The sequence below is a fragment of the Nomascus leucogenys genome, unplaced genomic scaffold, assembly GCF_006542625.1.
Source record: "Nomascus leucogenys isolate Asia unplaced genomic scaffold, Asia_NLE_v1 Super-Scaffold_576, whole genome shotgun sequence".
NCBI classification, from domain to species: domain Eukaryota; kingdom Metazoa; phylum Chordata; class Mammalia; order Primates; family Hylobatidae; genus Nomascus; species Nomascus leucogenys.
This window is the reverse complement of record NW_022095784.1, coordinates 323,741-395,829: the sequence shown is the minus strand read 5'-3', so window position 1 is coordinate 395,829 and position 72,089 is coordinate 323,741. Positions and strand designations below refer to the sequence as shown.

The 72,089-nt window shown below is 41.9% G+C and overlaps 2 protein-coding genes, 1 long non-coding RNA gene and 1 pseudogene across 4 annotated transcripts; 3 read left to right on the top strand and 1 right to left on the bottom strand.

Moving 5' to 3' along the window:
- The first annotated feature begins 29,663 nt into the window (after window positions 1-29,663).
- On the top strand, window positions 29,664-37,203 carry LOC115833688. Of its 2 annotated transcripts, none has more exons than XR_004029036.1 (3): window positions 29,664-29,961; window positions 31,351-31,533; window positions 32,033-32,127. It is a non-coding gene; the product is annotated as an uncharacterized LOC115833688 (long non-coding RNA). The 2 variants fall into 2 exon arrangements; XR_004029035.1 differs by lacking the exon at window positions 32,033-32,127 and adding an exon at window positions 37,117-37,203 and having other exon boundaries at window positions 29,665-29,961.
- A 1,833-nt stretch (window positions 37,204-39,036) lies between these two features.
- Window positions 39,037-44,376, top strand: LOC115833687 (oxysterol-binding protein-related protein 1-like). Its single transcript, XM_030808408.1, has 4 exons — window positions 39,037-39,789; window positions 40,418-40,541; window positions 41,960-42,050; window positions 43,824-44,376. Exons 2-4 carry the CDS (start codon window positions 40,418-40,420, stop codon window positions 43,924-43,926), a joined length of 318 nt encoding a protein of 105 aa, XP_030664268.1. The 5' UTR covers window positions 39,037-39,789; the 3' UTR covers window positions 43,927-44,376.
- A 492-nt stretch (window positions 44,377-44,868) lies between these two features.
- LOC101176735 lies at window positions 44,869-51,559 on the bottom strand (annotated as a pseudogene).
- A 15,456-nt stretch (window positions 51,560-67,015) lies between these two features.
- Window positions 67,016-70,002, top strand: LOC115833686 (putative protein FAM47C). The gene is made up of 2 exons (XM_030808405.1): window positions 67,016-67,999; window positions 68,233-70,002. Exons 1-2 carry the CDS (start codon window positions 67,016-67,018, stop codon window positions 70,000-70,002), a joined length of 2,754 nt encoding a protein of 917 aa, XP_030664265.1.
- The last annotated feature ends 2,087 nt before the right edge of the window (window positions 70,003-72,089 follow it).

Here is a 72,089-nt window from a genome sequence, read left to right as displayed (position 1 = left end):
AATTTTAATTAAACTTTAGATTTCCGCAAATTCTTGTCAATCAGCCAATAAAAGTTAGTGCCAGATCAATGATATTCATTCCCAAATTGATGTTTACTTGCCCTTATGCCCACTGGGTCCCCTAAAGTGTCATGTAGCAGGATAAGAAATGCCTTTCAGAGGAGCCCAAAAGAGAGACTTCAGCTGGAAATAACCATGTGGAAGTCATCAGCATACAAGAATATGCTGAAGTCTTGATTGTGGATGAGAATATCTACGGAGGCAGTAAAGGAAAAAAAAAGAAAAGATGAGGCCTGCAGGCAACATTCTGAGACATTCCGGTAACAAATATGCAGAGAGCTGAAGAAACACATACAAGACAGCAACTGTGTCTGTGATATTGGAGGAAAACAAGAGGAAGCCGACAGATGGAAAAGTTCAAGAAAGGAAGAAGTAATAGCTCTCAATGGTAGCTACTAATTTGTAGCAGTAATCATTAGTAAAATAAATCTTTATCACCAACAATATACTAGTCAGTGTGTTAAGCACTTAACGTGTATATTTAATACTCCCAAAAAATGCAATGAGAAAGCTACTATCATCATTCATTTTATAGATGAGAAAACCAAGACTCTAAAAGGTCAGGTAATGAGCTCACATCTAGAAGGCTGGTAAATAAAGAAACTAGCCTAAAAGTTTCTAAACTTTTTGAAGTCCTAGAACTGAAGTCTACCTAAGTTTTAAACTCTAGCAAAATCTAAGAAGAGATAAAATCTATGTCTATGAGTACACATGTAGTCTTTAGTTCTCATAAAAATTGACTTTTTTTCAAGGCAGGCTTTGAGTGTTTTCACCCCACAACCCCACACAGACAAGAAATTGGCTGAATTTTACAAATAGGCCCAAATTAGTTTTAAGAATAAAGTTTTGAAACTTCAAATTAAATGTAGACCAATTTAGCCTTAGGGTTTTAAGTGGCCAACTTTTGGAGTGCTAGTTTCTTTAAATCAATTATAATCGATACAAGCCAGATGGCTGAACTGTCCAATTGCATAAAGCTGTCTGCGTGATAAGGTCACTGCATCTGTCACTGGGAAACTTTGGAAAAAGTATCACATCCAGAAACTCCCTAACCTCACAGCCCACATAGCTGAGAAAAGTCCATCAGGGATTAAGATGTGCAGTGAGGGGATTAGATGGGGTTACAGTGTGTGACAGTGTTTGTCTGTCAAATCATTGTTTGTGTTTTTATTTTGGGAAGAAAGAAAGGAAACAAAATCAAAAGCTCTCCATGGCCTAAATAGAATCTAAGGGGTTTATCTAGGTATGTGATTTTATTCTTTCATTTTTAAACCACTTTTACTCCATCTTACTACAAACAATATAATCTTAACAGATACCATACTGTGTCTGATATCAGGGAGGATATTACCATAACTAAATGTTATTTCTGTGAAGATATGTGTGTTACAGGTTGAGACAAGATCATATATGGTATTATATTGCAATTTGCAAAATCATCTCTCTCCTGCTGCTTCAGAAGCTCACTCTAGAATAGCAATGACTGGAAAGCTACACATAGCACTTTCATAATAAAGATGCTATGATGTCTGCAGCAGACAGCTACAAGAAGACTGATAAACATCATCTAGGAGAAAATAAAATGTAAAAAAGAGTACATAGCTTGACATTTCCCACAAATACTACATTTATATACACAAATCTATAAGCACCAGTCCCCTTGCGTACATTTATTTCACAGTTTTAGCCCTGGGAATGCCTACCTTAGGGGCAAACCAATTTAAAAAATAAAAGAGTAAACACTGCCTTCGCTTAGTGGTAACAGCCTTGTTGGAGCATTCTTCTGGGTTGGTTTCTCTTTTTAGTTAAGTTTTATATTAAAATGATGCTGTGGCAATGAGCACTGTCTTGTCTGGTAATAAACATTCCTCTCTAGAACAATTTTAACTGTCACGTATTTATTAGGCACATTTTTCACTGGAAAAATGACATAAGCAAAAACTATACTCATTTAATTATTCTGTGCTGAGAATGTGGAGGGATAGAAATTAAAATATGGGGATTTGGGTTGGCTGCTTCACAACCACAGTTAAATCAGGTGACCTCTGAAGAGGAGGCTGATCACGTCAAGCACTACTAACCTAACTGTGGTGGGGGGAAAGGATTTTATCTTCTAGCCTGCAGGAGAAATCAGCCAAATTTACCTTGAATTTGTGTACCTCCACTAGACTGAATTGATTAACCAATGGCCCATGTTTTATGCTTTCAGAATGTAACAAATGAAACTGAATGGAGAAGTAAAGTAGTCGGAACACAGATATTCCTCATCAAAAAGAAAGGAGACGTGTGAAAATCACTATGAACTCTGTTAAGTGTAAACCAATATATTATACTTGACCTGAATCCTGTTTTAAATTTTCACTTTCACCAAGCAACCTGTTCCAAATAGCTCATTTGTTCATGCAAAGCAATATGATTTTCCCTGTATTTTATAATTAGGGAGCAAAATAAGATAAAGTACATACAACTTCTTTCAGTAATGCTAAAAAAAAGTTAAAAACACAGCAGGATACCTCGAGTTGTAGGAACATTATTTATCATCTATAAAGAACAAAAAGAAGATAAAATGGCTTTATTCAGAATCTGTTAAATTATACACAGTGAGGTTCCAAACAGTGCTATTGCCATGGAATTGAAACTGATGATAATAACAGCAGCTAAAACATACACAGGCTTCCACACCAGACACTATCCTGGGAGCCTCAGATATGCTAACTTATCTGACCCTCCAGTGATCCCACTACACGGATCCCACTGTTAGCCCCATTTCAATGAGGAGGCAGCAGTGAAGAGAAGTTAAAGGCATACAGCTGCTCAGCACCAGAGCAGAAATTCAAGAACACACTACGCGTCTCCAGGGTCTAAGCTCTTCAACACCGTTATCAGCTCTCTCCTGGGAAAAAGTTTATCACTTAAGTGTGTTTTACAATTAAGATCTTATTTAATGTTATAGCGAAAGGCCACTGAGAGAAGATTTGTTCTAATTGTATGCAAAATTCTTCTGGAATTTGTGAACTGAAACATTGAAAAGTGTGAAACAGATCTTCGTTAGAACACGATATTAACTCAGGAGACAGCTGGCATCTCTCTTCCTGGCTATAGCATTTTGTGAGAGCACCCAGGCCACGGGACCAGCTCGTGCAAAGGCAGAGAGCTGTGGTAGAACTTGGTCCACGAGGACAAAGGGGCACTTGCTGTCTCGCCCCTGTGGCATGTGGAGAGGGCAGGGAGGGCGCTAACGCTGAAGACTGATGCAGGAACCACATGGAGTAGTTGGTGACGGTCTTTGTGGGAAGCATGACATCATTACTTTTGTTTTTAAAAAGAGTAATTTCATCAATGTTGCAAAGAGCCTGAACACAGGGACAGCCATCAGAGCCAAGTTTTCCAGCCCTTGGTGGCTCACACCTGTAATCCCAGCACTTTGGGAGGCTGAGGTGGGCGGATCTCTTGAGGCTGGGTGTTCGAGACTTGCCTGGGCAACATGGCAAAACCTCATCTCTACTAAAAATATAAAAATTACTCTGGTATGGTGTCACACGGCTGTAATCCCAGCTACTCAGGAAGCTGAGGCAGGAGAATCACCTGAGCCTGAGAGGCAGAGGCTGCAATGAGCCAAGATCGCACCACTGCACTCCAGCCTGGGTAGCAGAGCGAGACTCCGTTGAAAAAAAAAAAAGAACCATTTTGTTTTCCAGCTCAGAACAGGAAGGGGCCTCGCTGAAATGACAGTTCTGAGGGATTCATGACAATGTATGATCAGGAGAATGTGCAACTAAGAAAAGCATGTTACACTGCAGTTTCAAGCTTCAAAGACTGACCAATGGTGGCATCTGCCATTAAGCAAGACAGGGAATACCCCAGAGTAACAGCACTTTAGAGAGACAAATCGAAGAAATTAGATGAAGGAATCAACACCAGGTTTATGGTTCTTACAGGAGATAACAGCTGCACTAACCACTAACCCATAAGAAATAATGGCTTGGGACTCAAGAGGGAGGTCATGGTTGCAGATAGAGAGGAGACACATTTGAAACCATGGGAGCGGGAGTGTGAAGAAATCCTCACATCACTTCTTACACAGAATAAGTTTTTAACAAATAAACCATGTGTAGAAATCCCTCAGTTACACAGCATAATCAACCAATGAGGTGACCTAATTAGCCAAAACTTAACAAACATTTGCTGTCAAACACAATGCTAAAATTGGAACAACTTCAGTGTTTTTCCCAATATATTATCTGACTTCTTTAACAGAGTATATAAAACATTATTGTTGGGGGATGAGGAGAGGTTGGTGGTTGCAGTTAGACAGGAAGAATAAATGCTAAGTACTTAAGGTGATGAATGTGTTAATGAGCTAATTCAATCATTCCACACTTTATACATAACATCACTGTGCACCCCATAATTATATCTATTTCTCAAAAAATGAAAACAAAAAAATTCTTTCACAAATCTATAATTTCTAACACTGTCTTCCCGTAATGTTGATACTCTTACAAGTCATCATTGTATTCAAGCGCTGTTACACTGCAGTTATTTGCCACCACCCTAAATGTCCCAAGACTAATTAAAATTTCTTCACTCTGCTCCAGGTAGGACACCCGTATCATTTCTAATGACCTGCTCTACCCATCTCTAAATTGCTATCTTTAATCTGGATTAAAATAGCATATATAACAAAAGTTATTAAAACTGTATATAAAATAGAAACACTGATTCAAAATAAAAGCTCCTAAAAGTCTTCCTAATGAAATAAAAAATGGCTTTATAATAGCTATCTTGAATGTTGGGGCAGAGGGGAGGAGGGAGGTTTCACTTTGCTTTCCTCTAGATTCTTGGAACATGTCTGACTTCTAAATAAATGAGATCAGAGTTTACCTTAAAAAAAAAATCTGACTTTTCAAAACCCACCTAGGTATAATACTGAATAAACTGTTTCGGTGAACTGTCTATACAGGAACGTATATTCTTCTGCCTGTTCCGGCTATACAAAACCACTGAAACATTTGATGACTTGTGAGCTGCTTGAATTGATATTTCCAATTCAAACTGGAAGACTGGATGAAGGGTTTGTAATGGAACTTTGGTGCCAATTCAATCTGGTCATTCCATGTAGAGACAGATTCAGACTGATCTACTATAGCAAATCCAATGTTCCATAAGTCACAGAAGCTATGTCATAAGTGAGAAAGGATGATCAAATGCAGTATTTGTGAGCTAACACAAGAATAATTCTTTTAACCTTGCAAGAGAGAAATTGAAAGCGAGAAGTCCTAGCATTACAAAAGCCCTGCCTCATGAAGATAACTTTCCTAACATTCTTTTCTATAATTCTGCTTTTCTTTAGTTAAATAATAGTCCAAGAAAGTTACATTTCTTACTACTGACTGTTTTATCAGTGTGGGCACTTCCTAGTAAATGTATGTAAATTAAAAACAAAAGAAACAGTACTCTGCAGTGAGAACAGCACACCACACTAGAAGTAATATTTTTAATTTTCTTTGAGAACAAAACTATAAGCATCCATTAAAATCTGATGAATACAGTATATCAATGGACTGAGCTCTGGATTTAAAGATTAAAAACTGAGGTAGAGTTTAGCTGTGAAGAAATGTCCTGAATGGACAGTGAGATGAAAGGTAGGGAGATAGATGGACAGACAGACATATATTGAAATCGTCTCTTGAGCCAGGCATGGTGGCTCACGCCTATAATCTCAGTACTTTGGGAGGCCGAGGCATGAGGATCATGAGGTCAGGAGATCGAGACCATCCTGGCTAACACAGTGAAACCCCGTCTCTAGTAAAAATACAAAAAAATTAGCTGGGCTTGGTGGCGGGCACCTGTAGTCCCAGCTACTGGGGAGGCTGAGGCAGGAGAATGGTGTGAACCCGGGAGGTGGACCTTGCAGTGAGCAGAGATCGTGCCACTGCACTCCAGCCTGGGTGAGAGAGCAAGACTCCGTCTCAAAAAATAGAAAAATAAAAAAATAAATCTTCTCTTTGAATACAGTACTTGCAAAAGCTACTTATTACATGAATCTCAAATGCCTAGTGTTTTCTTATCTTTATGAAAATTTTAGTCATTGGTCAACTAACAGCCAAATTATGTCCTGTGTTCAATCAAGAGCAAGCTAAACAGCTGCATCGTTCTGTTTGCCATTATTGCCAATGAGTTGGGACTTTGTTCAATAATTACAAACTTAATAGGATGTCAGGGATGTTATGTAACAGAGAGAGCATCAGTCACCCAGGAAGCAACAGGCACTTGTTACCTGTGAACTGTGGAGATACAGGACCAAGTCGGCTGTGCTGAGGAGCAGGAACACTGAAGAACTGCTTGTTGCCTGGCCACTGCTGTCACTCTTTATTTAATGTCCCCCAATTTCACTGACATCCGTCAGGTTTTTTTGTTGTTTTTGTTTTTGTATTTTTTTGAGATGGATTCTCGCTCCGTCGCCCAGGTTGGAGTGCGGTGGCGTGATCTCGGCTCACTGCTAGCTCCACCTCACCGGTTCAAGCCATTCTCCTGCCTCAGCCTCCTGAGTAGCTGGGACTACAGGTGCCTGCCACCACGCCTGGCTATTTTTTTTTTGTATTTTTAGTAGAGACGGGGTTTCACCGTGTTAGCCAGGATGGTCTCGATCTCCTCTGTCAGGCTTCTTAAAGACATTACTCTAAAACTCACAAATCTCCCCTAGCTCATAACAATTTTAGCAGAGAAGAAAGACTGAACAGAAAGGAGCATTTTGAAAATGCTGTAGATTTTAAAAAGCACTTACTAAGTTCCCTAGCATCCTAAATACCTAAAAATATCTATTAGAGGAAATTTAAGTTTTATCCTGCCAAATAACATCTGGCTTTGAAAATGAAATTAATACCTTGAGTTGTATTCAGAAACCAACAGGAAGTCAATGTAAATTGGAAGAAAACGTAATGTGTTCCATATGGATAGAGGATTTTAAATGATGTTTTATATGAGCACCTGTATTCACTGTATCAGCTAAACAGTGTTCATCAAGATACTGTTACCAATGTTAATTACTATTTTTAATTTTTAAATTGAAATTATTTTCAAAAGCAAGGACTCTTTAAATGGCTACTTTATACTTTGATTGCATAATTGTTGGCATATGAGAAAAAGTATTTGTCTTGCCAACAAAATTTGAATTTATTGTTCCGGCTCATTTAAAAAGCCGTAACACTCGGGTTACCTTCAGTAGAGCAAAGAGACAATAGCTAAAGTTCTAGCTCAACTGAGAATGTGTGTACTGTCTTAATTAGTAACTGCAAAAAGACTTCAGGAGAGATATAGCTATGTGTTTATTTCCTTTTCTAAGTAAATTTCATCAGGTAAAATTGGTAATTTCTATAGAAGACTGCTATCATGATGGTTTATGAATAGGGGAAAAAGAAATGCTCTAATCTTTAATTCATTTTATAGGCAATTCAACAACATATTTCTGTAACATCTACCATAAAACAGTAGCAACTGCACTGTTTTTACAGCTCTAAACCAGTGGGTCTCATATTTGGCTAAACACTGACATCGTTTGTGAACTTTGCAAAATACTGATGCCTGGGTTCCACCCCCAGATGCTCTGATGTAAGTGGTTGGAGAAGAAAGTCTGAGTATTACTCATAGTCTTTAAAGCACCCCCAGGTGATTGCAATACAACACAGCACAGGTGCTTAAGCAAAGATGGACTCCTCAGTCATTCTAGATACCCTAGAGGGGATCTAACTGTAGATCCCTAAAGGGTACATACTTCCATAAAATCAGATTCCATGAGCATATGCTTGAACTTCTACTGGGCAGTTCAGTGACAAGATCCTTAACCTTTTTCGGCTGTAATCTATAAAATAGGATAACATCTCTCTGGAGGTTACTGTGAAGACTAGAGTAAATGTGCACAGGGCACATGGCATAGGCAAGGTGATCAGTCTGTTGACGGTAGCTGTATCACCATTGCAACTGGGGTGAATGTTACACGGAGTGAATTCCTAACAGAAACTAGTTTGCCTGTGTGTGTGGAGGGCAGGGAAAATCTATCATTCTCCCTGTCTTCTACCAGAGTTCCAAGAACACCCAAGAAAGGAGAGAGTATATACTAAAAGGAGAATTTGGGAATCTACCCAGATGTGGGATGTCTGGCCCCCTCCAATAGCCTGAGACTGTAAGACAGGAGCGCAGGGGATCACAGACCCCTCCAAGTCTGCCTGGCCTCATTTAAGGATGTGGATTCAAGGGAGCATTTTCTTACCCATTCAACCATTTCAATTAGTCTGTTTAAGCATGCACGTCTTCATGTGTTCATACTGAATTCTATCCTTGATATAAAGCTAAACGGAAGTGGCGGGAAGTCACAGAATTCTATATGGTAAGTTCCTGACACAAAAAATAAAGTATTTAAAGAAATATCAGAAGAAAATGAATGGCGATCTTTAAAATGATATACAGAACACAGGAATGACTGGCATATCACAGGCACTCAATAAATACTTATTGAATGCATAAATTTATTTCACACCAGATACAGTGCCTAGGCCAAATTTCATACACCTTCCCCCAAAGTAACAAAGCAATCCTGAAAGAACTATTAAGAAATGTAAATCCAGGGAATTCATTTCTCTTCTGCTAATTGGTATCAGTGATAAGGACTATTAACTCAAAATATGCCTATTTCCTATGAAAAGAACTTAATAATCCATCATTCACATTACATTACCTGGATGCGAAGTAAAGAACCTAGCAGTTACAAGACTAAACAGTTACAAGATGTACTATACTAGTAATAATAGTTTCACTTAAGACAGATTTCTTTACACTTAATTGGTACCTATGCCTAAACATGAAGAGAATAATTCCAGCTTGAAAGTAAGTGACAGTAGATCATTTCTGTGTATTCTCTCAACAAAAATGCAAACAAATAACCACTAAGCACAAGAGAGGGAAAAAAAAAACCATCTTGACAATTCTCCAAATGTATTAGCCTTTGACTATTTTATGTGTAATTGGCAATATCATTTCTTCATGACAGGACTTATTAGTGACATCATAGCAGCCCATAATTCAGCATTTTACTCCAAACTTAAACTAGTAATTGGCTGGCATGAATCTTGCTGCATTTACCACGTATACCTCGTGATCAAATTTTAATAGGACCGTCTCATCTGTATTCACACAATGCTGTTAAACCAATTATTTTTTATATGTTGCCTTAAAAAAGCTACTTTATTTTTCACATTAGAAGCTTTCCCTGGATTACAAATATGCAGAAAAAAAATAACATTTTAATAAAAACAAACTGGGTAGCTAATCACATCTTGAGTTACACTTCCATCTATCTCCAGATATGCACCTTTCATTATTACCAATCATTCGTTTCTGGAAATTCAGGGCTCAGTGCTGGAGGAACAATAAAGACAACACAATGTCTGGCTGCTCAAAATCCTAAAATTCTGAATTATAAAGAAAATGGTAAAAATATATATCTGATATACTAACAGGAATAGAATTTTATAGTAATCATCTCTCAGCGCTGCGGCAATTACTTATTTAAGACAAAAATCACCAGAAACTTTCCATGACAAGCTCAATTGTTTAGAGTCAAAAAAGATACTTAAGTTACACCTGAAGGAATAAATATCCCAAATGAAGTGCGTGGATTTTTTGCACATTGTTATGGCTGATAAAGTATTCAACTGTGCAGATGATACTACTGGTGCCTGCCTAACTGCCTTCCCTGTACCTGCCTGCCCCACCCCTAGCCTTAAATTCAGTGAGAACTCTTGATTCTGTTCACTTGGGTCCAGGGGCTATGTCTGCAAGGAGGGAATATTACCCACTCTGTATCGCTAGCCTGGACTGGCCATCAAGCCATGAATCAACATTGCACTCTACTACCCCTGGTGATATCATTCCCAACGACTACCATTCCACTCATTGAAAGAGCTGTGGATCTAAGAGAAACTTCTGTGAATCGCACACACACACAAACACACACACACACACACAGAGGGAGGAATGAAGGGAAAGAGAGAAGTGCTAGAAAGGGGATATGCAACCTCTCATGTGAGTGTCATCCTGAGACCCTGAGGACAGCCAGCCTATGAGACAAGTCCAAGCTGTCAGATTGAGTAGGGAAGAATTGAATGTAGTTTTTTGATGATGCTACTGAGGCCTCCAGTTAACAATCTCTAAAATTACCCTACTTCAGGACTTCTTATGTAGATAATAAATGTTCTTCCTATTCAAGCCATTTTCAGTTGATTTTTCATTACCTGAAGCTGAAAGCATCCTAACTGATGAGCACTGTAAGGGACTTCAACTATCATTTTGTGACCATGGAACACTTACAAAACTTGATGACATATGATGCCACAAACTAAGCCTCAAGTCAAAAGAAGATTAATTATAAGGATCACAGCCTCTGAGGATAATGCAATAAAAACTGAAATTCAGGACAAAAATACAAACCAAAAATAGCTAAAGAAGGGAAGTATTTTAAAAATCCTCCACTAATACTAAGTCGTGTCTCAAAGAAGCCAAACAAGCAATTACAAAATCTTTAGAAAATAATGACAGTAAGGACACTGCATATCAAGAAAAGAAGTTAAAGAAAGAGAAAGCACAGAAAAGAAAAAAGCAAATAAACCCAGATTTATAATTAGAGGAAAAGATACAGCATAAAATTGGGGGGGTGGCAGGGGGAACAGGAGGGAGAAAATAAATTAGTCATTCAGTTAAAGGCATCAGAAAATACACAGCAATGGCAAAGTAAAGATAAAAGGTAAAGAGATGAATCTGGACAAGAGTTGAATTCAAAAATTAGAACAAGAGACTTCTTTGAAAGGTGTGGGGGAGACAAGCCTCTAGTCTAATAAGAATAAATTACATAAAATACAAATTGCAGAAGTAGGAGTAAGCAAAATGTGTAGCAACAGTACCACAGACACAGATGCTACAAACACTTAAAAGAGCATTACACTAATAAACTTGAATACCTTACCTATTTTTCATTATCAACCCCCAAAGGAACCTGCCTTGCTCAACACCCTGTGTTTGTAAATAAATGCTAAGGCATGATTTTGTTGGGCTGAGCTTTGGAAAGCCACAAGACATTGTAATTTCTTTTCTTTTTTTTTGAGATGGGGTCTTGCTCTGTTGCCCAGGCTGCAATGCAGGGGAATGATCACAGCTCACTGCAGTCTTAACTTCCTGGGCTCAACTGATCCTCCCACCTCAGTCTTCCGAATAGCTGGGACTACAGGTGCATGCTACCGTGCCCGGCTAATTTTTTGGGTGTTTGTCTGTTTGTTTGTTTGTTTTGTAGCAACAGGTCTTCACCATGTTGCCCAAGCTGGTCTCGAACTCCTGGGCTCAGGTGATCTGTTTGCCTTGGCATCCTAAAGTGCTGGGATTACTAGAATGAGCCACCATGCACGGCCATTGTAATTTCTAAGATTTGTTTTTCCTCCCCCTGACCCAAACCGATTTTCACAATATTGTCCTTGTTGAGAATGCAAGCATTAATGTTAAGTACGATGGTTTAGAAAAATGAGGATTTTCCATAGTGATTCAAAAGGGAGAATACCAGAAATACCAAAACAATGGGTAAAGTTGTATGATTTTCAACAAATTACTACCCAAAAGGTTAACAGACATGTACGACATTACATAAACTTAATATCTAAATTTCAGAGTGTCATAAGGCTTATGCTGACCAGGAGCTGGCAGACTAAGACCAGTGGGCCAATTCTAGCGTGCCACATGATTTTGTAAATAAAATTTTATTGGAACAGAGCTGCACTTGCATTTACATATTGTGTAAGGCTACTTTCACAGCACAATGACAGAGTTGAGTGGTTTTGACAGAAGCCATATGGCCCTTTACAAGAAAAAATTGCCAACCTCTGTTCCCGACCATAAAAAGATAGCTAATACAATCTTAGCAAAGCAAATATAACCTTTACGCATGTAATAATAGTTTTAATATTTATATAAGATAAAGAGAAACTGGTAGAGAATAAGAGAGTTAAGAGAGGCAGAGAGTAATGCACCCTCTTATCAAATATGTGGAATGTTCATAAAAACTACCAAGTTTTAGGACAAAAGGATATATTTACAAATTCAAAAAATACAAGTCTTCCAAATCTTTTAAAATAAATGTAATAGGATAAAATTAAAACGTGGCTAAAAATCCACTATCTCTACATCTATCTACCTATTGAAATTTAACACCTTACTTGTGCATTGGGATAAAGAAAAAAAAACTAAAGAAAAATTTCCATTTTCATCATATATACATAACAAATAAAGCTTACAACGTGAAGACTGGGAAACAGCCTCAGCAGGGTCAGAAAAAATCATAGCATAAAATGCATTTACCAGAAAACACAAGAGATTGAAAATAAGTAAACTTAGTTTATAACTTACAAAATTAGGGGGTAAAAACAAAACTAAAGAGGAAAGTAGAATAAATTATTAGAGATAAAGGAAGAAATGAATTAGAAAACCAAACAAAAATACCAGGACATTTGAAACCCAGGTTCTTTGAAATGAACCATAAAACTGGCTAAGTTTTGCCAAGTCTAACTAAGAAAAAAGAAAGAAGATCCAAATAAAGTACAATAGAAATGGAAAAGAAAACAACCTCAGATATTAAAGATTTAAAATTTAACTCCATATAATTTTAATTAATATTAAAAGCTAGGCAAAACAGATACTAGAAGAATGTTCTAAAATTTTCATAAGAAAAAAGAGAACAAAAACAGACCAAATAACCATAGAAGAAATCAAAATTACATGTAATAATTTAACTCGGGGGAAAAAACACTAAGCATAGATGATTTTAATGAAGAGTTTTTCAGATCTTCAAAAAATAGATAAAACCAATATTATTTAAACTGTCTAATATTATATAAACTGTCCTAATAGTGTCCTAAAATACTAAGCACAGATGGTTTTAATGAAGAGTTTTTCAAATCTTCAAAAAATAGATAAAACCAATATTATATAAACTGTCCTAATAGGACAAAGAAAAAGATTTTTTAAAAACCTGCCTAAGACGTTTTAGAAAGCCACCATAGTTGGATTCATAAATATAATAAGAAAACACACTTAAGTGGGAATAGCACTTATGAATATAGATGGAACATTTTTAAATAAAGTTTAAAAATTACCAGAGAGAAAGGTGGAGCAAGATGGCTTAAAAAAAAAAAACCCTCCAAAGATCATCCCCTCAGCACAAACATCAAAATGAACAACTACCCATACAAGAAAGCATTTTCATAACAGCTAAAAATCAAGTGGGAGATGACAGGACCTGGTTTTAGCATAACAAGAAAAGATGCATTTAAGGGGTAGGAAGGACAGTCTCACATTACCTACACCCTGGTACCTCATCCTCAGGCAGCACAGCCTGGAGAGAAAAACACCTATGCTTGGGGTAGGGAGAGCAAAGTGAGTGTGGGACTTGGCATTGGAGCTAGGTGCTAGCCCTGCCACAGTGGAACCCAGCACTGAACTCAAACAACTCAATAGCAAATAAGCAAATAATCTGATTTTTAAATGGGCAAAATATCTGAAGAGACATTTCTCAAAAGAAGACCTGCAAATGGCCACCATGTCTAGGGAAACAATGCTCAATATCACTAGTCATTAAGAAACGCAAATCAAAACCACAGTGAGATTTCCTCTCACCCCAGATAGGACAGTGATTATCAAAAAGACAGAAAATAACAAATGCTGGCTAGGATGCAGAGAAAAAGAATGTTCATACGGTCTTGGTGAGAATGTAAATTGGTAGAACTATTATGGAAAACAGTATGGAGGTTCCTCCTTAAACGGAAAATAGAACTGCCGTATGATCTAGCAATTCCACTGCTGGGTATATACCCAAAAGAAAGGAAATTAGTCTCTCAAATAGACGACCTGCAGTCCCATGTTTACTACAGCTCCATTCACAATAGTCAAGATATGGAATCAAGCTAAATGCTCATCAACAGATGAATGAACAAACAAAATATGTTATACATCCACAAAGGAATACCATTCAGCCACTGAAAAAATGAAATGCTGTCATTTGCAGCAACACGTTTAGAACTGGAGGACATTAAGCAAAAGAAGTCAGACACAGAAAGACAAACATCGCGTGTTCTCACTCATATGTGGAAGCTAAAAAAAACTGATCTTGTGGAGGTAGTGAGTGGAACAGTGTTTCCCAGAGGCTAGGAAGGGCAGGGGAGAGGAGAGTGTGAGGAGAGGTTGGTTATGGGTCCAAAACTACAGTTAGAGGAAAGGAATAAGTTCTAGTGTTCAATAAATCTGGCAGGAGACCATAGTTAACTATTGTACAGTTAATCCTTGAACAACACTGGTCTGAACTGCCAGGATCCACTTATACAAGCATATTTTTCCAACCAAACTGAAAATATAGCCGTTCCTCGGTCTACATGGGGAACTGGTTCCAGGACCCTCATGTTTACCAAAATCCTCGCATACTCATGTCCCGAGGTTGGCCCTGTGGAACCTCATATTCAACAAGTCAGCCCCCATATATGTAGGTTTTGCATCCAGTGAATATGTATTTTCGATCCATGTTTGGTTGAAAAAAAAGTGTGTATAAATGGGCCCATGCAGTTCAAATTGTACAAAACTGTACAGTATTCGAGGGATGTGAATTCATGGATACAGAGGGTCAAATTTTGTATCTGTGGGTTTGGCAGGGCCAACTGTGGACTGGAGCATGCTTCGATTTTGGTTATACAGGGGACCCTGGAACCAACCCCTCACACATACTGAAGTAAGATTATATTTTTTTAAATAGCTGCAAGAGAATATTTGGAGTATCCCCAACACACAGAAATGATAAACGTTTGAGGTGATAGATATCTCAATTACCCTGATTTATTACACATCGTATGCATATATCAAAATATCACATGTACCCCATAAATATGTCCAACTATTATGTATCAGTTAAAAACTAAAAATAAATTTTAAAATGTTAGATAAGTATTGTGGCCATGTAGAGCTTATCCAAGGTATATATAAAAATTTTAATGATAAAGAGGAGAGAAAAGAAATGTTCTAATGAATTTACTATATTCATGTATTAAAGGAGAAACATCATGTGACTATCAGAGACTGAAATAAATATCATCTAATAATACTCAACACCCATTCCTAACAAAAACGCTTAGCAAATTCTGATAAAAGGTATGTATCAAAAATTTAGAGAAAATATTACATTTAATGGTAAAATATTAGAAGCATCCATTAAAATGAAGATGAAAACAAGGATATCTGTTCCACTTGTTAAAATCCCACATTGTAGTGGTTCAGGGATTGCAATAAGATAAAAATTTAGAGACAGAAATATTCACAAGGAAATGATTATCACAATTTACAAACAATATGATTATTCACCTAGAAAATCAGAGGCAATCAGAAAAAGTAAGGGATTTTGGCAAGGGGACAACATACAAGGTGAGCACGAAACTCAACAGCTTTCTTACACCTTCAAAATAGCCGATTTAAGCATTTAATAGGAAAAAGCAACATAAACGGAAAAGTGGGTATAAAACTAGAAAAAGGTGGCAAGATCTTTATGAAGACAACTATAAAACTTTACTAAAGGACATAAAAGAAGCCTGAATATATGAAAAGATATACTCTGTTCAGAAATGCTAGGACTCAATATTGTAAAGATGTCAGTTTTTAACAAAATAATCTAAAAGGTAACCCCTATCCTAATCAAAATTCAAATATGATTTTTCAGGAACTTGACAAGCCAATCCTAAAACTCACATAAAATATGTAAGAAAACTTCTAAAAAGAACAATGAAAAAATTTGAATTTTTTAAATGTTTACAATATGGAAACAGCGTTATGTTAATTAAAATGGTGTGATATTAACAAAGAGAAATCAATTAATAGGAGAGAATTTGAAAGCCTTGAAATCATCATCGTTGTCATCAGCATCATCATAGCTAACATTTTCTTAGCACTTATTACGTGTCAGGCGATTTTCTAAGCTTATTACACAGATTAGTTCATAATCAAGACGCACATTTTATCTCCTGTGAGTTGCCTGATAATCCTTTACCTGTTTTCCTGTTTTGTTGCCTTCAGTAATGCTTTGAATACTGGGTGGAAGCTGCTTTCCTCCAGAGAGCAGTTGTATTTGTTTTTGCCAGCTGCCTGGGTACACAACTACTTGAAGACCACGTTAAATTGTTTGCTGGAGGTTGTTTTGGACCTCCCCAGTAGCATAGCAGGAATGTGCAGGGAAGACCTGTGGGAGGCCCTCTGGTGGTCATCAATTCTCAGAGAAGCGCTTTCCTTGCTACTCCAATGAGTTGAGGCTTGTTTCCTTCTCTCTTCTACGCAGAGATTTCTTTCTCATTCACCTTTTACACTATGGACTTTAGGGTTCCAGCTTTATTCAGCAACCTCTGAACTCAAGGTCTGGGAGCATCTGCTTTGATGGCTGCATGGGACTCCAGAGATAGGCAATAAAGCCCATGGTTTCTACAGAGTGGGAAGCTCCAAAGAGGTTGCTGAATAAAGCTGGAACCCTAAAGTCCATAGTGTAAAAGGTGAATGAGAAAGAAATCTGCGTAGAAGAGAGAAGGAAACAAGCCTCAACTCATTGGAGTAGCAAGGAAAGCGCTCCTCTGAGAATTGATGACCACCAGAGGGCCTCCCACAGGTCTTCCCTGCACATTCCTGCTATGCTACTGGGGAGGTCCAAAACAACCTCCAGCAAACAATTTAACGTGGTCTTCAAGTAATTGTGTACCCAGGCAGCTGGCAAAAACAAATACAACTGCTCTCTGGAGGAAATGAATACCTTACATAACTGGAATTCTACCCTAAATCTGTTTGTGGTTGAAGCTTTTACCAAACAAACAAATCTCCAGCTCCTGAGAACTAATCCTGACACTGCTTAGTCATTTGAAGCCTTTGCTTATTTCTTTCTGCTTGTTGCCCCTTTGTCACAGGACTCTTTAATCCCAAAGCCTCATGTCCTGTGTGTACCCTGTTTCCATCCCTGTTTCCGTCCTCTTCTTCTCCTCCATCCCTTTGCTCCAGCGGCTTTCTCAGCAGAGCTCAGCCAGAGGTTAGGTCGTTGGTGTTCATGCTCAGTGACTTAGGCAACCAGCCCCAGGACCTCAGCACAAAATTTGAGGAGGTACTTGAGCTCAAGGCCATGTGCGTGCTGACCTTGTGTGTGTTCAAATGTCTTGGAGTAATAGAATAGTCCTGGATTATTGCAAGAGGTGACAGAGATCCGGTATATCATGAATACTGACTACTTAAAGTGAAAGAAAATTGTTGTATCATTCTTTTAAAGGTAGCTAGTGGAATCCACATACCATCGAGTTTTGATTGTCACTATTATTCTGTTAAATAAATACTGAGCAAGCTGTTCTTCGGTCATTGAAAAGCTTATGCTTCTATGCCTCCTTTAACTTGTATTTCCATTTTATCCTTCCTGTAGGATAACTCAGTTAACTTCGTGTCCTTTTTGTGGGGGTGAAACTGAGTTCCAGAAGCCATGTGCATACCTTCAGCTATCATCTCTCTTCCATTACCTCCATTTACCGAGTTAACTCAATTTTTTTAATCTCTGAGGGTCTTTTATCAATTACTTTATCATACTTCATTATTGCAGAAATACATATAAAAATTAAAATTTAAAAAGCTATATTCTATAAGACTTTAGTACTAAAGGTTTCTTTGCCTTGTTATAAATGTTAGTATTTGATTACAGTTGTAAACATTATAAAATTTATGAAAATATTAACAAAAGGTAAAATGTTACGAGTGAAAAGAATTTTTTTCAACTGGGTTTAGATATCTGAGATGAATATCACTTGCTGCTAGAATGAGATAGGATTTTCAGTAACAATTAAGTTCTTGTTTTTGAATAGATGCAAGGATTGAGAGCTTTGCTCATGTTAATAGAGAGATGGGAGTAGGAGTTTTTTGGGTTTTTAAAAAAATGTCCAGTAATGTCATTCAGTACTTTGACCCCATTCTCAACTATATGCCAAAAGTCAGATTATATTACAAAACATTTTTGTGTGTGATTTATAGGCTAACAACTCAATGAGGACTCCCTTCAGTGTTACTAAAAACACAACTTTGAAAATCTCTAACTTGCACAAGGTTTTGTTACCTTTCATTAGTCATTGGCTTCTTGGCCTGTGGGAAATACACCAGAGAAGCTTTTCCCAAGCCCTCCGATCTCAATTCGTTGAACTGTTTTTATCGCTCAGTTGTACCTTGCAATACTGAGAAAGGGTTGAGAAAATTAGAATATTTTTCACTGAAGTAAACCTTTGCCAATATGTTTTTGATAAAATGCTTTTATCTCACCATGAATCTTAAGATGTTTCCCACAAACTGAAGATTTAGCTCATTCATTCCAGTACAGAAGGTCTGCCACATAGCCATGGGGCCAGACCTCATGCCCAGACATATCCCCGGGTCAGAGTAACTGTCAGAAGGGATGAGATGTTATTTCTGGATTCAGATAAACATGTGATACCCTATATGACACCACGACAATAGTGTTATTCTTGCATTCCAACTCTAAGATAGATGTGGAGCTAGATAAGATTTGGAGCTTTTCCAAATCTGGCACGTTATAAATACCAACTAGAGAGACAGAGGATAGAAGGAGCAAGATAGTTAAACAAAATTTGGTATCTCTACCCCCACACTCTACAGTGGTCTAAAATCAGAATGTTTCAACCTGGGGAGAAATGGCTTGAAGACCCGATTTCTCATGTCGTGTCTTTCTCTTAACTGAAACAGGCCATCAAGGAGCCCTAATGTAAGTTAATGGTTCTTGAGTAAAAGAGGCTTTGCTGATAACAGTACTGCTTCCCTCCCTCTCTGGTGCCCTGGAGGTTTTCACATTTCCAGGTATAAATACTATGCTACAATTCAAAACGGTAGGAGATTAAGTCCAATTTTTTTTTTTTTTTTTTTTTTTTTTTTTTGAGACGGAGTCTCGCTCTGTCACCCAGGCTGGAGTGCAGTGGCGCGATCTCGGCTCTCTGCAAGCTCCGCCTCCCGGGTTCACGCCATTCTCCTGCCTCAGCCTCTCCAAGTAGCTGGGACTACAGGCGCCCGCCACCACGCCCGGCTAATTTTTTGTATTTTTAGTAGAGACGGGGTTTCGCCGTGGTCTCGATCTCCTGACCTCGTGATTCGCCCGCCTCAGCCTCCCAAAGTGCTGGGATTACAAGCGTGAGCCACAGCGCCCGGACTTTTTTTTTTTTTTTTTTTTTTTTTTTTTTTTTTTTTTTTACTAGCAGAGGGCAACTGTGAATGGGGAAATGAGCAAAGAGGAGCAGCACGGTCCCTCCAGTGCAGGTGCCGTCTGAGACTAGCCAGTTTCTAGGAAAAAACGCACGTGGAAGTAGATTCCCTTAAAGCCACGAATGCTGAGTGATCCAGGGCAAGCTTGCAGCCCATGCTTCCATTGTCTCTCCACATTCCTGTGTAGGTGCTGTCCAGCCTTTAATGAAGTCCCCTAGCAGGAGGGCTCACACCACCTCCCAACTCTGAAACTATTCAGCTCCTAAGCAGGACGAATAGGAAAGGAATATCCTTATATTCATTAGCATTTTCCTTAGAGCTTTTCTTATCTTCTTCTCCACGTTTTCCCACTGGTTGCACTGAGGTGCCCACACTGTGGTTCAGTTAACACATGATGAACACACCCCCTTTTCCCACTCCGTGGCGCCTTCCTTTCTGCCTGTGTGTCTTTCACTCTGGCTCCTGTTGTCCCCCATGGCTGGCCTGTGAGGACTGAGGACAGAAGGCATGAGGGCAGCAGGCTTTTTTTCAAACTGCCCATCCAGAGCGGCTGCAGGCAGCTATCCCGGGACGCCTTAGAGTACTCGTCTACATGTAATCAGTGGTATTCAGATGGCAAGAACCTCATGCAGTGATAAACTAATAGACGAGATGCTAGGCATCGTGTGGAGGGGAGGGAACCGAGCAGCACGAGATGGGAAAAGAAAGACATTTGGCCCTCCAAGGCCCTCAACTGTAAGCACAATGAATTTTTTCAATCTCGGTAGCTGTGGGAGGTTGAGGTGTCACAGAGGAAACATCCAGTGCCATCTTCATCTTGCAGGAGACATGGCTCCATCCAGGGGACAGCTGACTGCCACCAGCCCCCGGCTGTCAGTGGAACGAACCCTGGGGACCCACCAGGGCTTAGGTCACACACGTGGGAAAGCACCCTGCCCACAAGCTGCTGTCTGGGCAACAGAGCAGACACACCTAGCCTAGCACTTGAGGAGATTTTTCTCTCTATAACCCAGGTCTTAAGTAGTTGCACTTCTATCCTGTTACAGTGGTTGACTTCACATTTATACAATATTTTCAATTTCAGTTGAGCTCAAACTTGGCCTTGCTCTCAGGTTTCTCTAGTGCTCAAGTGAAAACGCAGCCTTCTCTCCTTCTTCTGAGTTTGTCAGCCAATGAGCAATTGCAGTTAGGAGTTTCTGCAGTTTCATCATTGGTCGCTATTAATTTGCATGGATAAATTTAAACTTTGCTATTAGCTGGAATTGCTTGGCATAAATGTTTAACTTTTCCAGCTGCCCAAAACTCTCAATGATAGAAGTTTCTAGGCAGTGTTTCTTCCTGAAGCTTGATCTTCATAATGTGAATTGTTGTTTTTCTTATTATTGGAATATACACACATATTAGTTGTATACAATATCTAGAGAATGCAACACCAGACTTCATTGGATTGGAAGTGAAAATGATGTGTCAGTGAATTTTCAAGAGGTCTAAGAGGGAAGGAAATAAAATATACCTTGTGTCAGTGGGTTTTTCACTACCTCTCTAGGGAACTGTAGGTTTTAGCAATTGAAATAATTGTAAGATTATTTAAAAATAATTACAGATGATGGAGGCAATACAATTGCAAGTAAGTTGTTATATTTTAAAATAGCACGTTACACTCTTCCAAGGTCCAGGTTGTTTTTGGTTGTTTTTATGGCAATCTGGGTTCTGCCTCTCATTCCCTCTCTGTTATTTGACCCAGCCATGTGCCTTTCCATTTTCTTGAATGCTTTCATTCTGAGTTACTAAAAGAAATGGAAAGCTGTTTAAATTATTATAGATTACAACATTTTATTAAAAGAGGCTTTTAGAATTTTAGCAGCTTTTCAAATGATTAAAAAATAAATCTGCTTATTGAATTGATGATAAACCCACATCCTTTGTGCCTTGGTCTCCAGAGTTCACACCACCCTCTTTGTCATTGGCTTCAAACTCCTGGAAAGCCCGGGTGGCTGGTGTTGAGCAGCCCGTGGCTGTGGACACCTGCCTGCCCCATCCTGCTGTGTTTTCCCACGGAGCTGGATGTGGAGAAATGGCAGTGCACGCAGCATTGCTTTAGAGTTGAAAGGTTACATCCCTAGGCCAGTATTCCTGAGAAAACAAAGCAAAATCCCTTTGAGGGAAGCACTCCTGTCTTATAAATACTAAAATGTCATCCCTGGTCCATCCGTTCCTTCCTCAATGAGTATGTGATAGTCCTTAAGAGTGTTTTTCAGGAAAAAGAAATTCAAAATCAGACTTACAGGTAAAGCTCTTCCTTTCTTGAATGAATAAACTTTTAAACTTTCTTTATGATCAATCCCACCCTACTGTTATGTACAATAAAGGGAAATGGAGAAAACAGGAAGAGAGCTGAGCCAGAAATGGCACAGTCTGTGTCACCTACTGGCTGTCACTGGTTGCCACTGCAGTGAACCCGTGCCATCCTGGTGTTTGGGTCCCTCCTGGCACAGGCTTCAGGAAGGGCAGCACCCTGTCCCTCACTCCCTCACCCTTTAAGCCCAGGTCCCTATGCCATGCTGCTTCTGTAGCTTCTCTGCAGCTTAGCTGCCCCTGGGTCAGGGCAAAGTATCCCAGCCATTGAGGCATACTTGCTTTCCTGCAACCTTGGAGGACTTGGAGGTCTTGTCTGCATTATTAATAACAGTGGTAATAGCTAGCATTTATTGCTCACTTAACAGATGCCTGGCACTATTCTAAGTGCTTTATGTGAATGAATTCATCTCATATTTACAAGCCTGGTGAGATATGTAATGAAATTGTCCCCACCATGGGGAGAGGTTAGGGACTTGCTGGCTGCCATGCAAGCAGTAGGTAATACAGCTAGGATTTGAATACAGGAAGTTTGATCTCAGAGCTCATTTTTTTCCCCTTGGTTTTACAATTATGGCAAAATATACATAACATAAAAGGGACTACCTTCACCATTTTTAAGTATACAGTTCAGTGGCATCAGTACACTCGCAGTGCTGTGCTACCATCACCGCCATCCATCCACAGAACTCTCTTCAGCTTGCAAAACTGAAACTGTCCCCTCGAAACACCAACCTCCCCACTCCCCCTCTCTCTGCCCGGCAACCACCATTCTACTCTTTGTTCAGAGCTCTTTCTTATTTATTTATCTTTGGCATCCTTACCCAAGAAGTAGAAACCTCTTCTTTTAATTTCCTGTCTCTGGAATTTAGGAGTGGACTAATCTGAGTGTATTTTTTTGCTCTTCTTTTTCCATTGTATTACTTCTATGCCAATTTTTCCTTGTCCATTTTATGACTAGCATCAATGTAAATGTGTGTATTATAAGGTGGACCAGCTGCTGTGGTATGAGGCTGTTAGTTTCCCTAGCCTTTCCTTTTACCTGTCTGAAATTTTTTTTTTTTCTTTTTTTGAGACGGAGTCTTGTTCTGTCACCCAGGCTGGAATGCAGTGGCATGATCTCAGCTCACTGCAACCTCTGCCTCCCAGGTTCAAGCAATCCTCCTGCCTCAGCCTCCCGAGTAGCTAGGATTACAAGCACACACCACCATGCCCAGCTAATTTTTGTATTTTTAGTAGAGACAGGGTTTCATCATGTTGGCCAGGCTGGTCTTGAACTCCTGACCTCATGATCCACCCACCTCGTCTTCCCAAAGTGCTGGGATTACAGGCCTGAGCCACCGTACCTGGCCTATTGTTAGGTTTTAAAGTAACATGTCGTTTTACTCTTGATTAGAAGAGCAGTAAATGTTCATTTTAGGAAATCTGGAAAATATAGAAAAGCATAAGGAAGGTTATTAGGATTCCCTATGCCCCCAACTCCTAGAGATACCCACTGTTAACTTTTTGATGTTACTATCTTCTAGCATTTGTTTCTATGTCTATAAAAACATATTTAACAAGATTAGAATATTTTGGAACATGTTGCTTTATAACCTGTTTTTTTCTTTCAGATTTTAAGGTGAATATTTATTTAGAATGAGGAAAAATCATCACAAGTTTTGAAGTGTAAATATCACTATTACCACAGTAACGTTGTTTGTGTCTAGTACCACAAACAATATACATCCAAAGTCGTTAGAAACTCTTTAATTGCCTTAACATTCTTCTATACGTTTTTTGTTACTCTTTTTTGGCTTTACATTCTCTTTTATCACATGTGACTGTGACTGTGATTATTTTCTGTAGCAGGACTAGAAACATAATTTGATCTTTCCTAAAGTGTGATTCATCAAAATCCGTTTTCTTAAAATTTTATTTTATTTTTTAACACAGGGTCTTGCTGTGTCACCCAGGCTGGAATGCAGTGGCACGAACATGATCCACTATAGCCTTGATCTCCTGAGCTCAAGCAAGCCTTCTACCTCGGCCTCCCGAGTAGCTGGGACTACAGATGCATGCCCCCACACTTGGCTAGTTTTCTGATTTTTTTGTAGAGATGGGATCTCACTTTGCTGCCCAGGTGGGTCTCGAATTCCTGGGCTCAAGTGCTCCTAGTGCCTTCGTCCCCAAAGTGGTGAGATTACATGTGCGAGCCACCATACTTGGCCTAATTTTATTTTTTAAAAGACTTTTATTTTATAAAGTAGTTTTCAGTTTACAGCAAAATTGAGAGGAAGGTGCAGAGAGTTTCCACACACTCCCTGGCCCCACACATGCATAGCCTCCCCATTGTCAGCATCTCTCACCAGGGCGGCCCATTTGTTAGAACTGGTGAAACTGGCCTGGTGCAGTGGCTCATGCCTGTAATCCCAGCACTTTGGGAGGCCAAGGTGGGCAGATCACAAGGTCAGGAGTTCAAGACCAGCCTGGCCAACGTGGTGAAACCTCATCTCTACTAAAGATACAAAAAATGAGCTGGGCGTGGTGGCACATGCCTGTAGTCCCAGCTCCTTGGGAGGCTGAGGCAGGAGAATTGCTCGAACCCAGGAGGCGGAGGTTGCAGTGAGCTGCCATTGCACCACTGCACTCCAGCCTGGGTGACAGGGCAAGACTCAGTCTCAAAAAAAAAAAAAAAATCGGTGGTGAACCTGTGATACATCATCACCCCAAGTTCATAGTTTATACTAGGGCTCACTCTTGGTGTTCTGTGTTCCTGAAATGACATGTATCCAACATTGTAGTACTGTATGGAGTGTTTTCATGCCTGAAAAATCCCCTTTGGTCTGTCTGTTCATCCCTCCCCCTTACCCTGGGCAACCGCTGACCTTTTTACTGCCTCCATAGTTTTGTCTTATCCAGAATGTCATACAATTGGAATCACACTGGCTTTTTTTCCCTTAGTAATAGGCATCTAAGTTTCCTCCATGTCTTTCCATGACTTGATAGCTCATTTCTTTTTAGCGTTGAATAATATTCCAAAAGTAACCAATTTTTTTACTCATTATTTAGCTGTGTTAACCACATGCATTATTAACATTGTTAAGCAAGACCTTTGTCTTCAAAGAGCTCTCTATTGAAGGAGGTGGGAAGTGCAGTGTGTGACAAATGCCTGAAAAGGGAAAGCTCACAGGGCAGTGAGAATGCAGGGTGCATCTGGGGCAGGGCACACCTGCAGTGTTCCCCTCTCTCTGTGAGGTGATGGGGGGACTTAGATGGGGTATAAGATAGTGTCCGTTTCCCAAGGAATTGTATTACTATACATGTAGCAAGATAAGCTGGTTACCACCCATACTATAACAGTAGGTAATAGAATCTAATCTGATCAAATGCTCAGTTGTGAGCAGTACATTTTGGTACTCTAGCAGTTGGAAAGAGTAGGAAATCAGTGAGTGCTACAAAACTTGAAGAGGAAAGACTTGAACTGGGCCTTGAAATCTGGGTAGGATGTAGAGGAATAAAGGGAAGAGAGAGCAGGGCATTCCAGATTAAGTGGTTGTAATGAGGCTTTTACTGCAGTACCTGGCACATAGTAGGTGCTCAGTTAAATATGTGTTTAATGAAAGCATAAACATGACAAAAGGAACAAATTGGGAATAATACACCTCTTTTAGCATCAGAGATGTTGACTGTCATGCAGCATAGGTGGGAGTATAAATTGGTTAAGCTGTTTTGGAAAGCATTCAGCTTGGTAGTATCTGTAAAAAAAATAAATTAAATGAGCATGCTCTTGACCCAGAAACTCCACTTTAGAGAAATCTACTTAAAATCCAGATTTGCCCATATTCTTAAAGATATATGATTAAATAGTTCATGATGTGTCCATATATGGACTTTGTTTTAAGTTCAACAAATACACATATAGCATTACTAATGTGCCCAGAACTATGCTTTATGATATATACTATTATGTTAGTACTTAGTACTTATTGATGAGGAAACTGGCACAGGGTTTAACTTGGTCAAAGCTACACAGCTAGCGAAGGTGAACCCAGCAGTGGAACTCAATCTGGTTCAGTGGTCTTAGCATTACACTATCCTGTGATTAGAAAGAACTTGAAAGACTCAATGTATGTACCTTACATGTGTATAACAGCCCGCTAAAAGATCCCCAAATCACAGTGAAGGTGTAATGAGTCAATACATAGAGCTGGCATCATGCATTAAAACAAACAAACCTTGGCTGGGCACAGTGGCACATGCCTGTAATCCCAGCACCTTGGGAGGCTAAGGTGAGTGGATCACCTGAGGTCAAGAGTTCAAGACCAGCCTGGCCAACAGGGTGAAACCCCGTCTTTACTAAAAATACAAAAAAATTAGCCAGGCATCGTGCTGCACACCTGTAGTTCCAGCTACTCGGGAGGCTGAGGCATGAGAATTGCTTGAACCTGGGATATGGAGGTTTCAGTGAGCCGAGATCACACCTTTGCACTCCAGCCTGGGTGACAAGAGCAAAACTCCGCCTCAAAAAAAAAAAAGAAAAAGAAAAATCTCTCTGTGTGTGAATATAAATCAGGAGTCTGTATACATATGTGTGTAAATACATAGGTATGTATCCCAAAGTGTTGCTGTTGTTTTGTCTCTGGGGAGAGGAGTGGGAAAGGGAAGTAAAGAGACATTTTCATGTTTTTATTTCGATATTATTATATTTTATACTAAGAAAGTTATGTATTTCCCAGTTAGTTTTTTTAATAGAAAAAAAAGATAGTTTTTATTGAAAAATAGAAGGCCAGGTGTTATGGCTCACACCTGTAATCGCAGTCCTTTGGGAGGCTGAGGTGGGAGGATCTGATCCCTTGAGGTCAGGAGTTCGAGACCAGCCTGACCAACATGGTAAAACCCTGTCTCTACTAAAAAAATACAAAAATTATCCGGGTCTGGTGGTGCACATCTATAATCCCAGCTACTCCGGAGGCTGAGGCATGAGAATTGCGTGAACCTAGGAGGCAGAGGTTACAGTGAGCCACGATTGTGCCACTGCAATCCAGCCTGGGTAACAGAGACTCCATCTCAAAAAAAAAAAAAAAAAAAAGAAGAAAGAAGAAAAAGAAAAAGAAAAAGAAAAATAGAAGAAAGAGAGCCTGGGACATTTCAATTAAGACAAGCCTTGACAGTCCCAGTTTTTTTTACTTGTCCCCAATAGTGAATCTCTGGGTTTAATGAGCTCTTACAGTATATGTAGTTGAGAGTTCTCTTATTTCTCTCTATATATTCCTGTTTTCCCTCATCTCCCCAGTGATGCAGCAGTAAATTTACCATTCTTTTAATTAGGCTGAGCTGTTACATGTCTGTTTTCTGCAGTATTTTATGGTAATGAATGAGCTTATTTTCTTTGAATGCATTCCAGTTTCAGTTCTGTGCAGGTTGCATTATTTTTAATTGAAAATCTCAGTGGGAATATGGATATTTAGGTGGAAAAGTCAGAGGTAAGTCAGGTGGCATTCAGCCTGACTACACCTCAGGACTGTTCACCTGCCCATGCGACCATCCAGCAGGCCTCATGAAAGACCTGATTCCCAAGGAAATGGTCGATAGAAGTTTGGGAAGATCGTTAGAATATTCCAGCAAATACCAAGATAAGTGTGTTACTTAATGAATTTTGTAAAGGTCTCACCAGAATATTGCTTGCTGGTGCCACATGGTAAACAGAATTCAACAGTTGCAGTCGAGGTCAGAAACTTCCTACCTAATTGCTAAATTATTTTTGAGAGTCGATTGTGATGGAGGCATTCTGGCAGACAGAATTTAAAATCTATTCTGTAAAATATGCAGTAGGCTGCTAGTACCCTAGACCATAATTTATACTAGATTGCTGTGCTCAGATAAGCTCGGTGTTGTCATATCATTTCATTTCATTGTCATTTCAAAAGCTGTGAAATATCTTTTGGAAATTACTCACAAAAATGGTATGTGTGGTTAATCCTTAGCCCATTGTTACAAGATAAATGTAGATATATTGAAGTTTTAACACACATATTTGAACAGACAGCTCTTCATGACTTGAGCAGCCCCAGACCTGAAGCTGTTCCACACTCCACTGAGAAGGCAGGAAGGGGAGCTGTTATAAGGTATTCTTTGAGGGAGCTAGACAAAGAAAGTTATTCATTTGGTGAAAGTGTAACGTTTCTAGATAGAGGTTAGTTTGGCAGTTTCTGATTGGTAAAGCTTAAGTCGACAAAGGAGAGGGTTTCAACGGTTTGCTTATGAAGGAACTCAAGGCCCTGGAGCCATCTCCAGTAATTAATGGCCCTGCAGTTAATTATTTTAACACCACTATGAAGAGTTTTTTTCTGTCTCCGTTGCCTTTGTCTCCCGTTTCCTAATTCTGATGTAAGGCAGACTAAGAGTCATCCGCTCATGCTCACCAGCAGATAGTGAGCTCCCTGGAGCCAAGGAGAATGTTTGAGCAGTCTTTGTATTTCCTCCTTCAAGGCCCAGAAGGATATACTCAAAGGTAATAGGTGCTCTGGAAAGATTTTGTGAAATTGAACCAATATTGATGAAATTTCATGAGTTGCTAGTTTCTGTTCTGTCCTTTTCTGGTGGATGTTATGTAAAGATAACAGTAGGTTTGTTTGTTATGTATATGGGACATAACACTTTCAATTTTCTGGTTAAATAGGAACTATCCAAGATCACGATGCCAGTTATACTTAATGAGCCTCTGAGCTTCCTACAGCGCCTAACTGAATACATGGAGCATACTTATCCACAAGGCCAGTTCACTCGCTGATCCTGTGGGATGGATGCAGGTATGAGCCAAGGGAGGAAAAGGTCTAACTCTTAAGAGACCTCGCTACCAACCCAGCCCCAAACACACACACATTCACACAATTAGTGTTAAATTCAATGTGAGGTTGGGCAATTTTATCAAAGCTCAGTCCGCATGTCTGGAGTGTCCTCTGGTTAGGGTAACACCATCGTGCAAAGACCGATGAGTATTGCAGGAGAAGCGGGAGGTGGCGCATAAGCAAACCTGGATGTTAGTGGGCTTTTGCTAAATCTTTTTTTTTTTTTTTTTTTTTTTTTGTGAGACAGAGTCTCGCTCTGTCGCCCAGGCTGCAGTGCAGTGGCACAATCTCGGCTCACGGCAAGCTCCGCCTCCCGGGTTCCCGCCATCCTCCTGCCTCAGCCTCCCGAGTAGCTGGGACTGCAGGCGCCCGCCACTATGCCCGGCTAATTTTTTGTATATTTTTTAGTAGAGACAGGTTTTCATCTGTGTTAGCCAGGATGATCTAGATCTCCTGACCTCGTGATCCGCCCGCCTTGACCTCCCAAAGTGCTAGGATTACAGGCGTGAGCCACCGCGCCCTGCTGGTTTTGCTAAATCTTTAGTTGAGAAAGTAGCGTTGTGTTAGGGGAAGAATTCAACCTTTCTTCTTTCAGACTTTCTCGGGGTATTTCCAAGAAGAGGTTAACACACACACACACACACACACACACACACACTAGAAAAATATGTTTGTGCTTACTTGTGTATATAAATATATATACATTGCTATATGTTAAAACACGGCAAGGAATTTTAAATTTTTTAGAGGGAAGATTTTATATGTTGTACATGGATGGACTAGTTAGAGGCAGAGTATAGTGGGCACATTGTTCTCCTTCAACAAAGCAATAGCATTCGAAACAGTCTTTCTGTCCTTTCATTTATATGTCAGCATTTTCCAGCCTCAGTGGACTTAACACCAATTAAGTTGTGGAGTTTTATATCTCTTTCCCCAATCCTGGAATGTCATACTTTTAAAAAATTTTAAATGAATTAAAAGTAACTTTGGACTTGAGGGTTTTTTAAAAGTCCTTGAGAGAATTTGTAGCACTGTTAGAGTGTGATGAAACCCATAGTTGGAAATAACACTATAGGAAGTGACTGAAAGTAATTTTCATTCTGAATATCCAAGTTTCCATGTCCCACTGCTAGAGCCATATTAAAACTCCAAAGTAATTAAACTCCTCAAAATAATTCTGTAAATTACTGTCTTCGGCAAAATTTCGGTTCCTAAAAGAATGCAGAGTGAGCTCGGCTATTTTTGACTTGTTCTCATGCTCTCTCCCACAGTGTGTAGCTGCGTTTGCTGTATCTGCTGTTGCTTCTCAGTGGGAACGGACTGGAAAGCCTTTCAACCCACTGCTGGGAGAGACTTATGAATCAGTGCGGTGAGGCCTTTCACTTGCATGCTTTATATAGCGTTGGAGATGAAGAGGAGAAATACATACATATTGGTCATCACCAATAACAAATATAGGACTGGAGCAAGTTAACAATTTTGATGTTTGTTTCTAGGATAGCTATTATTTTAGAGACTGTCAAAAATACTGAAACATACATAAAAGGTACCATTATAAGAAATAATTGCAAGGATTTTGGTATTCCTGATCACATGGGATCAATCACCCTCCTTTTCTCCTTATGTAGATCATAAGACATGATCGAGTTTTTAAAAATAATCATTTAAAGTATATTAGCTGTGTATGGTGGCACAGGCGTATAGTCCCAGCTACTTGAGAGGCTGAGGCAGCAGGATCTCTTGAGCCCAGGAGCTCTGGGCTGCAGTGCACTATGTTGGCCAGGTGTCCACACTAAGTTTGGCATGAATATGGTGACCTCCCAGGAGAGGGAGGTCAGAAGTGGAGCAGGTCAAAACTCCTGTGTTGGTCAGTGTTGGGGCTGCACCCGTCATTAGCCACTGTGCTCCAGCCTGGGCAACAGTGAGGCCCTTTTATAAAAATGGCTCCTTATTAAAAAATATAAATAAAATATATTAGCATAAGTATATATTGTTTGCATAAAGCCAATGACTACATCTGTAAGTGCAGTTCTGTTTGCTTGAGCTAGCCTGTGTCTTGTTTATATATGATTAAGGGATTTTATTTGGCTTTCGTTTTTCTATGTGTTCCTCCTCTTCTGTGCACAAATTTTGATCTCATTTATTCCCTAGATGTTTGAAAGTGGATGCACTAGATTTCTCTATTTTAATGTAAAAGGAATGATATGTTTTAAACTTAGATGACTAATATTTTTTCATGCAAATCATTCAAATTCATCTGGGTGTTCTTTATTTTAATTTGTTCAAGTAGCTAGCATTACAACATTGGATTTGGCGGTTTGGGTTGCATTTGTGTAATTTCTCATATATTAAGTTGTTTCATTGCAATGAGAATAAAGAATTGTTGGTTGGGCATGGTGGCTCACGCCTGTAATCCCAGCACTTTGGGAGGCCGAGGCGGTTGATCATGATGTCAGGAGTTTGAAACCAACCTGGCCAACATGGCGAAACCCCATCTCTACTAAAAATACAAAAATTAGCCAGGTGTGGTGGTGCGTGCCTGTAATCCCAATTACTCGGGAGGCTGAGGGAGGAGAATTGCTTGAACCTGAGAGGCAGGGGTTGCAGTGAGCCATGATCACGCCACTGCTCCAGCCTGAATGACAGAGCGTGATTTTGTCTCAACAACAACAACAAAAGAATTGTTTACTTTGAAAGGGCAATTATATACATGTTTAATGATAGAGTTAATTATAATTTTTTTTTTTTAAATCTTAAGAGATGACCTTTGATTTAGACTCATCTCCGAAGAGGTCAGCCATCACCAACCAATCAGTGCATTTCATGCTGAAGGATTAAACAATGACTTCATCTTTCATGGCTCAATCTATCCCAAACTGAAATTCTGGGGGAAGAGTGTAGAAGCAGAACCCAAAGGAACCATCACCTTGGAGCTCCTTGAGTGAGTTCTAATCAAACTATTACACTCTTTTCATGTAGACCTGCCTGTAAGTGTAGACATGCACACTCAGCTGACCTTACTGTTCAAAAGCTGGAGAAAAAGAAACAGCTTTCATACAGTGCAAACTGTATACCTCTATGTAAAAGAATTTGAGAAACATGGCAGTAGCCATTGCTAATTAATCTGGGTATGTGTAAATAGTTTAACTTGATGTTTGACTCTGGTGTTTGGATCTATTTTAAGATCGATGGAGTTAATTGCTTCATGACAGTACTTACGAAACATGCTTTTTTTATATCCTTGTGCCAATGTTTTGTTTACAGATCTTTCAAAATGAATTCACTCTGAGAAATAATGAAATGACAATTGTATGGCACATGTTAGGCATTAAATTGGGAGTTCTCTTCTTTTGCACGATTAGCTTTAAATCCACAATTAATTCCAGTTAGGATAGAATAAGCATATGATACCCTATCTCTTTCACACTGATTACAACTAGATACCCCGGACAGAAGACAAAGCAACAACCCAAAGACTCTGAAAAGCAGATAGTAGCAGGCAGACTGGGGAAAGAAATCAAAACCTGAACACCAATATGGCAGTGAGTTTACTGGTTTTATATATTTCTTCCAAATCTCCTGGCTGAGAATCAGAGCAGCAAATTGCAGAACTGGGGATTGGAGGCCGACTGAAAAAGTTCTAAGAGTAATTCTTTCTTTCTAATTAAAGGACCTAGAAAGATACCCTTGCAGGAAGTAGAGAATAGGGGAAATCCTGTTTTAATTTTGTCTCACAGCCTTGCCCCAAAGCAAGCACTAGGGTCTGTAGCTACACTCCTGCTGCGATGGTGGCTGTGGCAATCACATACTTACCCCAAACTCAGAGTCCTTCTCTTTGGCCAGAGAAACTGAGTAAAGGAACCCCTAGGGTCCAAAGACTGTGAGAGAATTCCTGTTACTTGTTTTTCTTTCTTTTCCTTTACCCATTTGCCCCAGAGGAAGACCTAGTTGTGGGAGATACAAGACAGAGCAGAGAGGCTCAAACCCCAGCTTGCCAGCCAGAGGGGAGAGAAAGCGCCCCCTGGTGTCTAAGAGTGTTGGGGAAACCACAAAGAGGAGGGAGCTCAAGAAAGGGGTCCGCTAAAGCTGCATGATGAGTTCCTAAGCTCATCCCTACACGCATGCATTGAAATGACCCAGAAGGATACACAAGGGCCTCAGGATCTGAAATGCTGTGTGGCCTGAGAGCCAGGTCCCTGGATGGCTATTGAGGGGTAGATCTGAGCAGCACTACAGAGGCTTTGAAAATTAAACTGACACTGGAATCAAAGCCCACAGGAGGAGAGTCAGGACTTCTGGCCTGAAACTCTGTTAATTTCCTACTAAAACAAAATTTTTATCAGTATTCTCCAGAAGAGGTTAAGAGGACAGAGTCTCATAATATTCAGATGTGCAGAATACAATCCAAAATCATTCAGCATACCAAGCAACAGGAAAATCTCAACAAACTAAAATAGAAAAAGACATTTTAGCAAAAAAAAAAAAAAAAGAAGTATTTTTGGAAATTTTAGTACTAAAAATATAGTAATAGAATATAGTAACTGGGATAGGCTCAATGGCAGAATGCAAATGTCAAAATATGTACAGGATGTGTATGTTGAAAACTACAAGATACTGTTGAAAGTAATCAAGGATTACCTGAGTAATGCAGAGACACACTGTTTCTCGATATATTTGGAAGCCTCAATTATAGTTAAGATGTCGGGTCACCCCTCACTGATCTATAAGCAATCTGTATGAACACAATCCAAATCAAAATCGCAAGATGATTTTTAATAGATACAGAGAAGTTGATTCTAAGTTACAAATTCTAAGTTTGTGTGGAAAGGCAAATGACATAGAACAGCCAAAATAATTTTGAAAAGGAAGAACAGAATTGATGGACTCCCACTACCCAATTTTAAGACTTAACTCTAAAGCTGTTGTAATCAAGACAGTGTGGTGGTGGCCAAACTATAGACAAAGTATAGATTAATGCGACAGGGAAGAGAATCCAGAAATTGACCTGCAGAAATGTGGTCAGTTGATTTTTGACAAAGGTGCAAAGGCAATACAGCTAAGAAGAATAGTCCTTTCCACAGACAACCATCTGTGCTATGGAGACAGTTGGACACCTATATGTTAAAAAGTGAACCTCAAACTAGACCTCACACCTTTTACAAAAATCGGCTCAAAATAGATCATTTACATAAAATGTAAAACTAAGGGTTTTGGAAGAAAACATAGGAGAAACTCTTACAACTTTGGATTAGGCAAAGAACTCTTATGGATATGATACCAAAATTATAACCCATAAAAGACAAAAAGTGATAAATTAGATTTTATTAAATTAAAAACCTTATATTGAAAGATACTGTTCAGAGAATGAAAAGATAAGCTATAGAATCGTAAAAATTATTTGCAAATCATATAGCCAACAAAGGACTTGTAGCCACAATATACAAAGAATTCTTAAAACTCAACAATAAGATATGATAAGGTCAGGCTCAGTGACTCATGCCTGTAACCCTAGCAATTTGGGAGGCTGAAGTGGGAGGATCACTTGAGCCCAGGAGTTAGAGACCAGCCTGGGCAACATAGTGGATCCTTGTCTCTACTGAAAGATTTTAAAAATAGCCAGGTTTGGTGACATGCACCTATAGTCCCAGTTACTTGGGAGGCTCAGGTGGGAGGATCTCTCAAGCCCAGGAGTTCGAGGCTGCAGTGAGCCATGATTGTGCCACTGTAGTCCAGCCTGGGCAACAGAGTGAGACCCTGTCTCTGGAACAACAACAACAAAAAAGAACAATAAAAAATTATTTTGCCCAATAAAACATTGGGCAAAAAATGTGAATAGATACTTCATATATATATATATATATATATATATATATATATATATGGCAAATAAGCACATGAAAAGATGGTGTCAGCTGATTGCAGTGGCTCACAACTATAATTCCAGTTACTTAGGAGGCTGAGGCAGGAGGATTGCTTGAGGCCAGGAGTTCAAGACCAGCCTAGGCAACATAGTGAAACTCTGTCTCTAAAAAAATAAAATAAAATAAATTTAGCCAGGCATGGGGACACATGCCTGTAGTCAAAGCTACTAGGGAAGCTAAGGCAGGAGGGTCACTTGAGCCGAGGAGTTCGAGGCTGCAGTGAGCTATGACCCACCACTGCACTCCATCCTAGATAGTAGAATAAGACCTCATCTCTAAAAAAAAAAACAAAAATTTAAAAAGATGTTCAACAGCATCAGTTATTAGAGAATTACAGAGTTAAAACCACAATGAGATATCCTACTTATACCTATTACAATTTATATTTATACCTATTACAATGTTTAAAAGCAAAATAATTGTAAACATTGACAATACCCAGGGCTGACAAGGATGTGGAGGAGCTAGAAATCTCATACAGGTTGAATATCCCTTTTTTTAAATATACCAAAATTGTTTTGGATTTTGAATATTTTCAGATTTTGTAATATTTGCAGTATACCTACCGGTTTAGCATCTCAAATCCAAAATTCCAAAATCTGAAGTGCTCCAGTGAGCATTTCCTTTGAGTGTCAGGTCGGTGCTCAAAAAGTTTCAGATTTTGGAGCATTTCAGATGTCCAAGTTTTGAAATTTGGAATGCTCAACCTGTGCATTGTTGGTGTTGGAATGTAAAATGGTAGAGCCACCCTGGAGAACAGTTTGGCAGTTTCTTATATAGTTAACCTTATGTTTACGACATGACTCAGCAATACTACGCCTAGATATTTACCTTAGAGAAATGGAAACTTACGTTCATCCCAAAACCTGTATACAAATGTTTACAGTAGCATTATTCATCATCACCAAAAACTGAAAACAGCCCAAATGCCCTTCAGTGGGTGAATGGTCACACAAACTGTGGCATATCCATATAGTGGAATCCTACTCAGCACAAAGATTGATACGTAGAACAACACAGATGAATTTCAGGTGCATTATACAAATTGAAGATGCTCATCTCAAAAGGTAATCTACATTTATATGACATCTGGAAAAGGAAAAACTATTGCAATGGAGAACAGATCAGCCACTGGGGATAAGGAATGAGTTGGAGATCCAGGGATTAGGAGTGGAGAAAGGTTTGACTACCAGAAGAAGCATGAGCGAAGTGTTTGTGGGTGGAGGAGTTGTTTAGGATTCTGATTGTGTTGGTGGTGGTTACACAGGTCTGTACAAGCATAAACCTGAGTACCAACAAAAATGAATTTTACCTTATGTAAATTAAAAGACACATATCTAAGGACAAATATATGAAGGTGCAGTGGTGGCTCACGCCTGTAATCCCAGCACTTTGGGAGGCCGAGGCAGGTGGATCACCTGAGGTCAGGAGTTCAAGACCAGCCTGGCCAATATGGCGAAAACCCATCTCTACTAAAAATACAAAAATTAGCTGGGCGTGGTGGCACGCGCCTGTAGTCCCAGCTCCTTGGGAGGCTGAGGCAGGAGAATCACTTGAACCTGGGAGGTGAAGGTTGCAATGAGCTGAGATCATGCTACTGCACTCCAGCCTGGGTGACACAGTGAGACTCTGTCTCAAAAAAAATAAAATAAAAAATAAAAAATAAAATAAAACTTTTTCTTTTTTCTTTAATGTTTATTTTAGGTTTGGGGGTACATGTGCAGGTTTGTTCTGTTGGTAAACTGTTGTCATGGGGGTTTGTTGTACAGATTATTTCATCACCCAGGTACTAAGCCCAGTACCCAATACTTATTTTTTCTGATCCTCTCCCTCCTCCGAACCTCCATCCTGAGGTAGGCCCCAGTGTGCATTCATCCCTTCTTTGTGTCCATGAGTTCGCATCATTCAGCTCCCACTTATAAATGAGAACATGTGGTATTTGGTTTTCTGTTCCGGCATTAGTTTGCTAAGGATAATGGCCTCCAGCTCCTCCATATTCCCAGAAAAGACAGGACCTTGTTCTTTTTTATGGCTGCATAGTATTCCATGGTGTATGTGTGCCACATTTTCTTTATCCAATCTATCATTGATGGGCATTTAGGTTGATTCCATGTCTTTGCTATTGTGAACAGTGCTGCAGTGAACATTCACGTGCATGTATCTTTATGGCAGAATGATTTCTATTCCTCTGGATATACAGGATTATAAAATCAGAGTTTATTCACATAGATGAGTTTTTTCCTTTGGTGAGCTGGAGGGTAATTTCTCTAGAAAGTGCTAAACAGACTTTTTATTTTGTGTCTCTACTTCAGCTTTTTTTAATGTTTCATCACACTTTTGAATGCTTAAAATGATTATGTACATAGTTTATTTGGAGTTTGGTGGAAGTATAGAATTTTTTCTTAAGCTGTTACTCCCTTTTAAGAAACAGGAATGGGCAAATTTTATGGTGAGTTAACATCAATAGAATTTTTAAAGTCTTAGAACTTAGTTATCTAAAGCAGCCTGGTTTGTTATTCTGAGTAATGGCATTTGAGCAAGTGCACTTTTTAAACAAAGTGATACCTCTCACTTATGTTTCTGGTTTTGGTTTTGTTTTTTAGACACAATGAGGCATATACATGGACAAATCCCACCTGCTGTGTGCATAATATCATTGTGAATAAACTGTGGGTCGAACAGTACGGCAATGTGGAAATCATAAACCACAAGTAAGGCACCTTGAGTACTTCGTCCATTCCTTCAGTTTTCATCAAGCAGTTTTAGTGAACTTCAGTTTTTTTTGTTTTATTTGTTTTTAAAGAAAAGCTCTAGAACAGGCTGATGAAAATTTAAGAATCAGGCAATATAGTCTGGGCGCGGTGGCTCACGCCTGTAATCCCAGCACTTTGGGAGGCTGAGGCAGGTGGATCACGAGGTCAGGAGTTGAGACCAGCCTGGCCAAGATGGTGAAACCCCGTCTCTACTAAAAATACAAAAATTAGCCGGGTGCGGTGGTGGGCACCTGTAATTCCAGCTACTCGGGAGGCTGAGGCAGAATTGCTTGAACCCGGGAGGTGGAGGTTGCAGTGAGCTGAGATCGTGTCACTGCACTCTAGCCTGGGTGACAGAGCAAGGCTCCATCTCAAAAAAAAAAAAAAAAAAAAAAAAAGAATCAGGCAATATAACTAACTCTTGAATGACTAGAAGCCCATTTATTTAATAAAGAGGGTTCATTAAAGTCTCTGATTAAGGAAGACTGGGTGAACCCAGCTTCCCCAGCTTCTGTGAACCTTAATTCCAATCTCAGCTCATTTTGCTTCCTTTGTTTAATGGGGGCCAGGGAGACAGGGCATAGGAGTTACTAGAAAGAACTGGGCTCCCATTCTACTTTGTGACCTTAGGCAAGTCACGTATTCTTTCTGCACCTCACATACCTTGTCTTTATGGTGGGAAGATTACCAGTCAAGGATTAATCATTATCACTTTAGTATGCCTAGGAGGCACCTTGACAAAGACGATCTCCCCAACACGCTTGCCTTCCAACCTATTCACAGAGTGGGGATGGCCGAGAACGTTGGTGAAATTCCAGAAACATTCCTTATATTCCCTAAATTCCCAGTCAGTCTGTGAAAAAAGTATTTTTTTCCCCCTTGGAGAGAGCAGGTATTCTCACACATCCACTGCTTTTCTGGTCTCTCTCATTCTTGTGTTCCTGTCATCTGCCTACCATGGATTTCTGACGTTCCTGAACACAGACACTGAGGGAAGTTTGTGTCATTAGCGTTGTCACCTCTGTGCTATTTTGTAAACTGTATATTTACTGAATGTGTCTCAGCCAGCAGTTCTAGATTTGTTCACTGTGTGATGCTGGGACTGTGACTTACCCTTCCAAAGCCTTCATTCCATATGTCTAAAAAGCAGTCGTGAGCTCTCCTCGAGGGGTTGTTGCATAAAGACCACATACATGGAGCACTAGCATAGCTGGGGCCGCGGGGAGGGGGGCCTGAGGAAACGCTGGCTCCCTGTGTTTCATCTAATGAAAAATTCTCTTTTCATCTGATGCATTTGGGATCCCTCCTGGTTTTGCCATTGATATATTTAGTTGACTTTCCCAAGAATGTAACCTTTTGTTGTTCTCAGATTGTTCCTCTCTAGTGTGTGAGCTCCATGAAAGTCAGGTAGTGATGGTGCTTCTCTAGCACCCCAGTGGCTGGGCCTCCAGAAGTTCCTTAGTAGATACTCAAATGGTGCTTTGGGAGGCTGAGGCAGGAGGATTGCTTGAAGCCAGGAGTTCAAGACCAGCCTGGGCAGCATAATGAGACCCCTCATCTCTATAAAAATATTTTTTAAAAAATTAGCCATGTGTGGTGGCACATACCCGTAGTCCCAGCTACTTGGGAGACTGAGGCAGGAAGATCGCTTGAACCCAGGAGTTTGAGGTTACAGTGAGCTGTGATTGCACCACTGTACTTCAGCCTGGGCAACAGAGCAGGACCCTATCTCAAAAATATTAAAAATACATACTCAAATGAATTATTTTGTCTTTAAAAAGGAAACAGCCTTAAAAACATAAAACCCTATAGGAAAGAGTGATGATGATAATGACTTAAATGCGGATAACACTAAGTGGCACAACACACGAAGCTTCTGAGACTCTTAGCACCCACTCGGGCATTCAGCAGGTATCCGTTGGCTTCCCACACTGTGTTCAAAGTAAGGATATAAGAATTAGAAAGTCACAGTGTCATATGCCCTCATGTAGTTTACATTCTAGTGGTGTGCAATAAACGATGGTTTACAATTTGTAAGTGTATATATATTTTCCTAAGGACAGGGATATGTTCTAAGAAAACATTAGGTGATTTCATCATTGTGCGAACCTCATACAGTGTACTTCACACAAACTTAGATTGTGTATGTATTTTTATTTATATCTCTTTTTTCATGTGGAAAGCCAAAAGTCCCAACACCATTACTGGGTATCAGTCATTTCCCTTACTTGGTCTGCAATGCCAATATCAAATGCCATATAGCAGATTTCTATACATGCTCTGCTATAACCTTAGGGGACTACCATCATATTTACAGTCTGTTGTTGACTGAAAATGTCATTATGTGGTGCTTGACTGTATCTTAAAACTTTCTACTTAAATTTTGTTCATTGGTTGGTTTTTCTAGATGAGCACCTCGAGGAGTCGGGTGAAATGCCAATGCCGGATTCTGAAAGTGTATTCATTATCCCTGGAAGTGTTCTTCTATGGTGAATAGCCCCATGGCCTCCAAATTCTACCCAGGTGAGACTGGGCTTGCTGGCTGCAGTCTCACTGTCTGTGTTCAGCATTGTGGTGCTCTTTCCTGGCACATGCAGGGTCAGCCCAGGCAGCATGGAGACAGGCAGGTTGGCATCCTGAGCCCCCACTGGCTCCCAGGTGCTCCCTTCTTGCCTGAGCTCAGCGCATCGTAAGTGCATCATGCTGTCCATCCCTCTGGCATCTGGCTGGGAGGATGTGTTGAGTTAGGACTTCACTGGGGCTTCTTTAATAGCTACTTAGTGGTAAAAGTGGTCCTTATTAAATATAAGCTGGTGCAGCCTAGTCAGTACCAGCCCTCCAGACCCAGCAAGGAATGATTTTAATGAAGATAAAAGAATGTTGATTTTTGCTTAGAGTTCTATTTAAAGTTGATCATGATAGAGGATGTTTACTCTGCAAAGCCTGCTTTGAGATTTTTTTGAGACAGATACTCACAGATGGTGCAGATTTTGGTGAAAACATTTAGATACGTGTGATCCGAGAATGACTGACCATTGTTACCACGAAAGGGGGGGGGTCATTGTCAAGTCAACCCTCTTCTACTTTCAGAAAGTTTCATTTTGAATTATGCCTTGGCATATTTTAATTTCATCCTTTTGCTTCTTTTCAGATGTATAATTTTACTAGTTCTGCAATGGTTTTGAATGAAGTAGACAAAGACATGGAGAGTGTGATTCCCAAGACAGACTGCAGGTTACGGCCTGACATCAGAGCCATGGAAAATGGAGAGAGAGGTAACTAGCATCCGCCAAAGCCACAAGTGAAGACTCATTTCTCGGGCGATGATGCTTTGTTTTATTCCTGGTGATTGTTAGCACCATTGGGGTACTACGTTTTTAGTCTCTCTTTAAGTTTGAGTTAACATTCAATTTAAATTCAAACTTTTATTTTAAATGTGGAAATCTGAGCAGACCTTATTAGCTCATATTATTGTGGTAGTACTCCCCTGAAAATTTAATATACTGGAGATGGCCAGAGGCATATTCTGACTAATTAAGTCACTGTCTACTTCAGAATTTACATAGCACCTTGTCAGCCCCAAAGGAGAGTGTGGCCTCCCCTTGGTTAATTATAACTTAAATGTTTTTGTGTGTTGGTATAAATAGGTGTATATACTTATGTAGTATGTGGGATATTTTGATACAGGCATACAATATGTAATAATCACATCAGGGTAACTGGGGTATCAATTACAACATTTTTTTCTTTTTTTATACAGAGTCTTGCTCTGTCTCCCAGGCTGGAGTGCAGTGGCGCAATCTTGGCTCACTGCAACCTCCACCTCCTGGGTTCCAGCTATTCTTGTGCCTCAGCCTCCTGAGTAACTGGGACTACAGGCACGTGCCATCACGCACAGCTAATTTTTGTATTTTTAGTGGTAATGGGGTTTCGCCCTGTTGGGCAGGCTAGTCTTGGACCTTCTGACCTCAGGTGATCCACCTGCCTCAGACTCCCAAAGTGCTGGGATTACAGGTGTGAGCCACTGTACCCAGCCCATTTTTATCTTATCGTGTTAAATTTTTTCCAACTCAGTGGTTCTCAAAAGGGGGGCATTTATCCCCCCAAAGAGACATGCAGCAAAGTCTGAAGACTTTGGTTGTCACTTCTTAGGAGGGACTACTGGCGTCTGCAGGCCAGGGATGCTGCTAAACATCCTCTCCCACACTAGGCAGCCTCTTATGATAGAGCCATCACATCTAACATGTCATAGTGCCACATTGGAGAAAAAGTGAGACACAGCAACAGTATTTTGGAAGACAGTTTAAATTTCTTAAGAATGGCATCTGAAGGAGCTCTGTGAGGTCTCACTAAGAATTTAGAATAATTTCACATTTATTTAGTTTTTACACCCAATTTTTCACTGAAGAATTTTAACACAGTTGTTTTGGCCTTAAGAATAAACAGGTTGTTCTTGGCAAGGTTGTTAAGAGCATAGGTTGTCAAAGAGATGCTGCATCTGTGATACTAGCTCTGCCTCTTACTAGCCCAGGTATCTGTTACAATTTTTGTTTGATATTTGACTCTGGTATTTGTGTTCTAATAAAAGGGAGATACGTGTAGATGGTTCTTTTGTGAAGTTCTTGTGCTTAATACTGTGCCTGGCATCCTCCATGTAGAGCGTTAATGGTTTGTATTGATGTTCTTATTTTAGATCAAGCTAGTGAAGAAAAAAAGCAACTTGAGGAAAAACAAAGAGCAGCCCGCACAAACAGGTCCAAGTCAGAAGAGGACTGGAAGACGAGGTGCGTGCCTGAGTGAGGGGGTGTGGCTGAGCCCTCAGGCAGGCTGCTGTGTGCAGACCAGGCAGGGATGCCAGACACTGTGAGCCCAGAGCAAGGACCTATCTAACACAAACCCTGCTGAGTTGTCCCAGGCCTGAAAAAACGTTATTTCCACTGACTTTTATCCATTCATCCATTGATGGGCACAGGTTGATTCCATATCTTTGTTATTGTGAATCGTGCTGTTACAAACACGGGGTTGCAGGTATCCCTTTGATACATTGACTTCCTTTCCTTTGGACACCCAGTAGTGGGAGTGCCGATCCTATGGTAGTTAAGTTTTTTTAAGAAATCTCTGGCCGGGCGCGGTGGCTCACATCTGTAATCCCACCACTTTGGGAGGCCAAGGCAGGTGGATCACGAGGTCAGGAGATCGAGACCATCCTGGCTAACATGGTGAAACCCCGTCTCTACTAAAAATACAAAAAATTAGCTGGGCGTGGTGGTGGGCGCCTATAGTGCCAGACACTCGGGAGGCCAAGGCAGGAGAATGGCAGGAACCCTGGAGGTGGAGCTTGCAGTGAGCCGAGATCGCACCACTGCACTCCAGCCTGGGAGACAGAGCCAGACTCCGTCTCAAAACAAAACAAAACAAAACAAAAAAAAACCCAAATTATCTCCATACTGTTTTCCATAATGGCTGTATATTTTCACTACCAGTGTATGAGCTTGCTTTTTTCTGCATCCTCGCCAGCATGTTTTTCTTTTTAATAATTGCCATCTTAACTGGTGTAAGATGATAATCTTGTGGGTTTTATTCACGTTTCCCTCATAATTGGTGATGTCGAGCATTTTCTTGTATCCTGTTGGCTATTTGTGTGTCTTCAGAAATGTCTATTCATGTCTTTTGGATTATGTGTAGCATGGTATATTAGAAAAATCATGGTCTTTAACCTTAAACCTAAATTTGCCATCAGTTACTAGGTTGGGCAAGTTATTTAACTGCTTAGACATTCAGCTTCTCATCTGTAAAATGGAGGTTTAAGAGTTTGAGGCCAGGTGTGGTGGCTCACACCTGTAATCCCAGCACTTTGGGAGGCTGAGGCGGGCGGATCACGAGGTCAGGAGTTCGAGACCAGCCTGACCAACATGGAGAAACCCTGTCTACTAAAAATACAAAATTAGCTGGCTGTGGTGGAGCATGCCTGTATTCCCAGCTACTAGGGAGGCTGAGGCAGGAGAATCGCTTTCACCCAGCAGGCAGAGGTTGCAGTGAGCTGAGATCGCACCATTGCACTCCAGCCTGGGCAACAAGAGCAAAACTGCTTCTCAAAGAAAAAAAAAAAACGAGTCTGAAGGGCATTTACACTGAACCAGGTGCCTTACATACTGCTGTGGGTATGCTGTAAATGTTAATTTCGTTATCCTAATTTATTCCCAACTACTTAAAAAAATGCCTTGTGGAAAATAAGACCTAGGCTAGAGGGTAAACTGGTTAGACAAATACATTGTCTCAAACCAACCTATTAGAAGACCCTGCTTCTGTCAAGTAGCGTGCTAGATCCTGGTGGGAAATCCATATGCCTTTTGCATGGTATCATTACCCCTTTTGGAATATTATTCCACAGACCTGTTCCCTACCTAAGCAGAAAAACAGCATCACTTCAGCATCTCTTTAGAAATCCCTCACTCACAGAATGAGTTGCTGTAGTAGAAAAATACTGCAAGCTAGTGAAGAAACAGCCTGTGATTTTCCAGTTTCCCCTGTAAGTCTTGTCCTTTTTCTTTTAACAGGTGGTTCCATCAAGGTCCTAATCCCTACAATGGAGCACAGGACTGGATTTACTCTGGCAGCTACTGGGACAGAAATTACTTCAATTTGCCTGACATTTATTAAAATGCATACAAGTCAGGGTGTTTGGCTAATCTACAAATAAGTCTTAAACCTATGTTTTTAAATTTTTTTCCCTTGGTTTCTACTTATCTTTTTAAAAAAATGAAAAAACACTCATAAGATAACTGCATTTCACCCAACAAAAGCAGGGTATAAGGCGATATTGGCGATGAAAGTCAGGAAAAATGCATAGTTTTGCTATAAAATGTACTTATTTGGAATACTATTTTATATAGAGGGAAGAGAAAACTGCTGGGGAATATGCTTTTTATGGTTGCTGTTGCCATATTTACTGAAGGTTTATACCTAAATGTAACTTCAGCTTTATGGAACTGTATAGTAATCCCAAATCAAGTTATTTTGAATATTTTTATGCTGTCATGCTTGAATGTTTTAGATGTAACCTTTGACATATTTAGAACTCTCCTCCTATACAATATATATTGCTCAAATGTAGAGTTATGTCATTTTATAAAGACTCCACTGATAAGATGGCTTTTATTCATACTAATCCTCCCAATTTTACCCCTTCCATCTTCCAAGAAGAAAAAAGAATGCCTGAATATTCAGAATAGATATTTCTGATTTGAAAATTCTAAAGAATTAAACTGGAAAAGTATTTCATTTACTTAGTGCTCTGACTTTACTTTTACAGTTTTCTGCAGTCAGTATCATTAAAATGTTTAAGTTTACATTTGAACTGAAAATATGTATAAAATCTAGCAATTCACAAAAATGTCCTAGAAATATAGATTTTAATCACCATTACATAATCAGAAACCTTGTTAAATGCTTCCACGTCCATGGCAAATGCCACTAGAGAAATTAAATTGCACTCATATATATAAGTATCAAACTACATAAAAGGAGGTCTTGTGCATTTCAAGTTTGCAAGGTACCTGTGTATTTAAAATATGTGTGGAGACCTACTGTACAGTAGTTTTGCCCCTTTAATTGGGGCACATTAATCTTAAATCTTATAGTATTTATCCACCCAAACCCCAGACTGAGATACTGCTCCCAGGGGCCTTAGGTAGCTGCCAGCCCATGATTTTAATTGCTATCTTGAAGTTAACAAGTGTTATAATGAAATAATCTACCTGATGCTAAATAAAGCCTTTAGAATGTTCCCCAAAAGTGTGGTTTCTTTTAAAATTTCAAATATACTAATGTTGCCACTTACTACTATCCTAAATTGTTAAAAGCGTCCTATGAAAGAAGTCCTTGTGGTACCATAGCTCCCAGGGCCAAGGAGATAACCGGTTACCTGGCATGCATAGTGGTAAGCAGGCATTTAGCATTCAGTTAATCTCTGGATAGATACAGCATAGAGAGGTGCTACCATATTCATTCCGTGTGAATCTCCAATGCAGAATCAAGTGGAACTACCTGGTTAGAAAATGTGTTACTAGATCTGTTAGAGTGGGAATGGTTTAAAAGTATATACATAGGAGTTGGAAAATGCTATTGCTTTATAAGTCTGAAAAGACAGGCCTTTTGTGTTTGGTTGGTTGGTTGCAGTTCTCCTAAATTACAAAAAAAAGCAATACAAAATTGTATGCTTGCATGAAGTTTATTGATACATTACACTGGTGGCAGACTCCTCCCTGAAATGTTGGCCCAAACTGTGTCATTTCTGGATCTGTTAGGAATAATGCAAACATTGAATTGTTTAAAGTTAAACATGAAACTGAACATGTGAAATGAGTAGAAGATCAGAAATGCAAGGTCTACCCTCCTGCTCTGTTACTAAGCTTAACTAGTTACCTATGGGCTTTTGCACTGAAATATCCCAGCAATTTCATGCTGAAAACAGTCATTTTGGCAGTTCCACCAAAAGTCCATAAAGAGTTTGAAGAAGTACGTGTAGCCCTAAGATAATTTTGTCTTTCCTTAAATATAGTAACTGGTCCTTGAGCCTGCTTATGAATGAAATCTAGCTTTTGTCGATCTCTCAGATGTTCAACTTAAAATTCCCACTAATTATTTTAAGTAACTAATTGTGTATAACACTTCTGTACTTTCAACTCATCTCCCCACTTCCTCTGTTGACCTCCCCCTTACTGCTAATCTGTTTTCCACATAGCAGCCTGAGGGATCTAATAAAAACAGGAATCTGATTCTATCAGTCATTCTTCTGCTTAAAACACTTGTGCTGGCTTCCCATTGAACTTTCAATCAAAATCTTTCTTCATTTCATACAATCTCCCCACTTCCCCTCAGCCAGTCTCATTGTGGCCTACTTTGCTGTCTCTGGAACCCCCATGTTCTTTTCTGCCCTAGGACGCAGCCTGGGCACACCGTGCAAAGCTGGCTCCTTCTCATGCTTGGGTGTCAGTTTACATCTGAGCCTGAACACCCTATCTAATAGGGACAATTAAAGGTAGGCCTGTGTCAGTACCTTGTTTTCTCCATAATACTTTACATGTTATAATACACTTTTTTGTCTGTCTCCCCAACTAAGATGTAGGTCCCATGTTTTTGCTCACTCTACTGTCCATACATAGGGGAGGAGGGCTAGCATAAGGCTTGGCATTAAGTATGAATGAAAAATTTAAAAATGATTTGTGAGTGATCAAACTGTCTCATCCACAGTTAATCTCAGCTGTTGTTCAGCTCTTTACTCTGCCTCTCACCTATCCATCTACTGCCTCTTACCATGTGGATTAAGGGCTCCGTTACATAATCAAGACTTTCCTCTCTTACCTTGCTCTTCAGTTGTTCCCAGCTCCTCCCTACTCCCTAAACATGCCAACTAAATTGTCCTGTTTTAAAAATCCATCCCCTTTTCACATCTACCACTGTGTTAGACAATGGACTAGGTATTCAAAGTAACTGAGTTCATTAGTTTCACGTATCAGGCATCAAATCCTTGGCATGAGTCATGGTACAGTGCACCTGCTTTGCATTTATTAGTAACTGGTGGTTAGGAACTTGGAGACAATAACCCCAGGAAATTAGAGTATACCCCAACTTATTATCTCAAATTGTTTTTAAATATCTAAATCTCCAGGTCAAGAAATCAAAACGCTTAAAACGCATGTGTGTTAAGGCCTGAATATTATGGTAGGAAAGTGTACCTGCGAGTTTTCAGTTTCTGCTTTGAGAACTTTGTGAGCAGTAGTCACGGTTACCTCCTCAGCAATACTGTAACTTCCAAAGGGAGCACATTTGTCACCAGATCCTGAACTTTTTTTAGCTATATCTTCTACTGGGAAAGCAACAGAAAGGAAAACAGGGCTTTTTGGCTGGGGGAATATCTTGTCCACTTGGAAGATTAGCATTCTGGGGACTTAGGGTATGTTTCTGGTATTTCTCATCTGCAGGAACAGCAATGGGCACTTGCATTGCAACGTATCTCAAGACATCTGACTGTGAAACAACAGCATGTCCAGGAAGAGGTTTCCATCCCTGTGCTTCCCGAACATTTGAGCCTACTAAGATAAAAGGTGGGGCACTGGTCTTCTTGGTGTCGCCCATCACATAAGTTGGAAAAGTGACTTTTGGTGGATGCTGCTGAAACTCTGGATCGTTAGGATTAGATAAACAGAGGGTTGCTTGGGGAAAAGGCCCAGGTGCAGGTGGCGGTGATGGGTGACCTTGCTGATTCTTATCAGTTAGACAATAAAGGGTCTACATGTTAGAATATGGTGGTGGTTGTCCTCGTTCACTTGCTGCCATTGCTATAAAAAAAAATTTTGCAGGAATTAAAGTTTTGGTCTCTGTTTCAGGCACTATGCATAGTAATGTCTTTGTAAGTCTCCTTTACATATAAAACAGCTGAAGTGATATGTACCATAGAGCATGCTATACAGAGGGCTGCATAATCGCGTTTGACAGTGTGAAAGAGATTCTCTACAGTTGAAAAACGAGAACAGTGGTGTGGTGGCAAGTGGCAGGGACACTACAGTTGTGGCTGAAGAAGCAATCTTATTCTAAGTTGTGGTTTCCAGCTACTTCAACTTTAGACGTGGCTTCTATAGGATCCTCACAGACAAAACTGGTCAACACAACCTTTAGCTTTACCCAAAAGTCAATTGAAGAGTGCGTTCAGCCATTAAAGGAAGCATTAGTGCATCTGCATAGTGTTTTATTTCCTAAAGAAGTTAGCACTAGGTATCATCTTCACCACATAATCAAAATCTCTCTGGCCCTTCACAGGCACCATTATCTCCCATTAATTTGTTACCACACATAAAACGTCACATAATCTAGGATTGAGAACCCCAGAGAGCACCCCTTTTAGGCAAGACTTGAAATCGTAGATCCTAGGTGGCAGTAAAAGGCTGGTTGGTCCCACAGGGATTCTTTGGGTTGAGAAAAAGAGGTTTGGTAGTGCCATCTATAATGCAAATGTGACCTGCCTCTTGAAGACAGTACTGTCTTGGGAGAACCAAGTCCCAGAAGATGGGCCCTCGGAGAAAAGTTTCCCAATAGAGGAGTTTCACTTTGCCAAAATGTGCCGAGTTCACCTTTTGAACACTGGGCCATCTATCCCTGGTGCAGCCTTTCCTCTTCCCCTGAAAAGAAACTAACACTACGAGCCGGGCGCAGTGGCTAATGCCTGTAATCTCAGCACTTTGGGAGGCCGAGGCGAGTGGATCACCTGAGGTCGGGAGTTCAAGACCAGCCTGACCAACATGGAGAGACCCCATCTCTACTAAAAATACAAAATTAGCCGGGCATGGTGGTGCATGCCTGTAATCCCAGCTACTCAGAAGGCTGAGGCAGGAGAATCACTTGAACCTGGGAGGCGGAGGTTGTGGTGAGCCAAGATCACGCCACTGCACTCCAGCCTGGGCAACAAGAGCAAAACTCTGTCTCAACAAAAAAAAAAAAAAAAAAAAGAAAAGAACACTATGCACGTGATTAAGTGGCCATTTTTCCAAAGCTTCAGATACTTTCAAGTAATCTTTTTTTTTTTAACCTTGTTGAAAAATATGTACAAGCCAGGTCTTCAGCTGTCTCACAGAGAGAGAGGTTTTGATAATCTGAATTTTTGGTTAATATCCTCTTAGTGTTGTGGACAACTCTGTTTTCCTTTAGAAATAGTTAAGCATTTGAAAACAGTGACTTGGTCTGGATGTGCTGCTTAAGCCACGAATATAGTGCCAGTCCCACATGCTCCACTCCCAGCGCTGCCCTCTGCCTTTCCAGCTGTGCAGAATCCCTGTCACACTGCCAGACAAAATGTGATCTTTTCTAAACACCTGCTCTGCTAACACTTTTTGAATCACTCTGGCTCAGTTAAGAGTCAGGATTGAGAGAGTTTTTGCAAAAGGAATGGGGGGTTGGCTCATTCATGTCCCTTCTGTCCCTAAAAAGAGAAGGGCCCCTGCAATTATCCATAAGGCAGGAAGGTGAGCAGACCAAATGCCATAATTAGATGGAGATGAAGGTCACATCATGTCTGTGTCACAGGAAAACATGGTGATAGTTCAACAGCCAAGAAAGCAGCTTGATTTTGGCACTTGCCAGGGAGAGGGAACTGATCAAAGGAAGGCAGTAATGTGAACTGCGCCTATTGCTGTTCAAGTGCCGGGCTGTCCTTTCTGCTGCTGATACCTCCCGGCTCCCCTGACCTTTCCCCTCTCCATCTAGCTATGAAGCTGCTCCTTCAGCTGCAGGAAGCTCCCAGGCAGAAAACAAATGCATGGCCCAGCACCCCAAACCTGGTCACAGAGCTCCCCTGACTCGGTGTGGAAGCAGTCAAGCACAGCACCATTTTTTCACTTTTGAAAATGCCATAGCCTATGTAAATGCATTGCTGTGGTTTAATTTTAGATTCACAAGAGGAAAATTTCAAACCAACACCCTCTCATTACAGTTTTGCAATCAGCATATTCAGATCACATGAATATATTTTGTACCTCACAACAGACTATACTGTTGTTGACTACATAATATGTCCAAAAGAATAACACAAAAGTGCTGGATGACCAAACTTTGAGGCTAGGCTTTGAGGACATCACTTCAAAATCACTCCTCTCATAGTAGTAGAATCTCAAATACAACAAAGCCTTTAAATGGCTTTGGCATTTTTAAAAAATCTATTGAAAATAAAGACTGACCAATCTGCAGGGAGCCTACAGAGATGGCTACCTGAAATACAGATGTCACCTGAAATGCAATTTGTAATGGAAATACCTGATTTTCTTACCTGGCTTCACCAAACCTTATTCAGCTGTTGCTACTAGATGACTTTACAGATGTACCTGAGTGCACTGCTTCTGCAGCTTCCCCAGAGAGCACAGGTTTGCCTTCCATCTCCTGGGGTACAGAGTTTTCCCCAGACTCCTCCTGCCCAGTATTGTCAGAGACTATTGAAGTGATCTCCACTTCAAGGTGCAGAGATTTATCAGAGCCTATTTCGATAGCGCCCTCTGCATCCAGGAGTTGTGCAGGTACCTCAGGCTGACCGCTCAAAGATGTGTCAGAGAGCAGAGCTGTTGCTTCTGCCTCCATATATACTGAGGAATATTTTGCTTTCTCCTCCAACTGTGCAAGTTTTACAGACTCTACAGATTTTTTAGACATGCCAGAGGTGGTCTTTTCTACTACAGATTTGGGACTAACTGGTGGTGACTGCTCATTTTCTTTTGACTGCTCATTTTCTTTAAGACAAGCAACTTGATCAGTAAAAGGGATAACTATTTGTTCTGGCAGTTGCTCGATATAAACAACTCCTTCAGTCACAGGCACATCGTTATAGACAGATGATATGTGAACATATGATGATATATGAACAGTTGACATAACCTCAGTATCAGTCTGCAAAGTGACCTCAGGAGGTTGATCATAAGCAGGAGGTTCTTGTTCATTCTGCAAGGGGACTGAGGAAGCCATTGATGGTTCAGCCTCATTTTCTTTAGGTTGAGAACCCAAGTCTACATGGACAGATGTTTGGCTCACAACCTGCACTTCTAGCACCTTTCCAGAACACACAAGAGGAGCAGCCACCATGACATCTTCAGCAGCCTCTGAGCTTGGCACCTCCTTAATAACAACAGGCATACTGGTTGCCACATCCACCATTAAAACATCAGATTGATCAGAATGAATAGATGAAACTTTACCTAACATCTGAGCAGCAAGCTGAGCTGGGTCAGCTGGGATGTAGGCAAACTCTGGTGAGAAAGGTGTTGGAGGTGGTGATGAGGGTGGGGTAGTAGTCTTAGGGGTGGCTGGTTTGGGAGAAAGATCACCAACTGCTTCCGTTTGCTCAGTGCCTGGCTCAGCATAAACCGATGGAAACTGGGTGGTTTTGTCACTATTCTGTTCTGGTTACATTGTCCTCGTCTGTGTCTGTAGATTTTTCCATCTGGGTAGGTACTTTAGATTCTACAGATGCTTTTCCTGGTTCTTTTAAACATTCTAATTTCTTCTGTGGTGTCATTCCTTCTGACCATTTTTTTTTAAGACCAGAGTTTTTAAGGACAGCTTGGTGGGTGGGGGGAGCCAGGGAGCCGGGAGTGCTTATTGGTCAGGGGTGAAATCACAGGGAGTCAGAGCTGTCTTCTTGTGCTGAGTCAGTTCCTGGGTCGAGGCCACAAGATCAGACCAGCCAATTTATCGATCCAGGTGGTGCCAGCTGATCCATCAAGTGCAGGGTCTGCAGAATATCTCAAGCACTGATCTTAGGAGCAGTGTAGGGAGGGTCAGAATCTTGTAGCCTCCAGCTGCATGGCTCCTAAACCATAATTTCCCGTGGCTAATGTTAGTCCTACAAAGGTAGTCTAGTCCTCAGACAGGAAGGAGATCTGCTTTGGGAAAAGGCTGTTATCGTCTTTGTTTTAGACTAAAACTATAAACTAAGTTTCCCCCCAAGTTAGTTCAGCTATGCCCAGGAATGAACAAGGACAGCTTGGAGGTTAGAAGCAAGATGGAGTCGGTTAAGTTAGATCTCTTTCACTGTCTCAGTCATCATTTTGCAAAGGCGGTTTCATTTCCTCCGTGTTCATCCTGTGCTCATTAGGAGGGAATCACTGTGTGCAGCCCACACTGAAAGAGCAGGATGTTATGACCCACCTCGTCGAGGGCATCGTATCTGCGTAAATTATTTGGAGTTTTCAGCACAGGAGATTTGTCTCTCCTCTCCCATTTATTTATGTATTCTGTCATTTATTTCAACATGGACTCATGGATATTTTATACTTTGGATGATTATTCAATACTACTTTATTTTATAGTTCTAATTGTTCTAGCTTGGCCATTGAGAGCTTTCAGTTGATTCCTGTGTCCCACTGACTCTACTATTGTGGGTTTCTTTGAGCACTTCCTTACTTTTTAGCACTATCAGAAGCTCCAGTGTTCATTCCCTGCCCCAGGCCTAGAATTCAGCCACTTGTCCAAGGAGCCCTGTTCAGTGTGTTGGAGAATGGCACTAGAAACTAAGCTCGGGGCCCTAGAGGTGACCGTTCTCTCTTAAAACACTGCTGCTGCTCCATCCACTCTGCTCTCTTTTTAGGACTTAGGTTACATGTATGTTTGGTCTTTTCTCAGTATTCCATGTCTCTTATGCTTTTTTCTGATTTTTCTATTTCCTCTCTGTGCTTCAGTTTATACATTTTTCTTTTTGGAGACGGAGTCTCGCTCTGTCACCCAGGCTGGTGTGCAGTGGCACGATCTTGACTCATCGCAACCTCCACCTCCCGGGTTTAAGCGATTCTTGTGCTTCAGCCTCCCAAGTAGCTGAGACTACAGGCGTGCGACACCACGCCCAGCTAATTTTTGTACTTTTAGTAGAGATGGAGTTTCACCATGTTGGCCAGGCTCAGCCTCCCAAAGTGTTGGGATTACAGGCATGAGCCCCTGTGCCCGGCCAATTCGTATATTGTTCTATTGACCTTTTAGGTCAATAATCCTCTTTTCTGTTGCATCTGATCTGCAGTTAAACCCATAGACTGAGTTCTTAATTTCAGTTATTGTATTTTTCAGTTTGAGAATTTACATTTAGTTTTTATAGATTTCAGTTATCTAGTAAAAGCCTTTATCCTTCAATCTTTTTTAACCCTCCCCACTCTCTTTTTATATTTTAGTCATACTAGTTATTTTATTCTATTATTGAGACAGAGTCTCACTCTGTCACCCAGGCTGGAGTGCAGTGGTGCCATCTCGGCTCACTGCAACCTCTACCTTCCGGGTTCAAGCAATTCTCCTGCCTCAGCCTCCTGAGTAATTGGGATTACTGGTGCCCACCACCACACCCGGCTAATTTTTGTATTTTTAGTAGTGACAGGATTTCACCATGTTGAACAGGCTCATCTGGAACTCCTGATCTCAAGTGATCCGCCCCCCTCAGCCTCCCAGAGTGCTGGGATTACAGGTGTGAGCCACTGCACCCAGCCACAGTAGTTAATGTTGTTACATGCTTACTCTGGTATCTGGGTCATGTGTGAGTTTGTTTCCATTGTATTTTTCTTGATAATCATGTATATGGCTTTGTCTCTTGGCATGCCTAGTTTGAATCTTAGATATTGTTTAAAAGAATTGTAGACCTCCAGATGATATTATTTTCTTCCAGAAAGGACTTAACTCTCTCTTCTGCTGTGCAGGAAGAGTATCGGCTGCTTACCTTCAGGTACTGAGCTGAATTGAGGCTGGGTTACAGTTTTATCTTTTTAAAAATTTTTCTTTTCTTGTGCCAACTCATCTGAGAGTTGCAGTTTTAAAAAGGCGCTATCTTAAATTCATCCTTTTTTTTCTTTTTTGAGACAGAGTCTCAACTCTATTGCCCAGGCTAGAGTGCAGTGATGCGATCTCAGCTCACTGCAACCTCTGACTCCTGGGCTCAAGTGATCCTCCTCCTTCAGCCTCCCAAGTAGCCGGGACTGTAGGCATGAGCCACCACGCCCAACTAATTTTTGTATGTTTTTGTTGAGATGGGGTTTCACCATGTTGCCCAGGCTGGTCTTGAAGTCCTTGGATCAAGTGATTCTCCTGCCTCAGCCTCCCCAAAGTGCTGGGATTATAGGTGTGAGCCACCGCACCCAGCCTCACCCTTGTTTCTATTTTTTTTTTTTTTTTTTTTCGGAGACAGAGTTTTGTTCTTGTTGCCCAGGCTGGAGTGCAATGGTATGATCTTGGCTCACTGCAACATCAGCCTCCCGGGTTCAAGTGATTCTCCTGCCTCAGCCTCCCAAGTAACTGGGATTACAGATGCACGCCACCACGCCCTGCTAATTTCTGTATTTCAGTAGAGATGGGGTTTCACCATGATGGCCAGGCTGGTTTTGAACTCCTGACCTCAAGTGATCCTCCCACCTCAGCCTCCCAAATTGCTAGGATTACAGGCGTGAGCCGCCGTGCCCGGCCAGTAAAACGCAATATTCTGTCACCTTTTGCCGGTCACCAAAAGCTAGAAACACATCAGCTATTTCTCTGGGGTTTATCTCTGATCGGCCACTTAGAAAACTTGAGGAAATGACTTTAAACTGTAAGGATCTTTAACTGGTTATCAAGGTCAACAACCTTGGTTTGATAAGCAGGACCAAAGCAGAAGAATATCTAGACTTCTGGAATTATTTTCTCCTAATGTAGAAGGGTAATTTATCCCTTTAAACAAACTCTCTGGGAAAAAAAATCTTATAAGAAATTCATTCATCCATTCATTCATTTTGAGACAGAGTCTCACTCTGTCACCCAGGCTGTAGTGCAGCGGTGCAATGTCGGCTCACTGCAACCTCCACCTCCCGGGTTCAAGCGACTCTCCTGCCTCAGCCTCCCAAGTAGCTGGGATTACAGGTGCCCACCACCATGCCCAGCTGATTTTTGTATTTTTAGTAGAGATGGGGTTTCACCATGTTGGCCAGGCTGGTCTCGAACTCCTGACCTTGTGATCATCCACCTGCCTTGGCCTCCCCCAAAGGGTTGGGATTACACACTTGGGCACGGTGGCTCACACCTGCAATCCCAGCACTTTGGGAGGCTGAGGAAGGCAGATCACCTGAGGTCAGGAGTTCGAGACCACTCTGGTTAACATGGTGAAACCCCATCTCTACTAAAAACAGAAAAATTAGCTAGGCGTGGTGGCAGACACCTGTAATCCCAGGTGCTTGGGAGGCTGAGACAGGAGAATCAGTTGAACCCAGGAGGTGGAGGTTGAGGTGAGCCATGGTCACACTGTTACACTCCAGCCTGGGTAACGAGAATGAAACTCTGTGTCAAAAAAAAAATAAGAAGTTAAAAAAAGAATGAAAAGCAAATTAAAGTTAAAAGAAATTCAAGCTAAAGTGAAACCCTGCAATAATAGACAGTAAAAACCAATGAATAAAAAGCTGGGCACGGTGGCTCACACCTGTAATCCCAGTACTTTGGGAGGCCGAGGCAGGCGGATCACCTGTGGTCAGGAGTTCGAGACCAGCCTGACCAACATGGCGAAATCCCATCTCTATTAAAAATACAGAAATTAGCCAGGCACAGTGGTGCACAACTGTAATCTCAGCTACTCGGGAGGTTGAGGCAGGAGAATTGCTTGAATCGGGAGACAGAAGTTGCAGTGAGCCGAGATCACACTATTGAACTCCAGCCTGGGCAAGAGTGACACCCTGTCTCCAAAATAAAAACAAACAAAAAAAAAGAAAATGAAAAAATAAGATAAACAATGAAGGAAACTGGAAATTGTAATTGGCGCTGTTGATCCCAGCGTGTGAGTTCCATCAAAACACCTCACATGGCATCTGTGTCACAATCAGGTCCCTGCCTGTGAGGTCGCATTACTGTTTTGCAAGATGCTGCATTACAGGGAACTTGGCGACGGGTATAGGGATGTCTCTGAATCTTTCCTGACCACGGCACGAGACTCTGCCATGAGCTCATCATGAAAAGTTTCCCTGAAGGACGGCATGCTGACATTGTGTGTCTGTCCCCCCGCCCCCCTCCCCAAGTGGCACGTGGATTTTTTCTCCAGCTCTTACCCTCCTTTGTTTGCAGGAGACAGGGCATGGCGATCAGGAGCAGCGTGAGCCAAAGGAGGACCATCAGGAATGCAGCTCCCAAACACAGGACAGAGGTGCCTGCTGGAGGAGAAACGAGAGTCAGGCAGCGGGGACTGGCTGTGAAACTGGGTTGTGGGTAATGAAGGATGGTTGACCCTTTGGAGCCTGGTGCTCACAGAAGGAGCTGCTTCTGGAGGGAAAGTGGTGGTGAGAGTGCATACGTGTGTGTGTGCAAATGTGCCCTTGCACACACATGCATGTCGGAGTGTGCTTGTACGTGTGCATTGTGTTCACAAATATCCATGTGCGTGTGTGTACGTGGGTCTGTATGTGTGCATACCTATGTGTAGCCATGTCTGTTTGCACATTTGCACGACTGCATGCATGCCTGTGCACACACGGGTCCTGTGTACGTGTCTATGCGTGTGTTTGCACGTGTGTACATTTTTGTGCCCGTGTGTATCTGTGTGCACACATATGTGTTTGTGGGTTTTCTTGTGTGTGACAGAGTCTCGCCCTTGTTGTCCAGACTGGAGTGCAGTGGCAGCATCTCGGCTCATTGCAACCTCTGCCTCCCAGGTTCAAGCGATTCTCCTGCCTCAGCCTCTTAAGTAGCTGGGATTACAGGAACACGCCACCATGCCTCGCTAATTTTTGTATTATTTATTTATTTATTTATTTATTTATTTTGAGACAGAGTTTTGCTCTTGTTGCCCAGGCTGGAGTACAATGGCACGATCTCAGCTCACTGCAACCTCAGCCTCCCGGGTTCAAGCAATTCTTCTGGCTCAGCCTCGCGAGTAGCTGGGATTACAGGCATGCGCCACCACGCCCAGCTAATTTTGTATTTTTAGTAGAGACAGGGTTTCTCCATGTTGGTCAGGCTGGTCTCGAACTCCTGACCTCAGGTGATCCGCCCACCTCAGCCTCCCAAACTGCTGGGATTACAGGCGTCAGCCACCGTGCCCAGCCTACTTTTTGTATTTTTTAGTAGTGATTTCACCACGTTGGCCAGGCTGGTCTCAGACTCCTGCTTCAGGTGATCCACCCACCCGCCTCTACCTCGCAAAGTGCTGAGATTACAGGTGTGAGCCACCATGCCCGGCTGTGTTTGTGTGTTTTCATGCATGCAGATACACACAGTGTTTGTGTGTTTGAATGCGTATGTATCTGTGCATGCATTCCATGTGTACACACGTGCATACACAAATATACATGCATGAGAGTCTGCCTGTGTGCATGCATGTGCCTAAAAGTGCATGTTTATGTACATATGTGAATGTATGTGTACAAATGCGCTTGCATGAGTGTGTACGTGTGCATGTATGTGCACTTGTGTGTGTATGCATCTGTGTGTGTCAGCCTTTCCATTTTGAAAGAACCCTTGCCGGTCGGGTGTGGTGGCTCAAGCCAGTAATCCTAGCACTTTGGGAGGCCAAGGCGGGCGGATCACGAGGTCAGGAGATCGAGACCATCCTGGCTAACACAGTGAAACTCCGTCTCTACTAAAAATACAAAAATTAGCCAGGCGTGGTGGTGGGTACCTATAATCCCAGCTACTCGGGAGGCTGAGGCAGGAGAATTGGTTGAACCTGGGAGGCAGAGGTTGCAGTGAGCTGAGATCATGCCACTGCACTCCAGCCTGGATGACAGAGTGCTGGGGCGACAGGAACACGCTGCCATGTGCAGCTAAGTTTTTGCATTTTTGCGTGTGTGTGACAGAGTCTCACACCATTGCCCAGGCTGGAGTGCAGGGGCACGATCTCAGGTCACCGCAAGCTCTGCCTCCCGGGTTCACGCCATTCTCCTGCCTCAGCCTCCTACAGGCACCCGCCACCACGCCCAGCTAAATTTTTGTATTTTTAGTAGAAACGGGGTTTCACCATGTTGGCCAGGATGGTCTCGATCTCCTGACCTCGTCATCCACCCGCCTCGGCCTCTCAAAGTGCTGGGATTACAGGCATGAGCCACCGTGCCCGGCCTGCATTTTTTTTTAAGAGATGGGGTCTCACTATGTTTGTCTCACTGTGTTGCCCAGGCTAGCCTCAAACTGCTGGATTCAAGGGATCCTGCTGCCTCAGCCTCCCAAAGTGCTGGGATTATTAGGTGTGAGCCTCCACACCCAGCCCAGACAGCTTCTAAAGCTCTTCCCACTTCTCAAGGTGTGGTCCATGGGAGCATTACTAGCACGACCTGAGAGCTGCTGGGAGGTCCTTGGCCACCACCCAGAAGTGAGAATCCGGTGCCTGAAGGTGGGGGACATTGCTGCCCTCTAGTGGCTGAGGACATGCTCCTCTCTGCAGCCGTCCCTGCCCATCCTGACCAGTAACTAGGGACGCTTAATATCAGGAATTGTGGCCGGGCGCGGTGGCTCACACCTGTAATCTCAGCACTTTGGGAGGCCGAGACGGGCGGATCACCTGAGGTTGGGAATTCGCGACCAGCCTGACCAACATGGAGAAACCCTGTCTCTACTAAAAATACAAAATTAGCTGGGCGTGGTGGCACCTACGTGCCTGTAATCCCAGCTACTCGGGTGCATGAGGCAGGAGAATTGCTTGAACTCTGGAGGCGGAGGTTGTGGTGAGGAGAGATCGTGCCATTGCACTCCAGCCTGGGCAACAAGAGTGAAACTCCGTCTCAAAAATAATAATAATAAAAAATAAAATAAAAATAGGTTATTTCCTAGTTCTGCAGACCAGAAGTCTGAGAAACAGGCATCTCAGGGCCACGCTCCCTCCGGAGGCTCTAAGGAGGATCCTTCCTACCTCTCCCAGCTCCTGGGGGCTCCAGGCATCCCTGGGCTTCTGGTCCCATCACTCCAGTCTCTGCCTCCGTCTCCACGTGGCCTTCTCCTCTGTGTCTGTGTCTCCTCTCCTGTCTCTTACAAGGACACCTGTCATTGCATTTAGGGTCCACTTTAATCCAGAATGATCCAATCTCAAGGTCCTTAACTTAATCACATCTGCAAAGACCCTATTTCCAGATAAGGTCTTACTCACAGGCTCTGAGCATTAGGATATGGACAAATGTTTCTGGGGGCCAGTATTCAATCCACTACAATTGTATCCAGTTCATTCTGGAGGCTCTAGGGGAGGATGCTTCCTGCCTCTCCCATCCCCTGGGGGCTCCAGGCATCCCTGGGCTTGTGGCCGCATCACTGCAGTCTCTGCCTCTTCTCCACGTGGCCTTCTCCTCTGTGTCTGTGTCTCCTCTTCTGTCTCCGATAAGGACACCTGTCATTGATTTAAGGCCCATTCTAAATTCAGGATTATCTCATCTTCAGATTCTTTTTTTTGAGACAGAGTGTCAGTCTGTCTCCCAGGCAGGAGTGCAACGGCATGATCTCGGCTCACTGCAACCTCCGCCTCATGGGTTCAAGCGATTCTCCTGCCTCAGCCTCCCCAGTAGCTGGGATTACAGGTCCCTGAGACCATGCCGGCTAATTTTTGTATTTTTAGTAGAGACAGGGTTTCACCATGTTGGCCAGGCTGGTCTTGAACTCTTGACCTCGGGTGATCCGCCCGCCTCAGCCTCCCAAAGTGCTGGGATTACAGGCGTAAGCCACTGCACCCAGCCCATCTTTGGATTCTTTACTTCATTACATCTGCAAAGACCTTATTTTCTATTTTATTTTATCTTTTATTTTATTTATATATATGTTATATGTTATATGGTTATGTTATGTAATGTTATGTATGCTATGTTATGTATGTTATGTTATGTATGTTATGTAATGTTATGTAATGGAACGGAATGGAATATAATGTAATGTTATGTTATGTAATGTTATGTTATGTTATTTATTTTATTTTATTTTTCATTTATTTTGAGATGGAGTCTCGCTCTGTCACCCAGGCTGGAGTGCAGTGGTGTTATCTTGGCCCACTGCAAGCTCCGCCTCCCAGGTTCATGCCATTGTCCTGCCTCAGCCTCCCGAGTAGCTGGGACTACAGACACCTGCCACCACGCCGGCTAATTTTTTGTATTTTTAGTAGAGACAGGGTTTCACCTGTCTCGATCTCCTGACCTCGTGATCTGCCTGCTTCAGCCTCCCAAAGTGCTGGGATTACAGGTGTGAGCCACCGTGCCCAGCTCATCTTCAGATTCTTTACTTCATTACATCTGCAAAGACCTTATTTGGAAATAATGTCCCATTCTGAGGTTAATGTGGACATCAATTTTAAGGGCCACTGTTCAACCCACTAGAATTTTTGACCTGAAAATCTCTCAGTGAGCAGCTTTGGAGGAAGGATGTCGCTCTGTCCACTGTGTGGATGTTGAGTGGCTGAGCCAGGGACATTCAGGAAAACCATGGATCCTCCGAAAGCTGCCCTGTGACCACAAAGGGCCCCACAGCTAAACAGTTCCATGAAATGAGGACTGAACTTGGAGGTGACTCGTGGCCCAATCATAGGATGTCATTGAGAAAGAAAAAGATACTTACAGGATCCTTCTTTGGGGAGCTACCCTGTAAAAAAAAAATAACACCGTTAAGATGGTAAGTGGGCCAGGCACGGTGACTGACGCCTGTAATCCCAGCACTTTGGGAGGCCGAGGTGGGCAGATCATCAGGTCAGGAGATTGAGACTATCCTGGCTAACACGGTGAAACTCCATCTCTACTAAAAATACAAAAAAATTAGCCGGGCATGGTGGCAGGCGCCTGTCATCCCAGCTACTCGGGAGGCTGACAGGAGAATAGCTTGAACCTGGGAGGTGGAGGTTGCATTGACCCAAGATGGGGCCATTGCACTCCAGCCTGGGCAACAGAGCGAGACTCTGTCTCAAAAAAAAAAAAAAAAAAACAAACAAACAAACAAACAGATAGGGTGTAATTATATTGCCCAGGCTGGTCCTGAAATCCTGGGATCAAGCAATGCTTCTGCCTCAGCCTCCAAAAGGTCTGGGATTACAGTCAGGAGCCACCATGCTGGGGTAATTTTGTATTTTTAGTAGAAAAGGGGTTTCCACGTTGGTCAGGCTGGTCTGGAACTGCCGACCTCATGATGTGATCCACCCACCTCGTCCTCCCAAAGTGATGGAATTTACAGGCATGAGCCACCGCACCTGGCCGATACTTGGGGCAAGTTTGTGGCCTTTCACAGGCATGAACAGTGTGGCCAAAAATCTGAGTTGCGTGATGTGGATGTTCTCAGCTACACTGAAGAAGCAGGGTTCTGCCTTTTTGTTACAGTTCCTACAATACACAAAGGTCTCCTTTTGCAGTCCGTTTAGCTCCACATTGCTCACATTTTAAGATTTTGCTTGGTGATGGTCACTGTTCAAGCTAACCCCCAAGCATGTACTGAAATGCTGTCTGCAGTTCTTTTTTTTTTTTGGAGACGGAGTCTCACTCTGTCACCCAGACTGAGTGCAGTGGCGCGATCTCGGCTCACTGCAAGCTCTGCATTCGGGTTCATGCCATTCTCCTGCCTCAGCCTCCCGAGTAGCTGGGATTACAGGCGCCCGCCACGTCGCTCGGCTAATTTTTTGTATTTTTAGTAGAGACGGGGGTTTCATCGTGTTGACCAGGATGGTCTTGATCTCCCCATCTCATGATCTGCCCGCCTTGGCCTCCCAAAGTGCTGGGATTATAGGCGTGAGCCACCGTGCCCGGCCCCTGTCTGCAGTTCTTAAAAGGGACCAGAATGGGTCAATCCAAAATATGCCAAGTTGGGGCTGAGCGTGGTGGCTAACTGTAATCTAATCCCAGCACTTTGGGAGGCCAAGGAGGGCGGTCACGTGAGGTCAGGAGTTCAAGACTAGCCTGGCCAACATGGTGAAACCCCATGTCTGCTAAGAAAAATTACAAAAATTAGCTGGACGTGGTGGCGTCTGCCTGTAATCCCAGCTACTTGGGAGAGGGAGGCAGGAGAGTTGCTTGAACCTGGGAGGTGGAGGTTGCAGTGAGCTGAGATGACGCCACTGTACTCGAACTTGGGTGACAGAATGAGACTCTGTCTCAAAACAAACAGAAAAAAAGAGATCATAAGGTTGACAAAACAGGCTGGGTGCAGTGGCTCATGCCTGTAATCCCAGCACTTTGGGAGGCCGAGGTAGGTGGATCACAAGGTCAAGGGATCGAGACCATCCTGGCCAACATGGCGAAACCCCGTCTCTACTAAAATACAAAAAAAAAAAAAAAAAAAGAAAGAAAGAAAAAAATTAGCTGGGCATGATGGTGGGTGCCTGTAGTCCCAGCTACTCAGGAGGCTGAGACAGGGGAATCACTTGAACCCTGGAGGCAGAGGTTGCAGTGAACCGAAACCATGCCACTGCACTCCGGCCCTGGGTGACACAGTGACACTCCATCTCAGAAAAAAAAAAACAGCCACATTGGCATGTAAATTATTCTGAACTGAGACATTTGAGAATCAACAGATCTAGAAAGAACCTTCTTGGAACTTCCCTTTTCTGACTAAAAGCAAAAACCTCTGAGAAATGATGAGTGTTGTAAATTCTCTCTCTGGGGAAGTTGTATGAACATGAAGAAGACAGCATTAGCCAGGTGCGGTGGCTCATGCCTGTCATCCCAGCACTTTGGGAGGCCGAGGCGGGTGCATCAACTGAGGTCAGGAGTTCGACACCAGCCTGAACAACATGGTGAAACCCCGTCTCTACTAAAAATACAAAATTAGCCGGGCGTGGTGGCAGGCGCCTGTCATCCCAACTACTTGGGAGGCTGAGGCAGGAGAATCACTTGAACCCAGAAGGGGGAGGTTGTAGTGAGCTGAGATCGTGCCACTGCACTCCAGCCTGGGCAACAAGAACAAAACTCCATCTCAAAAAAAAAAAAAAAAAAATTCCATCTCCTTGTCTTGTCTCTAATACCCCAAACAGCTCAAGGAGAGGCCAGTGTGTGTACCTTTTTGGGGCACATACATCAACACATAAACCTTCCCCTAATCCAGAAAACCTCTCTACACAGCTAGAAAGCAAAGGCAATTATTGGCTGGGCCCAGTGGCTCACGCCTGTCATCCCAGCACTTTGGGAAGCTGAGGCGGTTGGATCACGAGGCCAAGGGTTGGAGACCAGCCTGACCAACAGGCTGAAACCCCCGTCTCTACTAAAAATACAAACTTACCTGGCTGTGGTGGCGCGTGCCTGTAATCCCAGCTACTCAGGAGGCTGAGGCAGGAGAATCACTTGAACCCAGGAGGTGGAAGTTGCGTTGAGCCAAGATTGTGCCATTGCACTCCAGCCTGGACAACAAGAGCAAAAACTCCATCTCAAACAAACAAACAAAAAGGTAATTATTTTATTACTGAACTGGCATGAAACCTGAATGGGATGAACATGTCAGGCAATCTATAATAAAGGATTGCTAAACAGAAAGAAATCTTCTGGCCAGGCACAGTGGCTCATGCCTGTAATCCCAGCACTTTGGGAGGCTGAGGCAGATCATGAGGTCAGGAGTTCGAGACCAGTCTGACCAACACGCTGAAACCCCGTCTCTACTAAAAATACAAACAAATTAGCCGGGCACGGTGGCGGGTGCCTGTAGCCCCAGCTACTCGGGAGGCTGAGGCAGGAGAATCTCTTGAACCTGGGAGGTGGCAGTTGCAATGAGCCAAGATTGTGTGCCACTGCACTCCAGCCTGGGTGACAGAGGGAGACTCTGTCCAAAAAAAAAAAAAAAAAAAAGGTAAAGGCATAAAGAATGGCTATAATTCCAGAACTTTGGGAGGCTGAGGCAGGAGGATCACTGGAGCCTAGAAGTCAACACCAGTCTGGGCAACATAGGGAGATTCCACCTCTACAAAAAACTTGGGCTACGCATGGTAGGTCATGCCTGTAAACCCATCACTTTGGGAGGCCGAAGAGGGTGGATCGCTTGAGGTCAGTAGTTCGAGACCAGCCTGGGCAACATAGGGAGACCCCGTCTCTACTAAAAATACAAAAATTAGCCAGGTGTGGTGGTACATGCTTCTAATGCCACTTACTCGGGGAACTGCTTGAACACAGGAGGCAGAGGTTGCAGTGAGCCAAGATGTTGCCACTGCATTCCAACCTCGGTGACAGAGCGAGACCCTGTCGTAAAAAAAAATTTTTTAAATTAAAAATTAGCTGGGTGTGGTGACATTCAGCTGTGAGATAAGTGAGTACTCACATGAGCTTGTTAGTTGGAGTATTGTTATAGAGAATTGTTGAAGCATTGGCTCTTGCATGTAACATACAGTCTCCATAGAACTTTTCTATTAAACTAAAGACCTTCTGCACAGCAAAAGAAACTACCATCAGAGTGAACAGGTAACCTACAGAATGGGAAAAAATATTTGTAATCTACTCATCTGACAAAGGACTAAGATCCAGAATCTACAAAGAATTCAAACTAATTTACAAGAAAAAAACAAACAACCCCATCAAATGTGGGCAAAGGGTAGGAACAGACACTTCTCAGAAGAAGACATTTATGCAGCCAAAAGACACATGAAAAAATGCTCATCATCACTGGCCATCAGAGAAATGCAAATCAAAAGGACAATGAGATACCATCTCACACCACTTAGAATGGCCATCATTAAAAAGTCAGGAAACAGGTGCTGGAGAGGAGGTGGAGAAACAGGAACACTTTTACACTGTTGGTGGGACTGTAAACTAGTTCAACCATTGTGGAAGACAGTGTGGTGATTCCTCAGGGATCTGGAACTAGAAATACCATTTGACCCAGCCATCCCATTACTGGGTATATATCCAAAGGACTATAAATCATGCCGCTATAAAAACACATGCACACGTATGTTTACTGTGGCACTATTCACAATAGCAAAGACTTGGAACCAACCCAAATGTCCATCAGTGATAGACTGGATCAAGAAAATGTGGCACATATACACTATGGAATACTATGCAGGCATAAAAAAGGATGAGTTCACGTCCTTTGTAGGGACATGGATGAAGCTGGAAACCATCATTCTCAGCAAACTATCACAAGGACAGAAAACCAAACATCACATGTTCTCACTCATAGGTGGGAGCTGAACAATGTGAACACTTGGACACAGGAGGGGGAACATCACACACAGGGGCCTGTCGTGGAGTGGGGGGAGGGGGGAGGGATAGCATTAGGAGATATACCTAATGTAAATGACGAGTTAATGGGTGCAGCACACCAACATGGCACATGGATACATATATAAGAAACCTGCACATTGTGCACATGTACCCTAGAACTTAAAGTATAATAAAAATAAAAAAGGAAAAAAAAAGTCAAAAATAAATCCATATCAAATTTGGTATTACCAACCTCACATTATGAAATCTAAGTATCTTGAGACTTTAACATAGATTCTTATAATCAATAAATGAAAATATTTGTGATATGTAAATGTATGATGTTGCTTTTCCTTTATATACACATCAAATGTAGAATATTTTTATGTTCAAACTGTAGTAATACTATATAAATTAACAATATTTTACAGGATGCTTATTCTGTTCCAGACACTATACGAAGTCATGTTATATAGATTATCTTGATTTACACATAATCTAGTTCTTTGATTTAATGAGACACCTAAGAGGAATATACACTGTGTCTATTTTATAGAGGAGGAGCCAAAAGCAAGAGAGGCATTGATCATACCTCATTTACAAGGAGGAACTAGGGTATACCTGCTTGTAATGGCAGAAAACATTGTTCAGCTGCACCTAACAAGGGAAGTGAGAAAACTTCTTTTAAAAAATGAGTAAGAATGTACAGAAAAAATTATTATGTGATGAGAAAATGATATGCTTAAGGAATAATGCAGGCTGAATTTGTCTATAATTAAAATTTTTTATAAAAATGCTTTTCATAGTGTTGTTTTAAGCACCATAAGAGATAAAAATTTAACTGATATTATTTAAAAGGAAAATGAAGGATGGCGACTGGACTGGTGGGGGTATAACAATATTCAGATTGGAAAGGAAGAAGGGAAACTGCCTTTATTCACAGATGACACTATCATGTATATAGAAAATTCAATGAAATACACAAAAATGCTTCTGAACATAAAAACAAAAAATTGGGAATTGCAACTAAAAAAATTCTACATATAATAGTATGAAAAACAATATTTAGGAAAAATCTGGAGAGAAAAAGATGTGAAAGGCACATACACTAAAAAACACACAATATTCCTGAGAAAATGAAAAATCACAGAAATAGAAAGCTGTACATTTCTCAGTGGTCAGATTTCCTATTGTTAACATGCTAATTATCCTCAAATTGATCTATAGATTCAACAGAATCCTAATCAAATTCCCAACAGGACTTTTTTTGACATTGACACACTGACTTTAAAATTTCTATGGAAATTCAAAGGACCTAGGAAGAACTAACTTTGTAAAAGAACATTGTTAAGGGACTAATACAGCCTAATTTCCAGATTTACTATCAAGCTAAAGTAACCAACAGAGGGTGAAATTTGTGTGAGAGAAAAATCAATGGAAGAGAAAAGAGTGTCCAGAAATTGACCTTCAAAAAGTATACACAACTGATAGTCTGCCAATTTCCAAATGTCATTCAGTGGAGAAAAGTTAGTCTTTACAAAAATAGGTCTAAAATTATCAGATATATGTAAGCAATAGGTACATTTTTAAATAAAACTTTGATCTGTATCTTGTGCTGTTTACAAAAATTAAAACCTTGACCTTTGGATAGGCCAAGTTTTCATAGATACATCAAGAGAAGCACAATCCATAAAAGAACAAATTGATCAATTGGACTTCATCAAATTAAAAAACTTCTCTTTGACACTGTTAAGACAATGAAAGGGAAAAGCCAAGTGAAAAATTTGCAAATCATATATCTGATAAGTTATTTACATCTAGAACACAGCAAAGATTCTCATCACTAAATATGATATCCAGCAACACAATTTAAAAATGGGAAAAAGATCCACAGAAACTTCAATCAAGGGGAGATAAGGATGGCAAATCAGCAAATATACAGATGTTCAATAGCAGTAGTCATTAGGAAATGCACATGAAACCCACAATGAGATTCCACTAGGCACCTGTTAGAACCTGGGCTGCGCTTGTGATGTCAGCGCTGCTCCGCCTCCAGGAAGGAACCTGGGCTGTGCCTGGCTGGCAGTCTGCTAGCGACTAGAGCAGCAGGGTTCAGGAACCGCAGAAGCTGGAGACTTGGCACCCCAGCGAGAGCCACTATGGGGGACCAGAGGCCGCAGGACCGGCTGAGGTCCCCGGGCATGGACTCCAAGTCCCGGTACTGTAACCAACCGTCTTCCAAAGACTTTCAGATGCGCAAGCACGGGCGCCTGAAGTTCCCATCCATGGACACCCAGAACTGGGTATTTGTGAAGGAGGGCCTGGACGACTTCCGCTACGGCTGTCCGTCTCCCGAAGACACTCTCGTTTGTCGCCGTGACGAGTTTTTAATGCCAAAGAAACGTCTCAGAGGGTCCAAAGCTGACCCCAAAAGCAGGCAGAAAAAGCTCCTCAAGAAAGCGGCCCTATTTTCCAAGCTCTCTCCAGCGCAGCTAGCACGGAAGGCATTCGTAGAGCAAGTGGAAGCCGAGATCATGGCCAAGCATCCCTTGGCCATGTACCCCAATCTGGGAGAAGATCTGCCTCCAGATCTCCTACTGCAGGTGCTCGAACAGCTGGATCCGGAGAGGAAGCTGGAGGACGCTTGGGCTCGTTGCGAGGCCCGGGAGAAGACAACGGAGGTACCCACTGAGCCTGGTCAATATCCCTGTGGGGAATTCTGCCGGCAGCCTCCCGAGACTGGAGGGTCGCATCTGAGCCCGGAGCTTCCTAGAACTCCGGTGTCCAGTCTCCACCCGCAGCCTCCCAAGACTCGTCCGGGGTCAAGTCTCCGACCGGAGCCTCCCAAGACTCGTCCAGTGTCCAGTCTCCGCCCGGAGCCTCTCAAGCTCGTCCAGGTCAAGTCTCCGCCCGGAGCCTCCCAAGACTCGTCCAGGGTCCAGTCTCCGCCCGGAGCCTCTCAAGACTCGTCCAGTGTCCAGTCTCCCCGGCCCCGCCGCCAGGCCTCCCCCGACCCCGCCGTCCGGTCCAGTCTCCGCCCGAGCCTCCAGACCGTCCAGTGTCCAGTCTCCGCCCGGAGCCTCTCAAGACTCGTCCAGGGTCAAGTCTCTGCCCGGAGCCTCCCAAGACTCGTCCAGGGTCAAGTCTCCGCCCGGAGGCTCCCAAGACTCGTCGGGCATCCAGTCTCTACTCAGAGCCGTCTGAGACTGGCGTGTCCCATGTCAGCCCGGAGCCTCCCAAGACTCATCGGGCATCCATTCTCTACTCGGAGCCGTCTGAGACTGGCGTGTCCCATCTCAGCCCGAAGCCTCCCAAGACTCGTCCGGGGTTTAGTCTCCACCCAGCTCCTCCCAATTCTCCGGTGTCCGGTCTTCAGCCGCAGCCTCCCAAGACTCGTCGGGCATCCAGTCTCTACTCGGAGCCATCTGAGACTGGCGTGTCCCATGTCAGCCCGGAGCCTCCCAAGACTCATCGGGCATCCACTCTCTACTCGGAGCCGTCTGAGACTGGCATGTCCCATGTCAGCCCGGAGCCTCCCAAGACTCATCGGGCATCCAGTCTCTACTCGGAGCCATCTGAGACTGGCGTGTCCCATCTCAGCCCGAAGCCTGCCAAGACTCGTCCAGGGTTCAGTCTCCGCCCAGCGCTTCCCAATACTCTGGTGTCCAGTCTTCAGCCGCAGCCTCCCAAGACTCGTCCGGGGTCCAGTCTCCGCCTGGAGCCATCTGAGACTGGCGTGTCCCATCTCAGCCCGAAGCCTCCCAAGACTCGTCCGGGGTTCAGTCTCCGCCCAGCGCCTCCCAATACTCCGGTGTCCGGTCTTCAGCCGCAGCCTCCCAAGACTCGTCGGGCATCCAGTCTCTACTCGGAGCCGTCTGAGACTGGCGTGTCCCATGTCAGCCCGGAGCCTCCCAAGACTCGTCCGGGGTTTAGTCTCCGCCCAGCGCCTCCCAATACTCCGGTGTCCGGTCTTCAGCCGCAGCCTCCCAAGACTCGTCGGGCATCCAGTCTCCGCCCGGAGCCATCTGAGACTGGCGTGTCCCATGTCAGCCCGGAGCCTCCCAAGACTCGTCCGGGGTCAAGTCTCCGCCCGGAGCCATCTGAGACTGGCGTGTCCCATCTCAGCCCAGAGCCTCCCAAGACTCGTCAGGTGTCCAGTCTCCGCCCGGAACCTTCCGAGACTGGAGTGACCCATCTGCGCCCGGAGCCTCCCAAGACTCGTCCAGGGTTCAGTCTCCGCCCAGCGCCTGCCAACACTCCGGTGTCCAGTCTTCACCCGCAGCCTCCCAAGGCTCGTCGGGCATCCAGTCTCTACTCAGAGCCTTCTGAGACTGGAGTGACCCATCTGCGCCTGGAGCCTTCCAAGACTGGAGTGACCCATCTGTGCCCTGAGCCTCCCAAGACTTGTCTGGTGTCCAGTCATGGTCCGGAGCATCCCAAGACTCCTCCAGGGTCCAGTCTCCGCCCGGAGCCTCCCAAAGCTCCAGAGTCCCATCAGTTCTCCAAGCCTCCCAAGAAAGAACTGCTTGGGGAGGATACACCAAGCACAAATGGGTGCATTTCTGACTATCTTCAACCTAGATACAAATCCGAAAAACTGCGTGAATTTTTCAAATGGGCTGCAAACTTCGGAGTTGATGAAGAAACCATTTGGAATCTGTGTCTATTTCCCACCATGTACAGAGCAACCCATGACGACCAAAAGTTGAAGAACATAAAGGAGTGTTCCTCAGAGCTGAAGTACACCATGCAGCTGGGTGAAAAAGACAAGGACAAATTCTTATCCCAAGATAAACACCGGGGCAGGAAATTCCACAGGCGATCGAATGTTTATATCACTCAGCCTGTGAAGATGACGTATGGAGCATGGTACCTCAATCCTAAATTGTGGAAGAAGCGAAGAAGTGATGAACCTTTGACTGACCCCCAGCTCGCTGTTAAAAAGTCCGACGAAGCTGACATCATGGACGATCTTTATGCACCAATCGCCTTCAAAGATTTCATTCTAAAAAAGGGCTATGAAATGCCTGGAATCATCGAAAGGCTGTTTGCGAGGAAGGGATGGACTTATGACTCTGTTAAGACCCCTATTGAAAAAGCAATGAAACTTTACAATTATGAAGACATCACAAAGTCACCAGATTAGGCACTTTTCAATTGACTACTCGATTGGGTATTTCTTGCTCTCATTTTAATGATCAATCATAATTTATGGTGACTGGCCCCGTGGATGTACAACTTCGGCAACATCTCTTAACTCAATACCTAATGTTTATCAATATTTCTTAATGACCTGCTTTGGCTTCATCATTTCATATATTTTATCAATTATGTGATTAATATTCACATATACTTTTTCACACTGTTGAAGCATTGTGAATATTACATCATCATGTCAATTATTTGTAAAAATACATAAAACCAGAAATTATTATGATTAGAATTATTCTTTAAAAGAGAAACAGGCTCGGGCATATTTGCTGATGCCTGTAACCCTCCCCGCTTTGGGAGGCCTAGGTAGGTGGATTGCTTGAGCCCAGGAGTTGAAGACCAGCCTGGGAAACATGGTGAAACCTGGTCTCTATAATAAAAAATCCATAAATGTTGAAGCATTGTGGATTCCATTTTTGGATTTTTTATAGAGACCAGGTTTCACCATGTTTCCCAGGCTTGGTCTTGAACTCCTGGGCTCAAACAATCCACCTACCTGGGCCTCCCAAAGCGGGGAGGATGACAGGCATGAGCAAATGAGCCCGAGCCTGTTTCTCTTTAAAAGAATAATTCTAATCATAATAATTTCTGGTTTTATGTATTTTTACAAATAATTGACATGATGATGTAATATTCACAATGCTTCAACAGTGTGAAAAAGTATATGTGAATATTAATCACATAATTGAGAAAACATATGAAATGATGAAGCCAAAGCAGGTCATCAAGAAATATTGATAAACATTAGGTATTGAATTTACAGATGTTGCCGAAGTTGTACATCCACGGGGCCAGTCACCATAAATTATGATTGATCATTAAAATGAGAGCAAGAAATACCCAACTGAGTAGTAAATTGAAAACCACCTAATAAGTTAATTCAAGATGGGTTAAAGACTTACATATTAGACACGTTGGATTCCATTTTTGGATTTTTAACTACCTAAACTTTCTGTTGGTATCTCTAAGGCTTATTCTCTAAGAGGAAGAGAGAACTAGAAATAGCTCAATCTCAACAAGGACTGAAGCCCAGCTGCTAATAATAAACTCATTACCACATGATTAAGGAGATCTTCCATTAGCACATCTGGTTGAGGGAAACAAAACGAAATTTCTCAGGAAGAAGTTAACATCAGATGGAGTTTTAAAGTATCTGTACATTTTCCGCACATACTATCCTGAATAAAAAATAACCAGACATAGGAAAAGACAGAACTTAAGTAAACATTAATTGTAAACATGACCGTTGCAACTGACCCACAATATAGTCAGGTATTTGAGATATCAGGCAAAAACTAAAATTGCCTGGAGTGATATTTCAAAAAACGGAATGGCAAGTTAGACAATTTTAGCAGAGAACTGAAAAAATTAAAAATGGACACTTTAGGACTAAGTATACAATAAGCAATTTTAAGAACTCAGTAAATAGATTTAATAGTACGTCAGACAGCTAAAGAGAAAATCAATGGCCTAGAAGACAAACCAGAAGAAAATATCCATATCCAGCTATTGAGAGAAAAACAGAATAGATAACAGAGAAATAAGTGTAGGAGACATCTGGGATGTGGTGAAAAGTATAAAAATGTATAACTGCAGTTACAGAAGACTAGAAGAGAAAGATGGCACAACAACAATATTTGAAAAACTAATGGCTAAGAAACTCTTGAAGCTGGAAAATACCAGTGACAGATTCAGGAAATGCTACAAACCACAAGAATGATAAATAAAAGGAAAACCACACCTAAACACATCATATTAAAATTTCTGAAAACCAAACATGAAAATAAATACACATTTTTGTTTGTTTTAAATTTTGTATTCCTGATTTTTGTGGGTACACAGTACGTGTATATATTTTAATACTGATATGTTAATATCAACAGAGAAATAATTTCACTGCCCTAGTAATTCCTTGTGCTCCGTCTACTCCTCCCTCCCTTAGAACCCTTAAATCTTTGAAAGTTACTGACCTTTTCACTGTCTCCATAGTTCAGCCTTTTACAGAACGTCAAATAGTTGGAA

Coding starts and splice junctions, on each gene's coding strand:
- LOC115833687 (XM_030808408.1), top strand. CDS start 40,418: ATGTATAATTTTACTAGTTCTGCAATGGTTTTGAATGAAGTAGACAAA. Junction 40,542..41,959: donor CATGGAAAATGGAGAGAGAG/GTAACTAGCATC, acceptor TTCTTATTTTAG/ATCAAGCTAGTGAAGAAAAA. Junction 42,051..43,823: donor GAAGAGGACTGGAAGACGAG/GTGCGTGCCTGA, acceptor TTCTTTTAACAG/GTGGTTCCATCAAGGTCCTA.
- LOC115833686 (XM_030808405.1), top strand. CDS start 67,016: ATGGGGGACCAGAGGCCGCAGGACCGGCTGAGGTCCCCGGGCATGGAC. Junction 68,000..68,232: donor CAAGACTCGTCCAGGGTCAA/GTCTCCGCCCGG, acceptor TCCGGTCTTCAG/CCGCAGCCTCCCAAGACTCG.